This window comes from Arachis hypogaea, chromosome 18 (assembly GCF_003086295.3).
Source record: "Arachis hypogaea cultivar Tifrunner chromosome 18, arahy.Tifrunner.gnm2.J5K5, whole genome shotgun sequence".
Lineage (NCBI taxonomy): Eukaryota > Viridiplantae > Streptophyta > Magnoliopsida > Fabales > Fabaceae > Arachis > Arachis hypogaea.
In genome coordinates, this window is record NC_092053.1 from 3,936,602 (window position 1) to 4,008,060 (window position 71,459).

At 31.1% G+C, this 71,459-nt stretch overlaps 7 protein-coding genes across 12 annotated transcripts in view; 5 read left to right on the forward strand and 2 right to left on the reverse strand.

Annotated features, from left to right (window-relative positions):
- Positions 1–3,310, forward strand: part of LOC112769381 (ethylene-responsive transcription factor RAP2-7) — a 4,516-nt gene extending 1,206 nt beyond the window's left edge. Inside the window, exons 2-11 of one of the 2 annotated variants that reach the window (XM_025813891.3) lie at positions 1–229; positions 430–455; positions 563–593; positions 698–785; positions 881–1,026; positions 1,260–1,304; positions 1,418–1,521; positions 1,631–1,755; positions 2,089–2,202; positions 2,847–3,310. The exon at positions 1–229 is cut by the window's left edge and continues 534 nt beyond it. In XM_025813891.3, coding sequence (XP_025669676.1) covers positions 1–229; positions 430–455; positions 563–593; positions 698–785; positions 881–1,026; positions 1,260–1,304; positions 1,418–1,521; positions 1,631–1,755; positions 2,089–2,202; positions 2,847–3,125 — 1,187 coding nt within the window. In that variant the 3' untranslated portion in view covers positions 3,126–3,310. The remainder of the gene's footprint in view (positions 230–429; positions 456–562; positions 594–697; positions 786–880; positions 1,027–1,259; positions 1,305–1,417; positions 1,522–1,630; positions 1,756–2,088; positions 2,203–2,846) is intronic. The other variant, XM_025813892.3, reaches the window with a different exon arrangement.
- Positions 3,311–8,031: 4,721 nt separating this feature from the next.
- On the forward strand, positions 8,032–12,127 carry LOC112771587 (L-ascorbate peroxidase, cytosolic-like). Of its 2 annotated transcripts, XM_072225903.1 has the most exons (8): positions 8,438–9,084; positions 9,893–10,101; positions 10,172–10,412; positions 10,881–11,015; positions 11,100–11,179; positions 11,261–11,363; positions 11,445–11,503; positions 11,749–12,127. In XM_072225903.1, the coding sequence occupies exons 2-8, from the start codon at positions 9,983–9,985 to the stop codon at positions 11,762–11,764; spliced, it is 753 nt and encodes a 250-aa protein (XP_072082004.1). In that variant the 5' UTR covers positions 8,438–9,084; positions 9,893–9,982; the 3' UTR covers positions 11,765–12,127. The 2 variants fall into 2 exon arrangements, with proteins under 2 accessions (XP_025672154.1, XP_072082004.1); XM_025816369.3 differs by having other exon boundaries at positions 8,032–10,101.
- Positions 12,128–15,269: 3,142 nt separating this feature from the next.
- Positions 15,270–23,398, forward strand: LOC112773164 (protein NRT1/ PTR FAMILY 2.6). 2 transcript variants are annotated; one of them, XM_025818226.3, is made up of 4 exons: positions 15,270–15,429; positions 19,300–19,511; positions 19,927–20,456; positions 22,478–23,398. In XM_025818226.3, the coding sequence occupies exons 1-4, from the start codon at positions 15,333–15,335 to the stop codon at positions 23,244–23,246; spliced, it is 1,608 nt and encodes a 535-aa protein (XP_025674011.2). In that variant the 5' UTR covers positions 15,270–15,332; the 3' UTR covers positions 23,247–23,398. The 2 variants fall into 2 exon arrangements, with proteins under 2 accessions (XP_025674011.2, XP_072081735.1); XM_072225634.1 differs by having other exon boundaries at positions 15,315–15,429; positions 19,303–19,511.
- A 6,121-nt stretch (positions 23,399–29,519) lies between these two features.
- Positions 29,520–32,464, forward strand: LOC112772884 (protein NRT1/ PTR FAMILY 2.6). The gene is made up of 4 exons (XM_025817896.3): positions 29,520–29,663; positions 29,747–29,964; positions 30,074–30,627; positions 31,192–32,464. Exons 1-4 carry the CDS (start codon positions 29,564–29,566, stop codon positions 31,955–31,957), a joined length of 1,638 nt encoding a protein of 545 aa, XP_025673681.1. The 5' UTR covers positions 29,520–29,563; the 3' UTR covers positions 31,958–32,464.
- Positions 32,465–35,869: 3,405 nt separating this feature from the next.
- On the reverse strand, positions 35,870–39,693 carry LOC112771949 (uncharacterized). 3 transcript variants are annotated; one of them, XM_072225905.1, is made up of 8 exons: positions 39,431–39,624; positions 39,225–39,326; positions 39,028–39,143; positions 38,274–38,748; positions 37,727–37,978; positions 37,293–37,436; positions 36,524–37,210; positions 35,870–36,411 (listed from the first exon to the last, which is right to left on the reverse strand). In XM_072225905.1, exons 4-8 carry the CDS (start codon positions 38,394–38,396, stop codon positions 36,169–36,171), a joined length of 1,449 nt encoding a protein of 482 aa, XP_072082006.1. In that variant the 5' UTR covers positions 38,397–38,748; positions 39,028–39,143; positions 39,225–39,326; positions 39,431–39,624; the 3' UTR covers positions 35,870–36,168. The 3 variants fall into 3 exon arrangements, with proteins under 3 accessions (XP_072082006.1, XP_072082005.1, XP_025672597.1); XM_072225904.1 differs by having other exon boundaries at positions 39,028–39,326; positions 39,431–39,693; XM_025816812.2 differs by having other exon boundaries at positions 39,225–39,622.
- A 1,356-nt stretch (positions 39,694–41,049) lies between these two features.
- On the forward strand, positions 41,050–44,507 carry LOC140181208 (uncharacterized). Its single transcript, XM_072224727.1, has 3 exons — positions 41,050–41,945; positions 42,232–44,326; positions 44,424–44,507. Exons 1-3 carry the CDS (start codon positions 41,050–41,052, stop codon positions 44,505–44,507), a joined length of 3,075 nt encoding a protein of 1,024 aa, XP_072080828.1.
- Positions 44,508–50,662: 6,155 nt separating this feature from the next.
- LOC112769245 (V-type proton ATPase subunit a1) lies at positions 50,663–59,248 on the reverse strand. The gene is made up of 18 exons (XM_025813698.3): positions 58,414–59,248; positions 57,151–57,195; positions 56,582–56,704; positions 56,302–56,409; positions 55,925–56,035; positions 55,648–55,821; positions 55,371–55,508; positions 55,146–55,253; positions 54,922–55,029; positions 54,644–54,792; positions 53,755–53,908; positions 53,115–53,275; positions 52,544–52,750; positions 52,266–52,449; positions 52,091–52,174; positions 51,650–51,843; positions 51,501–51,560; positions 50,663–51,367 (listed from the first exon to the last, which is right to left on the reverse strand). Exons 1-18 carry the CDS (start codon positions 58,570–58,572, stop codon positions 51,163–51,165), a joined length of 2,472 nt encoding a protein of 823 aa, XP_025669483.1. The 5' UTR covers positions 58,573–59,248; the 3' UTR covers positions 50,663–51,162.
- Between the last annotated feature and the right edge of the window lie 12,211 nt (positions 59,249–71,459).

Consider the following 71,459-nt stretch of genomic DNA (forward strand, 5'->3'; position numbering starts at 1 on the left):
AGGCTTCGACGTCGTCGATTCCGGCGAGGAAGAGCTGGATGGATCTGTCGCTGGATCAGCATCGAGGTGAAAGCGCGGAGATGAAGAAGATTGTTCAGGTTCAGCAGCAGCAACAGCAACAACAGCCTCCGCAAGCGAAGAAGAGTAGGAGGGGCCCACGCTCAAGGAGCTCGCAGTACAGAGGTGTCACCTTCTACAGGAGGACCGGAAGATGGGAATCGCATATCTGGTTCGCACCCTTCGTTCATATTTACTCACTTTGATAATTTCCCCCAAATTTAGGTGGTCTAGTTCTGTATTATCTATTGTATGGCAATTATTTGATTGGTGAAATGCGAATTTATTTTTTACCGCGTTTGAATGTGTGAAATACATCTGACTTGCGGTTTTTGTTCTTTCCTTTTGTGTTTTCTTTTTTTTTGTGTGTAGGGATTGCGGGAAACAAGTTTATTTGGGTATGGATTTGTACTTTGGGTTACTTTAATCTGTGTTTTTATTCTAGTCTATGTTTGTTTGCTAATTTTTTAGTGTGTTCCAATGAAATTTGTATTGGGCCTTGTAGGTGGATTTGACACCGCTCATGCCGCTGCTAGGTACAACTTTTGATCTTTATATAAATTTCCTTTGGTGGTTATGATTTAGATAATTAATTGTTGTCCTTCTCCTCACTGATTGACTTGGAATTTTTCAAATTCAGAGCTTATGATCGAGCTGCTATCAAGTTTAGGGGACTTGATGCTGACATCAATTTTAATCTCGTTGACTATGAGGACGATCTCAAACAGGTTGGAATAAACGCATAAGCTCTTGATGAGTATTAATCTAGATGGACCCTTTGAGTTGTTGTTTACTATTTTCTTAAATGATTAATGATGAACAGATGAAAAATCTCTCCAAGGAGGAATTTGTTCACATACTCCGTCGCCAAAGCACTGGTTTCTCAAGAGGAAGTTCAAAATACCGAGGAGTGACACTTCACAAATGTGGCCGGTGGGAAGCTCGAATGGGACAATTCCTTGGCAAAAAGTGAGGACCTACTTTTATGTAAACTAAAACTGAAATAGTGGTCTGCTATGATTATAGGATTAGATATTAGTGCGGATTCATGTGCCTATTGGCTTCCAGGCGAATTTTGGCTTAGTTCTCAATGGGTCTGTAGGCTTTTTCCGTGTTTGGAGAATCATGTCTAAGATGCCTGTTTCAAAGAAACAATTGGCAAAGGTTGTTTTTGTCATAGAGATTGCACTGCTTTCGTGCAGGTATATATATCTTGGGCTATTCGACAGCGAAGTAGAAGCTGCAAGGTCTTAATGATACATGAATTGCATTGTACCTGCACTGAATTTATTACCCTGAATTATCAACTCATTAGGGTTGCAACCAACATATGTCTCCCTTTTGATTTTCTGCAAATTAGGGCTTATGACAAAGCAGCTATCAAATGCAATGGAAGAGAGGCAGTCACTAACTTCGAGCCAAGTACGTATGAAAGCGAGGTCAAAACTGAAGCCATTAGTGAAGGTAGTTTTCCACAGCTATATCCTCTCTGATGTATTTGTCCATTTGATTTTCAAGCTATTGCCGCAGCAAAAAATGTGTGAAACATCGTTTATGTTTATCTTTAAACTAGGTGGCAGTCACAACCTTGACCTCAATTTAGGCATGGCTACCCCAGGACATGATCCCAAAGAAAACAGGGGGAATCTTCAGTTCCAGTCTGTCCCTTACGATGTGCATCCCGGAAGAAGTTCGAGGGTATATAGCTGAACTTTACTTCTTGAATTCTTGATTAATTAATATTTGTTGCACATTACGAGGATCAAAGTTTTGTAGTATCAGTTTGACATCCTTTATGCACTCAAGCAGTTCCGTAACCAAACAATCTTTATAGACATTTAATTGTCGAGCAGAATTTTTAATGGAAGAAGAGTGCTTTTTGGCCTTTGTGGGGTTCTCCTGTAACTAATTACCACCTTCTTTCCTTTGACATTCATGATCTTTGTGAAACATTGTTTCTGGTATTGATCTGTAATTTCCTACATTTTTGTCTTTACTACTAGTCATGATTAGGTTCCTCTTAATTTGCAGATGGAAACCCATGTTAATTCAGTTATTGGTGATCCGTCTTTGAAAAGGCTGGTTGTAAATGAAGAGCGTTCTTCTGTCTGGAATGCCTCGTATTCGAGTTTCTTTCCCAGTGAGGTGAGTTCACTGTCAATCCTTATTACTAGGTTTACAGCTGAAGACAGTAATGTAATGTTGTTATTCATTTATTGAGTGCTTAATATAAAAAAGTAGAATGTAAACTACTCGTATGTCCTAGCAATCAAAGTTGAGTTTGATCTTCAGGGAATCCTATTTATATAATACGATTAATTTTTATCCATTTTTGGCATAATCTATGATGTCAAAAATGTCACAGGGAATTTGACTCTATTATGTTTTATATATTGGAAAATACTTACCGATGACATCTTCACATGAAGATAACATTGTAAACTGTTAGATGGTTCAATCAAACATGTTCCTTCAAATATATCAAATTATCTAATGATTCACAATGTCATTTAATGTAAAGATGTCATCATGAGAGTATCCACCACAATGGATTGCTCCGAAATATGTGCTCAAAAATCCTAAGAGGAAAAAGAAAATGGTCATTATCATTGTTGTGTTAATAAAATAAGATGACTTTGGAATAAGGGTAATAAACTGATAATTGAATGATAGGATGGAATAGTATTTCCACTGAACATTCCATAATGCATTACTTTTCAACTTTGTATCCTATACTAATGGAGATCTTTATAAACCAGTTTGTTAACAATAGTTGAAATATTTGTCAGGAAAGAGCAGAGAGAATCGGCATAGATCCCTCACATGGAGTCCCAGGCTGGGCGTGGCAAACTCACGGTCCGGGCAGTGCTACCCCAGTACCACCGTTCTCTACTGCAGCATCATCAGGATTCTCAATTTCTGCTACCTATCCATCGCCTGCCATCTTTCCAACAAAACCGATGAACTCAATTCCTCAGAGTATCTCATTTACTTCATCCGTTGCACCTGGTAGCAATGCAGCTCATCAATACTATTACCAGGTGAAGTCCCCGCACGCACCATCCTAACCCATCCTTGTAATGCAGACATGAAAACAAATGGCAGCATGTCTGCTGAAAATTCTTTGTATAATTCAGTCACTGATTGGCGTATACTGAGATTTCTGATTGGCACCTCTTGGGGTGAAACCATTATGCACATAATGTGTGAAGGAAATGCTCTATATCTTCAATTTAGTTGTTGGTTGTCAAAATCCATGGTATTCCTTGCCAATTTCCAGTTAATATTCAACCCTGAAAATAGAAGGAAGAGAATGCCTGTTGCTGTATTTTCTCGTTGTGAATTTATCAACGTGCGTGGTTGACATTCTCGACAGATTAGGCAAAAATAGATTTGTTTGCTTTTCTCTTTCGTTACATTTTTCAAAATGACAAAAAAAGAAAAAGAAACATCTATATTTTTTTGGGAAAGAAAAACTTAACTTTTTAAGGAACTTTATGACTGCGCTCCAATGTTGCAGCTTTTAATCCGATAGACCAAAACAGTTCCTTGAATAACTAACTGTTCATGCAAGAATGTCTCCGTTTTCCTTCGTGATTTTTTTTTTCTGGAAATTAATGTCCTTACTCGGTCTGACCTATCGGATGAAAGTGGGAAAAAAAAGGGGGAGAGAAAACAGTGAACTGTGATATCTCACGACTCACGAGTCAAACCTGCAACTTCATTGGAATGAGAATTACCATATCCAGATTTAACGCGCAAGGGTGACAGAAGTACATGCTATTGCATTGGTCGCATAATAGCACTGTTCAGATATTGGAGCTGCCAGTAAATCTCTAAATCAATGGAGCAAGCTCCAAAGCCATGAAATCTGATGCGTCTGTTCTTTTGTTTTTTATTTTACCTCGAGAAAGAAAAGAATCGTTCAAACTAGGATCTCTATTATGGCATGTGAGGAAGGGTAAGTCAATAGTCATTAATACTTTTTTCTAGATATTTTTACTAGGGATTTAGATCCTTTAAATTTTGAATTTAACTTTAGAGAGTAAAATATGATCTATTACCATTTATTTTATAGGTGAGACTAAGAGAATACATGAGAGAGAAAACATTCAATGGTGAGAGATCTCACTTTATTCTCTAGAGTGAAAATCTAAAATTTAGAGGATGTAAATTCTTTTACTAGACTTAATATTCAAATTGTTTGAACATCTAATACTTGTTTACCTCAATTAGTGAATTAATTACTATACAATCTAAATTAATTATTTGAGATCATTATTATTGGCCATAAACAATGTGCGCAAAGAAGGCCTAGTCCAAGACCTTATTGGACTTGTTAATATGGGTTTACAAAAAAGTCGTATTTTATATTATGGGGATTCAAGTTGTTAATTTATAATTTAGATTCAATAATTCTAGTTGTTTTGATGGAATATTTCTCTTATTTTCGTTCTCTCTTGATGATTTAAATTATATGGTATCTATTGTTGAAGGTGTCGCAAGAGTAGCTTGAGAGCGTGTGAAATTGGGAGATCAAAGAAGAAAAATTTGAGAGATAGAAGCTAAATCAGTAAATGGCAAAACTCATTATTCATTGTAGGTTCATTTGACTTATATACACATGTGTATATCTAGTTATTATGCAGCTACATGATAACCTTTTCTAATAAATATCTCAATTAGCTCTAACTAACTCTACCACTTGCTGAATTATGCTAAATACTAACAAGCTGCAACTAAACGATTCTGTTAAGTAACACCTTCCCTTAAGTTAGGAGTGCAAATGTTTTGCAATCTTAGCTTGACAAACAAATTGAAAAATATATTGGGAGCAAGTGCTTTAGTCAGCAAGTCAGCAACTTGTTCGTGAGTTGAGATAGGTAGAAGGTGGATTAATTTCTCCAGCATCTTGTCCCTGACAACATGGCAGTCAACCTCTATATGCTTAGTTTTTTCATGAAACACCGAGTTGGATGCAATGTGGATGGCTGCCTGACTATCACAGTACAGGCTTATTGGTTTCTGCAACTCCATTACCAAGTTTCTGAGTATTTTCTTCATCCAAATTGCCTCTCGAGTTGCTGATGCTAGAGCTCAATACTCAGCCTCGGCTGAGGAAGAGGCAACATTAGTATGCTTTTTGTTTTTCCAAGAGACAATGGAGCTTCTAATGTAAAAATAGTAGGCAGAGGTTGACCTTCTCGAGTCTGGACACGCTGCCTAATCTGAGTCACTGAATCCTGTTACCACTAAGTCTGATTGTGCAAGGAAGAAGAGACCTGTTGCTTTAGCCATCTTGATATACTACAATACTTTATGTGCTTCCTTAAGGTGTAGTGTGGTTGGTTTCTCTAAAAATTAAATCAATTTTCCAATTGCGTAGCTAATATCAGGCCGCTAAATACAGCAGCTTGCCAATAAATTTCCTATAATCAGTGTTGTCATTGAGGAATTCCCCCTTATCTTTGGTCAATTTGGCACTATAGTCCATAGGTGTGGTGCAAGGTTTGCAGTCTTCAAGTCCAGAATCTCGCAGCAAGTCTAGTGCATACTTTCTTTGATAGAGCGCAACACCATTTTTGCTTCTCTCCACCTCTATTCCAAGGAAGAATTTCAAATCACCAATGTCCTTGATTCGGAATCGTGCATCGAGCAGGGCTTTAATTGATTCAATTTCACTTAAATCATTGCCAGCAAGTACAACATCATCCACATAGACAAGTAGAGCAGTGAACCCAGTCTTTTGTGATTTGGTGAATAGGCTATGATCAAATTTTGACTGCAAGTAACCATGCTCAAGGAGAATAGACTTGAGCATGTTATTCCATTGTTGGCTGGCTTGTTTGAGTCCATATAGGGACTTGTTTAACTTGTAAACAGACTTTGGGGGTGCATTTAGGCCTTGGGGAACTTGTATATAAACTTCTTCCTCCAAATCACCATGTAAGAAGGCTGTATTAACATCAATTTGCTTCAAAAACCAACCTTTCGCAACAGCTAAAGCAAGGACAACTCGTAGAGTACTGAGCTTCAAGATTGGACTGAAAGTGTTCAGATAATCAATGCCCGGGACTTGTGTGAATCCCTTTGCCATTAACCTGGCTTTGTACCTGTCAATGGTGCCATCTGGATTATGTTTAAGTTTGAAGATCCACTTACAGCCAATAACTTTCTTGTGTGGTGGAAGAGTTGTAAATTGCCAAGTTTGGAGATGCTTCAGCGCGTTTAATTCTTCTTCAATAGCTTTTCTCCAATTCGCATCAGATACAGCTTCCTCATAGTGCTTGGGTTCTTTGTCGGTGGAGATGGCCAAAGAGAATGCCTTATGTGATGGTGAAAGTGCATGATAGGACAAAAACTGTGAGATGAAATATTGTTTGAGTGAAGTTGTAGAGATGTTCATACACTAAAAATCTGATAGGTATGATGGTTGTTTTCTTTCTCTGGTCTTGCTAGGCTACCATCTATAAACTTCAATTTGTTCTTTGCACTTAACGCTAACAACATAGATCTACTCCAAGAATTGTAGTTATTTCCGTCTAGAATTTCTGAAGTGAGAGGAATACCAGTGCTTTCTGATGGATGCAGGTAATAGGGACTTAACAAATCTTGATTCAAACTGAGACTATTCCGTGTGATTTGTGCTTGGATCGAAGCAATTTGATTCAAGACGTTACTTAATGCATGTAAATCAATACCAGAAGATGTGTTATTGAACAATTCCGCCATTGCTGTCTAATCTTGTTGATTTGCAAGATCAAAGCTCTGTGATCCTTGAATTGTGAATACGTGCAGAGATTCAGCCTCTCATCTTCCTCAATCCTCTGTTAGTCACACACGCTACCCTCTTAGGGTCCATGCTCACCGCACCATGTTAAAGGTGCCGCAAGAGTAGCTTGAGAGCGTGTGAAATTGGGAGATCAGAGAAGGAAAATTTGAGAGATAGAAGCTAAATCAGTAAATGGCAAAACTCATCATTCATTGGAGATTCATTTGCCTTATATAAACATGTGTATACCTAGCTATTATGCAGCCACTGTACCTGATAACATTCTCTAATAAATATCTCAATTAGCTCTAACTAACTCTACCACTAGCTGAATTATGCTAAATACTAACAAACTGCAGCTAAACGATTCTGTTAAGTAATATCTATTAATATTTGTTGTTAAGTTGACAACATATTGAAAACATTGACATTAACTCTCGAAGTTAACATTCAATTTTACTTTTAAAATTTGATTCTTAAATTTTAATTGATTTAAATTGGACCTTAAAATTTATAATCGTAATTTACGTTAGTTTTTTAACTCATTTTTATTAATGGCATACTGATTTAGCACGTTAATCTGCCGCATTGAATAAAATAGAACAATAAATTATATATTGGCATTCAATATTCAATAGAATAACATTGTTTCACTTAATAGAAATTAAAATATATCTCGTTTTATAATTAACACTAATAAAAAAAATATATTTTAATCACTATTCATGTGAAATAACGTCATTTCATCAAAGATTAGAGATATCATTATATTAATATAAAACGATATCATCTTATTTTATTAAGTATAACAACTCAATATATCAAATTAGTAAACCGTAGAAATAATACTAAAGATTAATAAAAATTATAATAATTATTTTTTGAATCTAATTTGAATCTATTAAAATTTTAGGATTACTTTTAAGTTGGATGTCAATTTTGAAGGATAAGATGGAATATTATCTCTCTACCCTCTTGGATCTAATTTGGACTTCACGAAATCAAATCAAATGCTATTATTGAAAAGGTTGGATATAGATATAAAGCATTGAAGCCTAGTCTTGATCTAACCCCTCAATATTGGATAAGAGTTTTGCAGTGGAGTGTCCACCACTTCTCTTCATTAAAATAACATTAAAAACATGTGGCTCCAAAGAAAACACCCCATTGGTTAGGATTGTAGGACCACGAGTCGTGTGTGTGAAGAATTATTTGAAACTTTTTTTTTCATGTTTCTCTCTCTCTCTCTCTCTCTCTCTCAGGGTGGGTCATTGTTTCCCCACATTGGTCTCTTTCTTTGTTGTGCAACTCTGTCATATAGTAGTTGCTATGTATTATGAAATCATGCACGATTACTGTGCACTGTGTTCAACGTTTTCTTTTAAGGAGACCATACCTTCCCCACAGGTAACTCATCAATTATTGCTCACACAAATTATATTTACTCTTCGCAAAAAACAAGTATCATTATAAGTTATTACTTATTATAAACCAAAAGATGTAATATTTGCAAATAAATAAATAAATTGAATAATTGATTTTAATATTTTTTTGGTCGGAGGATAATAATTAACTTACATATTATGGTTTTCTGTTCACTAGCCAGTTGCCATGGGCTTGCTCGCATCCAACTATTTCTAACTTTGTTGCTATGACAACCATACAACACATGAACATGTCAATAGCCAAATAAATCCACCACACAAAAATGAACGCATGCAACATGGTGGGTGAAGAATTGAATGCCCAATAAAACATGCACATCTATTTATATGCATTATTGAATTAAACAAATTAAACATCGACAGATGTGAATTTTATTTTATCTTTTAAGTACTGCTAAAGAAATTGAAGAGTATCATTCTTATACAAACTCATTATTAACTGATACTCTTCCTCTCTTCCATGGCGTCATTCTAAGCAATTTCCATATCTCCACAAAAAAAAATCATTTCATTCGTATATGATAGCAACTTAATGTGCCAACTCGGTTTACTATTGTCAGAGATGAATTTAGGTCTAACATGAGTTACAAATTAAAATTTGAGTAGTTAACTTTTGGCATAATGCAATTTAAAGAGCCATTTTGGTATTTATCTTTAGATTGAAAGAAAGAATAAAAAAATTCTTACATAATAACATTAATAAGGATACTAAGTTGTTTTACTTTTACAACATCAAGGAGTTACGTGTATGCTACAGACTTTGTAGGAACTAGGAAGACGGTAGACAAGTTTCTTCTTCCAAATAATCAGGTAATTCAAAATATGTTTTTTTTTTGGAGCTGGAGGTAATTCAAGAGATTCTGAACTTCTTCTTTCTTTTTTTTTTCAATTTGGGCTGCTCAACTTTTTCTTTGGTATATAGTTTTTGTTGGTGGGCTATGCGGGCTCAATCAGTTGGGTTATAAGTGTTGGACCTAGGGGGCTGGATAAAAGAATAAAATTCAATTACCAAAAAAAAAAGTTGAATCCCAAGTCAACATATATTTGGGTACGTATACTTTTGAGAACAGCATGCACGATGCATGACTATACTGCATGATACACCGAAAGTCCGAAACAATAACGAATTGGTTTCACTCTCCAATCAAACATGACATTTCTTTTACAATCCCGCTACATTACTATCAGTTTCTTTCGACTTCTGCCAATTCTTATTTATAATTGTGTTTAATGGAAGTATCTTTATAGACATGTCTAATAAAAATATCTTTTTTATGGTTATATTTAATAGAAATATTTTTATAAATATATTTTCTGAATGTGTCTTTTTATATATGTGTTTAAAATATAATAATTAATTATTGTTAAAAATAAATTGACAGATAATATATTTGGTACAGTATACTTTTCCTTTTTGTTTTTACTAGGAAATTCCGTTAAATATTTTTTAATAAAAATGGAAAAATAAACAAAATGTTCAATGGGATTATTCTTATTTCTTATATTTCGTGTTGTGTTGAGCGTGAGTCTTGGTGTCCATGAAATGAGGATAAGCGACGAGATCGAACGGCACAAAGCTGGCTCCCCCACTGACTCGTGCTACATTGTTTGAATTCAGATCTACGATTTCAGGTGTGTTAGTTATTTAACTGGCGAGTGGCGCGAGGCCAGCAGCAGTGTTGTTGCGTAACTAACTAACTAACTAAGCATGGGAAAGTCGTACCCAACGGTGAGTGAAGATTACGAGAAGGCCATTGAGAAGGCGAGGAGAAAGTTGAGGGGATTGATCTTCGAGAAGCAATGCGCTCCCCTTATGCTCCGTTTGGCGTAAGTAATAACTTGTATTCTAATCTAAATTAAATGAAATCAAATATTAATTTGAATTGATAATATTTAGATGGCACTCGGCGGGTACGTTCGACGTGAAGACGAAGACGGGTGGTCCATTCGGAACCATGAAGCACGAAGCTGAACAAAAGCATGAAGCTAACAGGGGGCTTGATATTGCTGTCAACCTCTTGGAGCCTCTCAAGCAGCACTTCCCTAACATTACATACGCTGATTTTTACCAGTTGGCCGGCGTTGTTGCCGTTGAGATTACCGGTGGCCCCGAAGTTCCTTTTCACCCTGGCAGAGAGGTAACTAATTCATTTATTTTAATTAATTAAAAACATGACAAATAGTTATCTAACTTTTTAATTCAAAAATGTCCAAAATATAAAAAGATAAATAGAGGGATTTAGATATTTTGCAATTTAGAAAATAAAAAATATTTTTGTATTTTTATTTAATTAATTAATAATTTATTTATCTTTAAAATAAAAAGTCAAAGACTTGTTGAAAAAGTATAGGGAGCCAATGTAATATTTGTATAATGTGTATAATGTAGATTTAGGGATGTCCAATTCAATATTAGAGATATAACTATTAGTATTACCTTTTTCTATCAACTTAAACTTTTGAGACAAGTGATTTCATGACATGATATCAGAGCTCTAGATCCAAAAAGTCAAGAGTTCGTTCCTTAGTGAACTCCAAAATCAGCTTTAAGCTTTAATTTATTGTTAACGAACTTTTTCTGCTCATTATTCCTTTAATTTGATTAGGACAAGGCTGATCCACCTCCAGAGGGTCGCTTGCCCGATGCAACAAAGGGTAATGACCATTTGAGGGAGTTGTTTGTGCAAACAATGGGACTCACTGATCAAGATATTGTTGCCCTTTCTGGTGCTCACACCCTTGTAAGTTTGATTGATAGAAAAAATAGTGTAAAATCATTTCTCTTATGTAATAACTAATTAATAACTAACATCAATTGGATGCAGGGTAGGTGCCACAAGGATCGTTCTGGATTTGAGGGTCCTTGGACTTCCAATCCTCTGGTTTTTGACAACTCATACTTCACGTGAGTTTGATATATTCCTAATTCTCTAACATGTAGTCCAATAGAGTACCATAACACAATTTGATTGGTGATAAATGATAGGGAACTGGTGGGGGGCGAAAGGGACGGACTTTTGCAGCTCCCAACTGACAAGGCATTGCTGGAGGATCCTGTTTTCCGCCCTCTTGTTGAGAAATATGCCAAAGTCTGTACAAACTTCATTTATATGCATTTCTTATACCATCATTATATAACACTACTTGTGTGCTGATCCATCTCAATTCAGGATGAAGACGCATTCTTTGCTGATTACACTCAAGCTCACTTAAAGCTCTCCGAACTTGGGTACCTACTCTACTTAATTTCTAAGGTGAAAACTCAGGTGCAGTCGACTTCATATGAAGTTAATACTTGAGAGCCGTTAGATGATTTGACTGATTTGACTAAATTTTCATTTAACGGCTCTTAGATATTAACTTCAGGTGAAGTTGACTTCACCTGAGTTTTCACCAATTTCTAATCTTATTCTTAAGTTTTATTTACACTTCATATATGTGTGTGTAAGTAAATACTTTTCTCATTATTCGCAGGTTTGCTGATGCCTAATTAAGAAACGGGACACCAGGAGGGATCTTGAAGGATCACAAATTCTCTTTATCTTTCACAAAGCTTACATGATTTTTAAGGCAATGACTTGTGATAGAATCCAGAAACAGATTTTGGGACTAGTTTTTTTTTTTTTCTCCGGCTGGCGCGACGAGCTTTTGATGAGTAATAACAATTTTCATGATATTTTTTTTTTAAAATAAATACTATGACTTGGGGATTATATTTTCTTCTTGCTGTCTGCAATGTATGTATGAATTTCTGATTTTTTTATTTATGGTTGAAAAGAGATGTGGTCCAGAGGCACAACCAATTCAACAAAACTTACAAGCAAGAAATTTAAATATCAATTATACGACAAAATTAATCTTCATTTCAGTAATATTACAAATCGATATTTGAGGCCATTTTCAACCATATACTTGAGGCCTTGATGTTGAGTGTTGACCATAAAAAAGGCATACCTTAGATCAGAATCATTCCTTCGTAAATTAAATAACAATGGCTTCTTATTGAAAAAAAAAAGAATATTTTGCAAAATGGGAATATTTGTACCCAAGTACCAAAAGCTAATTAGGGTGTTCACCAAGAAAAAAAAAAAAAAAATACAAAACAAGTAAATCAACCTTCGCCACAACTATTCATTCAGCTCAAAGTCACAGAAGAGTATTTTAGTCTTTTAATTATTTATTTTAATACAAAATTAATCCTTGTGTAAGATTCCTTCGTTATTTTTTGAGTTCTTTCAAAGACCCTTGCTAATGTGCTGGCTAGTCTTCCTTCATGACGGTAAATTGTTAAATCTTGAATTTGATCAATTGGTTGAAAATTTTCTGGGAAGACGGACATGAATATTACTTGGTGTGCTGGAACCAAGCATTCTTCTTCTTCATTAAAAATAGGTTGACTGTTTGTAAATTTTAGGGATACATCCCTTGGATTTACATTGTCAATCATATTTTTAAATCTCTTTACTGCATCAACGAATCCTGCAGGAAATTCACTAATAATTTTTAGATCATTAAAAATTAAAATTGTATCAATTAATCCATACTGAAAGAACTGATAAGTGTCAGATGGAGAAGCATCTGGAAAGATAACCAGCTTTGTTAGCTGTTCTTTGGCAATAGGATAATATCCCAAAATTGCCCTTTTTTCTCCAGTCCAATTCAGGACTATATTAAGGGTTTCTCTGAGATTTGATCTACAGACCCTTTTCTTTTCTTTGATTTCAGTCCTTGTAGGAATGTTTCTTATTATTCCTGTTCTCTGGGTTTGAATTGGAGCTTTATCTGCTCTTTTTAGGGTTTGCTCTGGATGAAGAGCTTCATATTCCCTGAAGAATTCCTTTGCCTCTTCCAGTGTTAAAAATTCTCCTTTATGAATTATCCTTGATTGATGTGTGAATGGTGTTGTTTTTTCCCAGGCATCATATACTCATTTCATGGGGCCATTATAAATTACATAATATTTTTTATATTGGGTAGATTTTTTAATAATTTCAGCAATTGTTTTATTTTCTGAAATTTTTTCTTCACCTGATTTGTCCACCATGCTTAGCTGGCTGAACTCTGATGGCTTTGCTTGTTGTGTTGATTTCATTGCTTCAATGACCTTCTTGAGGGATTGGATTTGTGTCCTTATTTGCTGACAATGCTTGCATTTTTCGAGTTTTTGCTCATATTTTTGAATTTCTTGATCTAATGCGTTGTAGACGAACTCCATTCTCTTGTTAATGTATCTGCAATAACATTTTTGTCACCCTTAATATATTCAATCTTTATTGGATATTGTAACAAAAATAATTGCCATCTTACCAATCGTCCATGATTATAATCAACTTTTAAATTATATCGTATGAAACCTGTTAAGTAACTTGAATCTGTCCTTAATGTAAATTCTCTGGGTAGTAAATCAATTTTCCATTTCTTAAGAGATTTAATTGCTGCTAGAGTTTCTTTTTCATGAGTAGTATATCTCTGTTCTGTTGGAGTAAAAGTCCCTGAAATATACCTGCAAAGTAATTCCTTTGGGGAATATTTAGAATCTAGTGATTCTTTTTCTTGTTCCAAACCTTTTATAGTTTTCTTAGCTTTTAGACATCCCGACCAGGTTATGTCTGAAGCATCTGTTTCCACTATTAAGTAGTCATTTTCTTCTGGAATATAAAGTTCTGGAAGTTTTTCACATAATTCTTTAACTCTTTGAATTTGTATACTATCTTTTTCTTTTTATTTCCATTCTTTTTTAGTACTTATTTTTGGAAATAAGCTTTTAGTGTATTCTGTTATATTCTTTAAAAATCCTTGATCAGAAATATAATTTATACACCCTAAAAATTTTTGTAATTATTTTCTATCTTCTATTTTATTGGAAAATAAATTTACCTTTTCTAAAATATTTGGTTGAAGTTTTAGCTTTCCTTGAGTAGATAGAATTAATCCAAGAAACTCTATTTCTTGTTTTGCTATTTTTGCTTTCTTTTTGCTAAGAACTAATCATTTTTCTTTACATCTTTCTAAAACTATTAATAATTTTTAAAGATGATTTTTTTTATCCTATTTTGTAAAAATTAGTATATCATCAATGTAAACTAAAACAAATTCATTTAACTCTACTTCACCAGGAGGGATCTTGAAGGATCACAATTTCTCTTTATCTTTCACTTTAGCTTACATGATTTTTAAGGCAATGACTTGTGATAGAATCCAGATACAGATTTTGAGACTAGTTTTTTTTTTTTTTTTCTCCGGCTGGCGCGACGAGCTTTTGATGAGTAATAAACAATTTTCATAATATTTTTTTTTTAAAATAAATACTATGACTTAGGGATTATATTTTCTTCTTGCTGTCTGAAATGTATGTATGAATTTCTGATTTTTTATTTATGGTTGAAAAGAGATGTGGTCCAGAGGCACAACCAATTCAACAAAACTTACAAGCAAGAAATTTAAATATCAATTATACGACAAAATTAATCTTCATTTCAGTAATATTACAAATCGATATTTGAGGCCATTTTCAACCATATACTTGAGGCCTTGATGTTGAGTGTTGACCATAAAAAAGGCATACCTTAGATCAGAATCATTCCTTCGTAAATTAAATAACAATAGCTTCTTATTGAAAAAAAAAAAAGAATATTTTGCAAAATGGGAATATTTGTACCCAAGTACCAAAAGCTAATTAGGGTGTTCACCAAGAAAAAAAAAAAATACAAAACAAGTAAATCAACCTTCGCCACAACTATTCATTCAGCTCAAAGTCACAGAAGAGTATTTTAATCTTTTAATTATTTATTTTAATACAAAATTAATTAAAATAAAAAATATCTTGACTTTTTAGTGAAAGTTTTAATTTAGTTATTGAAATTGAAAAAAATAACACTAAATCTTTTTTTATCCTTTTATAAGATTAATACTTAATTAAGTCCAGGAAATTATTATTGATCAGCTTTAACATCATCTTCATCTATATCAACGGATCAATCAAGGGACCATTATTAGTTTCAAAAACACACGAAGTTAAGCAACATTGGCCTACAAAAGAAATGAGGACAAGTTGAGAAATGCAAGAAATGACCGGCACACACTCGTCCCATAGCAGAGAAGAAGAAGCTCAGAAGAATATGGGTGGGGGTTGGACAACCTTTCCCTTCATCATTGGTACTCTATAATTCTTTGTTTAGTTCTTTCTTAATTTCTATGGAATGTTCACCATCATGATTCTGTCACAATCTCACTAGCTAGCTAGGACCAACATATATATATGTATATATAATATAGGAAAATTATCAGGTATTCCAAGTACTTTCATGGAACATGGCTATTCCAAGGAGCAAAAGGTTTTCATGTTAATTTTGTCGTTTAGTAACTTTTTGAAAGACCCAAAAGTCCTCCAAATTAGACAGTAAATGACATAAATGGGCAGCTATAAATGGTCTGATACACTAGGGTTGTTTGGCTTTCACTGTGAGCTGACTTAGTTCGTTGTTTACCCTCTAAAATATAGTGTGCTTCCATTTTAACATTATACGATCATAACAACTGGGCATATCATCACATGCAAGTATTGTATTTTGTTTGTAATTAAAATTTATTTTCATCATATAAAATTTAATACTAATTTATTATAAGATAATTTATGTCATTACTTTTTTTAATTGTATCATATCATTATATCAACAATTTTCCATAAATAATAATTTTACAATTTTTCAATATAATAAATAAATGAATTTTTACATAGTATATATAATGATTCAAATAATATAAATTTTAATATTAAAAACATTTGTCTCTATTTTGGGTATCATTACTCATCAATAGTTTCAAAATTTAAATTAATTTTGATATGCCACTAATTAATTAAATTTTATACTTATCATTATTCAATTGAATTAAAATATAGTGATTAAATATAATTAACATCTACATATTAAATTGCTATAATACAAATTTTTAGTTATAAATATTTAAGGTATATGATGTTATATATACTGGTTAGAAACAAAAGACTAAACTAGAAAAAAAGATTTGTGTATTATTGAGTGTATTTAAGTTGTCTATTCAAATTGTATGGAATGATACAATATAGAAGGGTATGTATAGGGATTAAGAGAATCGTAATAATAAAGATGTAATATTCTATAATAAATATTCAAATATACTAAATAATTTTAATTAATCCTAATTAATCCTAATTATATTCTAACATTAAACATATTTAATAGCACTCTTGCCACTATTACTCCATCTCATATTCTTCCGATCAAACGAATTTTTTAAAATATATCTAAACACATTTAACTTTGACACAAACAAATACTTATTAGATATATATTCTAATATATCATGGTTAATAAAATTCATTATTATAACATTATACTATATTCTATTTTGTGTTGTTATTCTCAATCATTTTTTTAACTCTCTTTTCTTTAATTATCTCTAAATATAAACTAAAGAAAGCTATAACTAAACTTCAAATTACACCATTAAGCATCATTTTAAAAAAATATTTACGCCAACAAATAAAAATAAATCTATCTACTTAGAATTGAATATATTAAAATATTTTCTATTACATAAAAACACTAAAAAACACACAAAAATCAATATTTAAAAAAGAGGTCAACTTTATAAAACTTTGTTGTTGTTATTATTGTATAATTTTTTGTATATTTTTTCTGTTAAATAATTATATTGAATTATAAACAAATTGTCAATTTAATGTTTTGTACCATATCTTTTTACAAATGAACTTTATAATTTTTACATTAATTCACATATTATCTAATTGATTTCTAAAAAAATAATATTTTTAAATCTATACTATATAGTATAGTTAATTTAACTTCTAATGAATCATACGATTTTAGTATAGTTAAACTAACGACTAATACCCCAATCAATTTTTAAAAAATTTTTAGTGTAGCATTTTAGTCCTTAACAAATTTTAATTATCAAATCATTTTTTAAAATTTTATTTTTTTATTAGACAAATCAGTCCTTACATCAAATTATTCATCTATATGAAGGGATTGATATGAGAATTTTAAAACTGTTTAGAGACTATTATGTTTTCTATTAAATAACGACATCGACTGATTTGTTTAAGTTTTTTTACCAAAATTTGATGTGAGGATTAATATATCTAATAAAATTAAAGTTAGGAACTGATTTAATAATTTAAATTTGTTGAAAATTAAATTTTTCAACTAGAAATTTTTTGAGAACTAATTCAAAATATTACTCTAAATTAGCTTGTGTTAATCTAAACCTGTGGTAATAATTCTTTTCTAATTCCATACAATTATGTCTTGTCTGATATTTGAATTTTAGAATCAACATGGTCTATGTTTTGAGTGTTTATTATTGTCTTATCTATTTTTTCTATAGTTAAATTTTCAAAAAATTTAAGACTAATAAAAAAATGTATAAAAATTATGTTTTATTTACTTGTGTTAAAAATTGTTCTTATAAAATTGTTGTTTAATTGGTCCTAAATTGTTTGAAAAATTAGCGGTCTACGATATAGTTGATGCAAATAGAAAATTTTTGGGACAAAATTAAAACAAAATAAAATTTAGAGATATTTTTAAAATTTTTGCCAAATTTTAAAAACAAAAAATATACTTTACCCTTCTATATTTTATTTAACTTTTGATATTTGATATTGTCTTTACTCAAGCTAAGTGAAGTCAAATTATTAATTAATGTATTTGAAGTGAAGACAAGAAAAAGTATTAGTAACCAATAATTTTTAGCCAATAAAATAGCAGACGTTTCACGATAAAAAAATATCTAAAATTAGAAATAATAAAAAATCTAAAATTCAAATAAAAAAATTAGGATTAGTTTTTAGAATTTAGGATTTATGATTTAGAATTCAAAGTTTAGGATTTAGTGTTTTAGGATTTAGGATTTAGAATTTACGATTTAGAATTTAGAATTTAAGATTTAGAATTTGAAATTTAAAATTTAAGATAATCAGTGGTTGATAATCGGCGACAATGCTGGTCGCCTGAGGCGGTGGCTAGTACCGACAACAATGGTGGTCGTAGATTATGACTTGTAGTGATAAGTAAAATTGAAATTTTGACAGAAAGAAGAAGGAAAAATAGTAAAAAAATAATTTAAAAAATATATAAATGGGTATTAAATTTTTATTATTAATTGATGTTGGTTGATTTTTGGTTAGTCACAGTATATAATTGGAAGATAAATTAATAACGGATTAATTAATCAATTTTGTTTGCATATGATTAAAATATATCCATGATTTAAAATGATGTTTTTATATTTAAATATAAAAATTATTTGTCACAGCATGCATAAATTAACGGTAGTAAATATGTATATATTTTTTATTTGAATTTAAATAAAACACCAATAATACTTATAGTCAAAATTTGTAGATAACACATATGAGATCTTAAGTTCAAATTTTAGGATTGTCATGGTCTTAATTTAATTGTTATATGTTGTCTTTATTTGAGATTATTCAAAAACTAAATAAAACAAAATAAGTATGAATAGCAAATATATGTATAAATTAGTACATTTTAACTTGATGCAATTCTACAGCCTTTTTTATATTAAAATTTTGTTTGAGTCAAATAATTGTATAATCATTCTAAGTACTGTTGCACAGATTGAAAAGAAATACATTTATGTTATTACTAATACTTGCGAAAAAAATTCGAAGAGCCGTTTAAGTTTTGGCTCGCATGAATTTTTTACTATAGCTGGCCTAAGAAGCCTTAGAAACCCTTTCCACAAGTGTCAATTTCACTAGAGACAAATATTGGATAAAGGAAATACCAGTTGAAGACCATTTATAGACCATTCAAATTGCACACCCACAGTATATTTTCTACCTCAATCTTAACCGTTAACATTTTTTATATTAAATCTGAATGATTAAATATATTAGAACAAAAAAGTTCCAGAATCCTATAATATAATAATTACACTTACACATGCTCATAGATGGATTTTAATTTCTTTCTATTTTTGGGTACCGTTGAACAGTAGCTGGGTTAGCACTTGCAAGTTCAGGAATTGGGGCAAACTTGATCGTATATCTGATACAAGAGTTCAATATAAAGAGCATAACTGCTGCTCAGATTTCTAATGTCTTTAATGGCAGCACAACTCTGTTCCCATTTATTGCTGCTGTGGTTGCTGACTCTTTCTTTGGCTCTTTTCCTGTAGCCTTGGTTTCTTCCTCTGTTGCTTTGCTGGTAATAATGACTCATAACTCTTAGCTTCCCCCAAGCTTTCACTTCAAGAATTGAATGGTTTTACTATATCATTATTGATCAACTCTTACTATAAAGTTTAATTTGCATTTTCTTTCATTATGATAATATTTTACATGCAAATTTTGATTGGATCCTACTTAGCTTGATTGTGACACAATATTTGCAATGATATCTATATAAGACTAGTGTATGCCAAATTTGAAAACATTATTTCTTGAACTTGAAGAAATAGTAACATGATAGATGAAAAGTGATGTTAGGACCATCCTTCTCTCCATGAAATGATGACTCAACAGTATAAAACCACATCCAATATTTTTTAGCTTTCATGCTACAACAAAGACACCAAAATTAAACAAAAATTTGATCTAAACAAAGTGATGTATTTACACAGGGAACAGTGATATTTGCGTTGACGGCAAGCATAAAATCCTTAAGGCCTGAAGGGTGCATGAACAAGGGATCAAGATTGTGCGAAGCACCATCGAGAGTGCAATATGGCGTCCTATACACGGGACTAACACTAGCAGCAATCGGCTTCGGTGGCATGCGCTTCACAACAGCAACTCTTGGAGCAAACCAGTTGGATAACCCAGAACAACCAGCCGTCTTCTTCAACTGGTTCTTCCTCACTTGGTACGTTTTTTCAGTTGCAGGCTTCACCGGAATCGTCTACATCCAAGTCAATGTGAGTTGGAGTGTGGGGTTCTGGATTTGTGCTGCTTCCATCTTGATTGACGTGATGGTTTTCTTGGTGGGGTACCGCTATTATCGCCCTGAAAACCCACAAGGAAGCGCCCTTGTGGATCTTGCTAGAGTTATTGTTGCTTCTGTTCGAAAGTGGAAGTCTCAGCTTTCATCAACAACACATAATTACTATAGTGGCTCGGTTCCAGTGTCGGCAGTACCGGGAAAAAGATTAAGGTACTGAAGTTTAGTGTTGTTGTTGGATTACTATTGCACTTTTGTTGTTTTGTTACTTACGTAGTGTTTGGTGGAGAGACAGAGACAGAAAGACTAAGATTGAGAGACAAAGACTAAGAGACAGAGATTAAAATAAATTTCAGTATTCTGTTTGGTGTAAAATAGGAGACAGGAATTGAAACAAGAATGAAACTCTAATTTAATTTGCACAAAGGGTAAAATTGGAATTAATTAATTGAAATAAAAGTATTTTAGATATAAAATGTTATTAAAGTTTCAGTCTCAATCTCTAAAAATTTCAATCCCCTGTGTTCCTACTTTTTGGAAGTCTATGTGTCCTTATTTTTTGAAGGTACTGAAATACTGAAATTTTAATACCAGTCTCTAAACTAACAAACACAATACTGAGTCTCTTAATCTCTGTCTTAGTACCTCAAAACAAATCATAATAATGCATAGGTACGGTTATTCACTTCCTTGAAGTGATCCATGTTATATCATGTCCATGCGGGTTACTGTTTGGTTGCATTTTTTCATCAGACGTCAAAATAGTTGATAGTCACATGTGTTAATGCGGTAGTAGGTGAATCAGCCACCAAATCATTCGTGCATATAAAATACATGCTGCAAGTCCGCGTTAAAAATAAATTAAATTATACACATATTTATACACAAATATATTAAAAATTAATTTTAGTGATGAATTTTAAAATACGAATAGTATTTTTAATCTAATTATAATACTACCGTCACAATTATTATACATAGTTAAATAAAGTTGTGTGATCAAATTCCAGTGTTAATCAAATTTGTAAATGTAGGAAACATTTGATTTTGTGAAATAAAATATTTAAAATTTAATTTAAATTTAGTTTACAATAAGAAAAAAAATATTAAATCCTGATTAACTTTTTAATGATAGTTAAATAAAATTTGTTGGAAGCAATAGTTTTTAGCTATGAATCACAGATACTTCGTTGTGTTATGTGTCCACGTGTCGAACACATTTTGGACACGACATTCACCGACACTCGTCCGACACGCATGTCTGCTGTGTCTACCGTGTCTTAATAAAAAATAAAAAATTCTTCTTCGGACACGCCTGGACACACCTAAATACCATCACATGTCAGCGTGTCCAGTCTTATTCTTAACATATATTTTTAAAATAAATTTAGATATAGTATATATTATTATTTATTAAAACAAAAAAATATTTTAAATACTTAATATAATTAAAATAAGACATTAAAAATAATTAAAAATTTTAATTTATATTTTAACATCAATAAAATATTAAAATATCATTACAATTTATCTAAAAAATACTTTATATTTTATATGTATGCGTGTCCCATGTTATGTAAAATTTTAAAATCCGCGTGTCGATGTGTCCTGTGTCATGTTGTGTCCCGTGTGTCAGTGTCCGTGCATCATAGGTTTTTAGTAATTTTAACTGCTATTTATTAATCAATATAAATATTAAATTACTTTTTAATAAATAAATTTTATTAATTTATATGTGTAAATTATAATAAATATGAGTGTAAACTATATTAACTCATGTATATAAACTTTGATAAATATATATAAAGATAAATTATATATTTTTGTGTGTAAATTTATTATTGTTGATTAAATATTAGTCTAAAATAATAATATTAATTTACTATCATGTAACATTATTGCTGATAATTAAATGCAATTTGAAAATTAATTGATCCTCATTTAAATAGAATAGATTAAATATGAAACTTATTCGAAAAACAATAAAAAGTTTTCGTTATATATATAAAGAAAATAAAAAAGTATTCAATAAGTTTATGGTGAATTTTATATATGGGTAATGTTATGGCACATTATACTTTTTAATAAAAAAAAAAGGGAATATTGTTATTTTTATAATAGAAAGAAAATGATCATATGTATTTCTCTACAAATTTATTGAAAATTTTTAATTTTTATTGAAGAAACTTTCATTTTATATAAATTTGACTACTAACATATATGTTTGAATGCAGTTTTTTCAATCGTGCAGCTCTAGTAACTGAGGGAGACTCAATTGAGAAATCATGGAGGCTGTGCACTGTTCAACAAGTGGAAGATTTTAAGAAAGTGGTTGGAATCTTGCCACTATGGACTTCAAGTATTTTCCTATCAACTCCAATAGCAATGCAAAACAGCTTATCAGTTCTTCAAGCTTTGGTAATGGATGATCATATAGGACCCCATTTCAAATTCCCAGCAGGTTCCATTACCGTCATAGTCCTATTTTCCGCAGCAATTTTCCTCTTCCTTCTTGATAGAGTTTTATGCCCACTGTATCAGAAGCTAGTTGGGAAAACACCTACACCACTCCAACGAATAGGAGTAGGACACGTGTTCAATATCCTAGGTATGGTTGTTTCGGCAATTGTTGAATCGAAGAGGCTTAAGATGTTCCATGATAGAAACAAATCTATGTCAATACTTTGGTTGTTCCCACAATTGGTGTTGGTTGGTGTTGGAGAAGCTTTTCAATTTCCGGCGCAAGTTGCACTCTATTACCAGCAACTTCCAGAGTCATTGAGGAGCACATCAACGGCTATGATTTCTTTGCTCATAGGGATAGCGTTTTACCTTAGCACTGCCTTGATTGATCAAGTTCGTACAAGTACTCATTGGTTACCTGATGACATTAATTTTGGGAGAGTTGATAATGTGTATTGGATGTTGGTCATCTTGGGTGCTATCAACTTTGTGTATTACCTTGCATGTGCTGCTTTCTACAAGTATCATCATATGCTCTAATTCTAGAAGTAGATGATCATTTCTTTCTCAATCTCGCTACATTATCAACAGTATTTCTGATAATTGTGTTCAATGGTAGTGTCTTTGTGGATGTGTCTAATAAAAATATATTTTTTATGAATTTATCTAATGAAAATATCTTTATTGATGTATTTTTTGAATGTGTCTCTTTATACATGTGTTTAAAATATAATAATTAATTATTGTTGATAATAAATTGGCAGATAATATATTAGTACCCTATATTTTTCCTTTTTATATAAACACGTGTTATGTTAAGTAGTCATCACGTTAGAAGGTGTATACGAAAAATAGTCTAGTAAAATTTATTATTTTTAGTTTGTAGTTAATTAATAATATTTAAAAATGTGAACTAAAAATATATATTTTATTGTTAGATTAAAGAAATTGGACTAATGACTAAAAATATTAGTCAAAAATAATAGATTTTGTTAGTTATTAAATTTTTCTTGGTGTGTATTGTAGCAATAATAAGTAAGGATATATGATTGATTATAAATTTGTCACATGTTGGTATCAATTTTGATTTCAATGTGATATGCTATAATTTATTGCAATATATTTGGACAATCTACTAAAATGGCTGGTTATCTTATTAGTAGTGGTAATTTAGTTTAACTCTTATAATAGGATTTGAATTTAATATTTTATTTATGCTTTTTTTAGCTTAGTATCATTATTGTCCAAAAAATTTTAAAGAATAACACTTGGATATACTTAAAAGAAAAATGAACTAAGAATATGTCAAGAATAGTTTCTGCAAAACAAAATGCTACATTTTACTAGATAAAATAATTTCTTCCAAACATAACGAGACTATTGTGCTTTCCTAACTTTTTTCTTTTGGGGTCATGGTGCTTTCTACACTTTCTTTATATACATGTTTATATATTATGAACGTGCTCTAAGAGCAACTCAAATGGGCAACAAGTTGAAGCCCTATTTTTGACAAACACATAAATTTATTGTTGGAGAGATAAAGGAATGAGTTTTCCCACACCTTTTGAGAAGGAAGAGTCCCTCTCTAAATGAAGACTTATCTTCACCAATAATAACTTGTCACTTGGCAAGTTATTATAAAAATAAATAATTATATAAAATTTTAATTAATTAAATAATTTATATTAATAATTTAAATAATAATTAAATAAATAATTAAATTATAATTAATGTATTAATAATTATAATAATTAATTAAATTAAATAATTAAATTTTTATTTAATTAATATTTTATATTAATTATTTATTTTTTTATTAAATAATTTTATAAATTAGTGTAATCCTGAATTATATATTATGTATTTATTGTTATATATGAATTTTTTTAATAATTAATATCTTTTAATAGTGAATTGTTTTTAAATTTATAAATTTAAATAATATTATTAAAAAAATAATTACATTAATTTTAAGTATTTTAATTAATTAATTAAGTGGGACCACAATAGGAACTAAAGTTAGTTCCTCCTATTAGAGAAGAGAAAGATGCTTTGAGTTCCCATTTACTGTTTATGACGCAAAAACTGATGTGGAGTTACTTTTTATGATAGGTGGACTATAAATAGAAACTGAGATGAGTTCTCTACTAGAGATGGTCTAAGCCGATTATTATCAATTGATTTGGCCCATTAGTTAAGATAAACTCCATTTGTTGTTAGTGAGTATATAAATAAAAAAAAAAATTCATAAATGAGTGTACAACTGTACATATTGGTTAATAAGTTATTAACAGGATTAGCTTAGATATTCTTTCTGAAAGAAGAGTCTGTTGGCTTTCACTCAAAAAGAATTGAACAAATAGCTTATATATATAAAGGAGACTTAGATAGTAATAATAAGCAATGGCGTAAATAAACTTTGCAGTGTGGGGATGACCACTATTCAAGGCACTAAAAGCATGGTCAATAATTTGATGATGCTTCACAAATATAGTGGACAAACATGTGATATATATAGTACGATTCACCAAGATGCATGCCTAGTCGTCCTTCTTGTGGCCAATTTAAAAAACAATGTGTATTTGAATATAATGATTATAGCAAGCACTCCCCGAGTTCCCGGTTTATACTTTATTGTGAACTGTCCTTTTCCGACCTAAGGTTCAATTGAAGAAAGCTTTCACTTAATTATTTTGATGGATAATGGAATGAATACTTAAGGGTAAAGTACTAAATTGGTCCCCTAGGTTTGGGAGTAATTCTGTTTTGGTCCTTATGATTTAAAGTGTTCTATTTGAATCCAAAAAAGTTTCATTTAGCATCAATTTAGTCTCACAGTGAGGTCAAAATTAAATAATTAACAAAATGTCCTACATAACAATAGTACAAGAACAAAATCGATAATCTGAAGAACAAGTACAGAGGCATAAAATCAACAATTGATACATCAATACATTTATTTATTATTTTTTTAATAATATAAATAAAATATTTTCTATAAAACTAAAGAAAATGATAAATAAATGTATTGATGCATCAATGGTTGATTTTGTGCCTCTAGAGCTTGTACTTATTCTCCAGATTATCGATTTTGTTCTTGAACTGTTGTTATGTAGGACATTTTGTTAATTATTTAATTTTGACCTCACTGTGGGACTAAATTGATGCTAAATAAAACTTTTTTGGATTTAAATAGGACACTTTAAACCTTAAGAAGCAAAATAGAATTACGCCTAAATTTAGAGGACCAATTTAATACTTTACCCAATACTTAATTATCCACCTAAACTTTCTTAATATAGGACCAAAAAATTATTCTAGAAGTATGCAGTCATGCAGCACCAGGCTAATCAATCACTACCTTTTCACTCAACTAAAAATAGTAAGGACACAATGTGTGGAAATTAAAGCGTTTGATATATTTTTCTGTATTATGAAAGTAAAGCATTTTGCATAATTAATTAATTATATGCTACTATGAAAATAATTAAATATTCTATATATGAGAAAAGTTGTAATTACAATTATAGAAAAATGTTTTATATTGATTATGCATCAGTAGATTAATAAATTAATATTTTAAAAGTGTTAAATTAAAATTCTTATTAATTAATTTTTATTTGCCTCATTATGCACGCATCATGCACCAATATATAATGCAAATCGATGTATTTTATATCATGCATATGGTACAAAATTTCATCACTTCCTTTCATCTAACGCTAAAAGATAAACAAAAAGTTTGGTGAAGAAGATTTAGAATTCAAATTATATTATTCTAAACAAAAAGATAACACATAACTTTCAATCAAACTAAAAAGAATTGTACAAAATAAAACAAAAACATAACGAGGACAAAGAACTTGTAATTTTGAATCAACATAGACCATTATCAAATTGGTTAAGGCCAGGTATTTTGGTGGACACCTTGCGGGTATCTTCCTAAGAAATTTTAAAAAAAAATTGATTAAGGACAGTGACGGCAGAAAATTTTAAAAGTGAGGATAAAAATATATATATCTTAAAATAAATTTTATTGAATATTGTTAATTATATTAAAAATATAATACATATATAAAATTTAAAAAGAGTTAGTGAACATTTTTATTCTTAAAATACTATTTATTATATATAATTTATAAAAAAAATATGTTTTTATTTCTAAAATTTAAACTAAAATATTTTAATTAAATTATAAATAATTTGTCATCATAAATAATTTTATTTTTATGTATTTTTATATATATTTAATAATAAAAGACTGAATCAATTGGTACGTTAGCGCCTATTAATACACTAGCATTTATAATTTGAAACTATAATTGTATATAAATATCATAAAAAAACAAACCTATATATGAAAAATATGTTTATATCAAATAATAAAAACTTAATTTATAATTATTTTTCTCTCTTTCTTTTTGAAATAATTAATTTTTTATATATTTTTAATTTAATTTTGATATACTACTGTTAGATTAAAAAATTTATACATCTATTTAATTATGTATTGTAGTTTAAAAATATCTTTTACATTCATCACGTAAATAATTATCTAAAAAAATAAATATAATCAAATATCTATGTAAAAAAATATACATATTTTAATATATCAAAATTAACTTTCATGCTTTTAAACAATTGTTTTACTACTCATTATAATTTTTAAATATTAATTACCTCACATTAAATTAGCAAGTTTATTTTTTATAATATTTATGACATAAGATACTTTTTAATCTAAAATAATTATTACAAGCAAGATTATTTAAAAGATAAAATTAAAAAATATTATATTATTTTAAAATAAAAGATATTAATTAATAGATAAATACTATTTTTTTCATCTCAACTAATTTTTTAAGACAAAAAAATATTGATAATTTTATTTATATTTAAAAGAAATAGATTTAGTTTGGTAATTAACGATTTGATTGAATTTAAAAAATTATATTATTATTGTTTATTAATTTTTTTATTGAGTTAATTTATTTACTTATTTTTAATTTTGATATTAAATCAAATTTAACAAAATAAATATTGTTATACGTTAAATTTAATAAAAAAATTATTTTTAACATGAATCACAAAATAAAATTTTATAAATTTTTGTGGGACAAAAATAAATTACATTAGAATAAATATATTAATTTATATAGATTTTTTTTTCTTAAACCTAGTGGGACAAGTGCCCCCTTCCTCCAATACCTGAATCCGTCCCTAATTAAGGAGATGTTGTGATACTACTTCTTTCAAAAATTTAAACCGATAAAAAGAGATCATAAAAATTATTAAATTAAAGATATAATTATTTTTTATTTGCCTCGTGTAAGATGCACCAATGCAAATCAATCTATTTTATATCTTATTATGTCACAAAAAATACATCACTTCCTTTCATCTAACGCGAAATGATAAGCGCAAAATGGTTGGTGAAGAAGTTCTAGAGTTGAAATTACATTATTCTAAAGGGGTATAGTAACACATCACTTTCCATCAAACTAAAGAGAATTGAACAAAACAAGACAAAAATCAAAGGAGGACAAAACCTTGTAATTGTGAATCATCATATAGGACCATAATCAAATTGGTCAAGGTATTATTAGTGGACACCTTGCTAAGTAATTAGCTTCCTTAGTAACTTGAGATTTGTTTTAAATACTGAAATTTATATGAAATAGAAAGACTTATTTTTTCAAAGTTTGAAACGAGTTATGCTAAATTAATAAGATTTCTAATAGCTGTTATATAGTATTATTTTTTCTAAAAATTTAAACTGATAACAGAGATATGTATGTAAATAAATAATTATATTTTTAACATGTCTTTTTAGATAAGAGTCTTTTTTATTTATTTAAATTTTTTTGTATAATTTATTTTTCTTATGTGTCTTTTTTTTTAAGAGGATGATAATGATTAAATTCTAGAACTTTTAATAATAAAAATTCTAATTTTTAAGAAAAATAGTATAAAGATATAGTATAAAAAAGTTTAGAATTTGATTCTTAATCTGAAATTTTTTTAGCACAAGACTAATAAAAAAATTTATATGAAAATTTACAAAAATCTAAATAATTTTTTGGATAAGTACTATGTTGTGGCATAATTATTTATATATCTCTTTTTATCGATTTAAGTCGATAGGAATAATGATTTAATTTCACCATAATAACAAACAGTAATAATGGTCCGATTTAGTGAGTCAATTAAAATTGAAAAAATATAGGTAGACAATGAAAATACTAAATAACGCGAATAATAAATATGTCGGATGTTCAGTTTATTAGTGTTGCAAGTGTGATGAGCGTTGAAATTAGTTGCACATCAAAGAAAGCAAGAAAGAGTGAGTAGTTTATAAGATGAGAGACCCATTAACTTACTATCTTAAGGTTTTGAGTTGGATGTAGTTTCTTCTCATCTTATGTTCTCTCGCTTGATTCCTCCCCGAAGTCTCTCCGATGGTCGAGAGCTCTCTACGGTTGGCCCAACACAATTTAATATGTATGTAGATGATTATGTTCATTATTATTTCTAATGAGATGGTTATTTTTTTTAATTCAATTTACTCATGCACAGTTAACAATGGTTGGATGTTCAATTCTGTGCATATGGTTATCCTAATTTTAAGGTTTAAGAGGTAATTTAGGATGAAGTATTTTTTTATTTTATTGGATCAATTCTAAAGGTCATTGTTCATATTTTTACAAAAGTCATTATCTACTTACCAAAACCCGGAATTACACGAAAGTTATTTTTAAACAACATTGGTGGACATGAGGTAGGTAAAGCAAGCTTCCTATAAAATGAAGTTTTAAGAACAGGCTAAAATAAAGTTGAAGTGCAAGAAAGAATTAATAATGGAGAGGACACACTCATCCCTGAGAGAAGAAGAAGCTCGGAAGAACAATACTAGTGGCAGCAAGCCAGGTGGTTGGCCAAGCTTCCCCTTCATCATTGGTATATATTTTGTATGCATCATTATATTCAGTGAGTGACCTCTCTCATAAATGCATTTTCTAATATTTGGTGATTGATGACAGCCACAGTAGCTGGAATAACACTTGCAAGCTCAGGGATTTGGGCAAACTTGATTGTATATCTGATACAAGAGTTCAATATAAAGAGCATCAGTGCTACTCAGATTTCAAATGTGGTTAATGGAACCACTAATCTAGTCCCATTTGTTGCTGCTATCATTGCTGACTGTTTCTTTGGCTCTTTCACTCTTGTCTTGGTTTCCTCTTGTGTCTCTTTGCTGGTACTAATAACTTCACTTTTATAATTAAATTAGTTAAAAATTCGTGAAGTTGATAATTAAGAGTTATTAAATAATTTGACAGGTTTGACTAAATTATTATTGATTGCAGGGCACAATTGTATTTGCGTTGACTGCAAGCATAAAATCATTAAGGCCTAAACAGTGCATTAACAATGGATCAAACTTATGCGAAGCAGCTTCTATGATGCAATATGGTGTGTTATACGTTGGAATAGCGCTAGCAGCAATTGGTTTCGGTGGAACTCGGTTCACAACAGCAGCACTTGGAGCAAACCAGTTCCATGATAACACTCACCATCAAAACATCTTCTTCAACTGGTTCTTCTTCACTTGGTACGTTGTTTCAGTTGCAGGCTTCACCGGAGTGGTTTACATTCAAGATAATGTGAGTTGGGGTGTGGGGTTCTGGATATGTGTGGTGTCAAACATGATTGGTGTCATGGTTTTCTTGATGGGGTACCGCTATTATCTCCCTCAAACTCCACAAGGAAGCGCCTTTGTGGATCTTGCAAGAGTTCCTGTTGCTTCTATTCGAAAGTGGAAATCTCAGCTTTCATCATCAACACATGACTACTACAATGGTGCTCATCATCATGATGCTACGCTTCCACCAGTGTCCGCAATACCAGCAAAAAGATTCAGGTACTGTTTATTTATTTATTTGGATTCTGTTTTCGAGTGAATATCCCATCTAGTCCTGACAATTACCTCGAAAGGACAATGAGGCCCTCAAGAAAAAAAACACCAAATCTGGTCGTTGATCTTTTTCTTTTGGGATTGATTAGCCTCTGTACCAAAAAAAACATTGACTTTTTTTTGGCACAGAGGCCTCATTGTCCTTTCGAAATAATTGTCAGGGGTCGGGTTGAATTTTTTTTTGTCAAGGACCTCGTTGTCTTTTGAGGTAATTATCAGGATTGTTTTAGGTTTTTCTTTATGTTTTTTTAAGTAGGTGAACGCTATGATACCTAAAAGGTGGTGTCTATTTATTAAAAAAAGTTAAAAAATAATATTTAATATAAAAGATATAACAATAAATAATTTTTAAAAAATTAAAACTTACTACAAAAGATAAGTTAGTCAAAATTTAGATACCAACTCATAAGCACCATAGAATTAGCCTTTTAAGTATTACCTTTAATTTTGATGTACTGACATTTTATACGATGGTTTAATTACATCTGTCTTTTCTATTTTTTAATGCAGGTTTTTCAATCGTGCGGCTCTGGTTACTGAGGGAGACTCAATTGAGAAATCATGGAGGCTATGCAGTGTTCAACAAGTGGAAGATTTTAAGAAAGTGATTGGAATTTTGCCACTCTTGACTTCAAGTATATTCCTAGCAATTCCAATAGGAATGGAATCTAACCTATCACTTCTTCAAGCATTGGTAATGGAAGCTCACTTAGGACCCCATTTCAAATTCCCAGCAGGCTCCCTTGGCGTCATACTCCTAATCTCCACATCTATTTTCCTCTCTCTTCTTGATAGGGTCCTATGGCCATTCTATCAAAAACTAACTGGAAAAACACCCACACCACTCCAACGAATAGGAGTAGGACACGTGTTCAATATCCTGGGTATGGTTGTTTCAGCAATTGTTGAATCGAAGAGGCTTAAGATGTTCCATGATGCAAACAAGTCTATGTCTATACTTTGGTTGTTCCCACAATTGGTGTTGGTTGGTGTCGGAGAAGCTTTTCATTTTCCGGGGCAAGTTGCATTCTATTACCAACAACTCCCACAAGCACTGAGTAGCACATCAACGGCCATGATTTCTTTGATCATAGGGATAGCATTTTATCTAATCACTGCATTGACTCATGAAATTCGTAGAAGTACTCATTGGTTGCCTGATAACATTGATTATGGGAGAGTTGATAATGTGTATTGGATGTTAGTCCTCTTTAGTGGCATCAACTTTGTGTATTACCTCATATGTGCTACTTTCTACAAGTATAGCAAAATTTAGGAGTGTGTTGTGTAGTTATGACTTATGAGTACAAGGTGATATGGTGTCTAAAAAGTGGTATCTAAAGTTAAGAATAAATATTTAATTTTAAAAGTATAAAAATAAATAATTTTTAAATATTTAAAAATTATAAATAAAAATTAAATACTAATTCGTAGGCACCATATATAGAATGGCAGAAATTCATCTGCAGTCAGTCGACTGCAGGTGAAGTTGTTCTTGGATGGCTGACACGTGTTACTATATGATTTAAAAAAAATCGATTTATTTTATATAAATGGTTTATTTAAAAAAATCGGTTTAAGTAGATCAAATAACTACTTTTAAAATAAATCAATTTTTTTTAAACCATATAGTAACACGTGTCAACCATCCAGAAACAACTTCACCTACAGTCGACTGCAGATGAGTTTCCACCGTATAGAATTAGTCTAATAATATATATATATATGTATTGATCACTTGGTAATCATATACTTATTACATAATAATATACACCATTTACAATTTCATGAATTCTATTGTCTTTATATTGGTAACAATAGTATTATAGAGTCAATATAATTTATTGTTTTTGGTTAAATGTTAATCAACAATATTTAAAAGTATTATCTAGAAATATGATATTAAATTGGCAAACTAAAAATTTTAAACTATTAACTAAAATACTAACTAAAACTAAAATTATATATCCTTAAACTTTTCTGCATTGGTAATGCATACCATCTACTGCTGGGTTCTTATATAACATTTAATTAAATAGTTTTATTGACTTTGTTTAATATACAATTATTTGTTGATAAATTTTAATTATCAAATTTATTAAAACTGAAATTAATGAGCTCAACTTAATTTTAAAAATTAGTTAAGAGATCTATAAAAACTCATATTTATAAATTATTTAGAGACTATATTTTTAAAAAATATGAAACTTGTAATACACTTTTTTAACGTAAGAAATAATTATTTAAAACACAAAAATTTACAAATGAATAATCTAACAACAATAAATTAAGTCAACTTTAATATCGTATCATAAAATCACTTGTAGTGTTTTATCAAATACTTTCTAGTAATTGTGTTTTACTTTTATCAGTGTCAAAGCTATGTTTAAGAAATCTTTTTCACTTTGCAGTGCAGCCAAAAATACATCTATGATCTATGGACGAGAACTGAACCATGAATGGAACTACTCGCAAGATGTTTTTATTTTCCTAACATATTGTATAAAGTGGTTATTTTAATGAAGATTTTATAATTATCATTGTGTAAAAATATTTCATTTTAACTATTAAATAATAAATTGTAGAGTTTAATTTTTATACATTATAATAGTGTTATTTTTATTTAAAATATGACTAAACAAATAAGCCATATTTTTTAAACAAAAATCATCATAAAAAAAATATTTTTAGTATCTTCATTAAAATAGTTCTTATATATATGCAGCTGAGACCGAGAACCTTATGATAAGGGATACGCTGACATAAGGAAATAAAAAGAGATTATCTCCATGATAATATATAGTCTCAGTAATAGCGTGATGTATAAAAAAAGAGGTCAAGTTCAATTTTACGCAATTAAATTCAGATATTTTGCCATTTTGGCATAATGTTGTCACCATATAAGATATATTCTGGACTGTACCTATACTATATAGTTGTTAGCACTTAGCACATATGTAACACCATACCTTTGAACCAAATTTTTTACGTTAGTTGGAGAAAACAAGTGTTGAGTGTTAATTATTTATATGATAAATTATTATTTATACAGGTATGAGAGAATTTTAAACATTCTCGTTTCACATGAGGGGAAGCATGCGAAATTTATAAATGTATAAAACGATTTTTATATTTAGGGAGCAAGTAATCTAAAGTAGCATTATTAGTTTCTTACTCTATCTATGTGATATGACTTTTAAAAAAACATTATCAACAATATCGGTGTAATACATATATATGCTAGAATAAACAAAGTCAAAAACAAACTGTTTAGTTTACACTTTTCTGCATTAATTTGGCCCTTACTGTTGAGTGTTGATTTTGTCATAATGTTGTAGACCCCAATCTCCTAATTGTCGGACGAATTTCTCTCGAACCTAATCATCATAGGCATATATATTATTAAAATATTATTAGAGTGGTTAGTAATTGGAAGTTAAGTTACTAATGACTAGTATGTAGTTAGTAGATGAATATTTATGAGGTTAGTTAGTAATATCTCTGTAAATAGAGTGACTCTTGTATCATATACCAACAACTTCAATACAATAACATTATATATAATATTATCTTTTTATTCCGTTTTTCTTTCTAAAATTTAACATGGTATCAGAGCTATGTATCTTCTTTAAAAAATCGCCATGTTTCTTCTTGAAATCCAAATAATCAATCCTATTGTCTTCTTTCTTTCTAATAGCTAAATCATCTTACAACGTAACACAAGATTCCACCAACCCTTTCTATATTCATCTTAGTAAAAATTCAACATCTAAATTGATGATATTTCTGTTCCAATATGAGAGCGTTGCAATAATTTGATGTTGTCTTGGCCATTTCATTCCCTCTCTTCTTCTATTACCCAAAATTGTGGTCAGCTGAAATGTGCCTTCAAAATTTATTGTCCCTTTACTTTTCTTCTTTTTCTCTTCTTTTATCTTCTCTTCTTCTTTGTCCATTTTCTTCTTCTTCCTCTATCACCTCCTGTCCGCACCTTTTCTCCCTCTCTTTATATATATGTTCACGCGGCTGCCGGCCACCTTGCGCCATTGCAGCATCCCCGATGTCCACTTTCTTCTTCTCTTCTTTTTTCTTCTTACTCCTTCTTGGTTATCTCACTCTATCTCACTCTCAAACACAGAACCAGAACAGAAGCTCTGTTCCTCTTTTTTGTCATGATCAGAATCGCCACCCACGTCGCACTCCTCTCTTTCTTTGTCTTCGTCTATGCCTTTTTCTCTGTGTTACCGTGTTGCACGCCTCTTCCTCAGCCATCTCATCGAAACTTATCCACGTTTGAGATTATTGACATTTTTCATCCACTAACTTGTGGGGACATATTAAAATATTACTGGAGTTGTTAGTAATTAGGAGTTAAGTTAGTAATAACTAGTAGTTAGTAGATAGATATTTATGGAGTTAGTTGATAATATCCCTATAAATAGGATGACTCTTATATCATGTAATAATAATTTTAATACAATAATTTTATATATAATATTATCTTCTTATTTCACCCTTTTCCCTGAAATTCAATATATATAAAGAACAATAATAATGAAATATAAATGGCATATATAAAGATATCTGTAGCTGCTAGGATTCATCAATCAGTGACTTTGTGGAATCACAGACAGCATAAGATTCAACCTTACTACTATTAGTGGCATGGCCGACAAAAACCCATAACGAGCACTTCTGAAAAATGCGCCAAGTTTTAGTGGATGATATACCTGGTTACTACGATTTTTCTTTTATATTAGCTTTTCCCCTCCTAAAAATATCCCATGTTAAAAGTGCGCCTTAATTATTGTTAAAATACTTCCAAAATAGATTGTTACATATACAAGATGAGATTCAAAACTCCAACACTTGCTTATATTATATCTCTACAATATAATATCCAATATATGGAATTATTTAGTTTTGATTTTGACAATGTTAAGAGTTTTGTGCAATGTGTGACAATCAGAAGGTTCAAGTGCAAAACAATGGAGGTCAATAACAGCATTCAAACCAGATAGACAAAAGATTCGGATTTTGGATTTTCACTTTTCATTCTAAGTGTTTGATAAAGACGGGATTAAAGAGTGAATAACCAAATATAATTGACAAAATCACTGTTAAGATGTTAACATCATAAGAAAAAACAAGAGTAAGGCTTCTGCCTTATTTACATAGTGTAATACAGTTAATACCAAATTTCCTCGTCTTATTTATGAAAAACTGTCTGTTAATTAATTATTTCATACCTGTACATATAATGATGTCAGTATTTCATTGCACCATCTACCTGAACAACAAACTTCAACTGGAACAATCAATATTTTACTCTTCACTCCCTAATCATTCCCTATGAAGTTTATCACTACATACTTCAAACTTGTATATTCTGATTCTGTTATCAAAATACTTATTGGAAACGGTGAAGCTAACATCATTTCCTAAGGAATTGATCAGCCAACTTCAACAAAATCCGCTTCTTCAAGTTTAGCTAATGTTGCAATCTCTTGAATTTGCAGTAGAATCCTCTTCAGAAGAGACATCATCTGATAATCCTAGAATGTAGTCCTCTGAATCTTCATCATCACTCATAATGTCAGCTCTGTTATATCTTCTTTCAATGTAGGCCAATGTCTGCCGCCTCTGCAGGCGAAGAGCATGCATAATAACAGCAGGAGGAAGGGTTCCCCGTGTCTGGTCTTCTCTGCCCTTCCGGTTTGCCTCAATTATCTGTTTATATATATTCAGTCAGGAAGTTACAAGAATGGCAAATGAATTATGTAAACGAAAATAGCATACTGATCACAAACATATCCTATAGCCAAAACAAATCCTATCCTACCTCTTTCGCGTTCACAGGAATTGGTGGAAGGTCACTTGCTAGGGGAGCCCAGATCTTCACATCGTTTTCTATACCACAAGTTGCCAGAATAGGTAAATGTGGATGAGGTTCGAGTTGATTTAAAACATGCTGGTCACCGACCATTAATCGCACCAGCTTAGCATCCTTCTTTTTCCAGATGAATATATGGCCACAATCTGAGCCACTCAACACATATTCATCACTGGGGCCAAAAAAACTCACTCCCTTAACTGTCTGTTGATTTCTATGGCCCGAGTAAACTTGTGCCTGTTGAATATTCTTCAAGTCCTCAGATGAAGCAGAAGGTGAAGAACCCCAGCCGGCATTCTTTTCAAACAGATAAATCAGCTCATCATTATAAGAAACAAGGAGCTCGCTAGAGCTTGAATAAGCCAATGCTGTGATGTGCACAGTATCTGACTCAATTAAGTGATTTGGGCAAAATGTGTTAACAGGTATATCTGAATTTCTTGCTGCATCCCACTGACATTTTCTTATGTCATAAACGCGTGCATATTGATCAGATCCCGCAACAGCAAAGTAATATGGATTTCTAGAGTCAATCACAATGGAATTCAAACCTATCTTGCTTGTGGAATCTTTATTGCTCCCCATAGATGAGGAACAACAGAGAAATTTTGTAGCAGAACTACTTCGCAAATCAAACTACAAAGGAAACCTTTACAACTGTTAGTATATAGTATAAAGGAAAGCTTCAACATGCAACATGATGTAATACTTGACTAACATGTTGAACTAAACCATCTTCACCACAACTGTAGAATATGTGTGGACTTCCTGGCTCCACAGCAAGCTTGTAGACATTTCCACGGTGCTTCCCCAACAATGTAATGTCAGCTCGACCATCCTCCCGAAGAACACCAAGCCTTATCTGCAAAAGGAAAGATCAATTTCCAGACAAGGGGATTTCAGCAGACACTTTAAAAGAGCATATAGATATGTTTAATATCATTTGAATGATGTACCAGAGGGCAAGGCTCCACAATCCACATGAGGATAAAACTATTCAACTGAAGAAGGAAATTGATATGAATGATCTTGGTTTGTTATGCTTTATTATTATGGTATTCTATTCAACAGTCTCCCATTTTTCCTTTGTAGTTACAAAGATTGACAAAAGCGAAGAACAGAATACTGAATTCAATATTGAGTAAATTTTACCTGGCCATCACCAGCAGAAGTAACTATTCGGCTGTCATCGGTGAATGGCATTATCTTTGTCTGGAATATGTTGTCTGAGTGGCCAGAAGGGTATGCAAACAATTTAGTTTTGGATGCCCAATTCCAAAACACAACTTGCCTGTCATCAGAACCTGAGACAAGAAGGTCGCCAGTAGAGTTGAACTCCACTGCATTCACACAACCTTCATGACCATTTAACTTGCCATATAAATTCAGGTTCTGCACAAGAGCCTGCAAGCATATACAAGATATTCATAATCACCAATAGAAATCATAACAACTATTCAAATTTCTGAACTTGCTTCCCGATTCACAAATTACACCAATGAGGGAACATGTTAAACTTGAAGAACACGAAACCACAAAATTGTAGCTTCCTTGGATGACAGAGAAATGCATACCTGGGCCACCTCTTCTGATGCATGCTCAAAAATTCCAATGTTATATTAAGTTTCCAAATTCAAACATTGAAAGCGATAATGAAGTTACCGACGTTAAACAATGAAAAAAGAATTCGAGTGAAAACCTCTGAAGCAGAAAAGCGTCGAGCAAAGCCGCTAGGGTGAGACAACCCAACCTCTCTCCTATAAATATCAGTGAATCCTCGTCGAACCCTTGTATTGACCCTAACGTTGTCGAAGTTCTCCATTTCCAAAGATTCTTTTCTTTTTTTTCTGAGAGTGAGCGTGTAGTTGCAGTTCGCAGCGCTTGATTCCTTTTGGAATAACTGAGTACTGTTCGACAAAGAGTGAAGACGCTAACGTGGATGTTCTTTCTTTTCTTTCTCGATTTTGCCCTTTTCTCGTTTTTTGGGTACTGGCTTTTTTGTAGCGGGACACGGATCCACCATCACTTGGATGAGTCCGTAACTAAGTTATATGGGCTGTGAATTCAATCAGTTTTGCAGCTTATAACTCAGCAGAATAAACATCCCCAATTATCTCATGAGACCTTCATCACAGTTACGGTGCTTCATGGACATGATACGATTTCTGCTAATACTGACCAAAAACGAATCTGTTAATAAGACTACAAGGAACAAAATTTCTCGTCAACAAAATAAATAAGCCTTTTTTTTATGGGAAAATTTGGACCATTATGCTCCATGTTTTACTTTTTGTACTCCAATAAAATAGAGCACAAAAGGATCCATACAAACTAAAAACAAAAAAGAGTGAAGAAACATGACGATCCAATAAATTCAATCACCAAATTGAAATTGTGAAACTGAGGAATTTGCTATTGTTGGTTGAGTAGAGAGAGAAATGGGGAATCACTACCGAAAGAAAAAATAGCCGTTTTCTCTCCGTACAACTTTCGCTTTCTGTCCGTTTGAAATTTTTCAGCCTGATGTCCGGTGCCGAAGGTCCTACGGGACCCTCTCATGAGCATCAACCTACAGTAGAAGAACAAGACCAACTTAAGAGAAGTATTAAAAAGGTAAGAAAAGATGGAGAAGGTTTCACTGGCACTCAACTTCTCCAACCGAGAGATGAGGAATGGATGCGAGACAGCATGGAGTTAGAGGGGAATTTTAAAGCTGGAAAATCTTTTGCCCAAATGGTAAGAGGTGGATTCACTAAAGATCACATGGAAGAAGACATCGTTGAACTTAGTAAAGAAGGAAACATAAGCAGTGAAGATGACAAAGAAGAGAAAGAGCATCGAGAAGAGGAAACTGACACTTGCAACACAGAGAACATAAGAGTAGAGAAGACCAAAGAGGGCCTCTATAATATCGTCATTAGCGATGCTATGGAGAGAGAACTTTGGAAGCCATGGTGGAATACCTTAATAGTAAAGTTGATGGGTAGAAGGGTGGGATATGCTGCTATCAAAAGAAGGTTAGAGGCCATGTGGAGCAAAAAAGGGACCGTAGACGTTATCGACTTAAGTAACGATTTATCTAGTCAAATTCTATGCTAGTGAGGATTTTGACTTTGCCCTCATGGAGGGGACTTGGAAGGTTTATGACCACTACCTAACTATCAGACTGTGGGAGCCAAATTTTAATCCACTAAGAGCTACAATTGACAAAATCACAGCATGGGTGAGGTTACCGGGTCTGCCGATTGAGCTTTATAACGGAACCATATTGAGGAAAATAGGTAATCTTATTGGAAGAACGGTAAAGGTTGATAATAACACAGCCAATCTGTGTAGAGGAAAATTCGCCCGGCTATGTGTAGAGGTAGATCTCACCAAACCTCTGATGGGAAAGTATTTGATTAATGGAGAAGAGTACCATGTGGAGTATGAAGGAATCCACCAAATCTGTTTTTTATGTGGAAGAATAGACCATGATCAACAGTATTGCAATATAAGAAAAGAGAAAGAGGTGGCAGCAGGAGTGGAAAACAGCGAACAAAGCACATATGAAAAAGAAGAAAATCAGCATGAAAAACAAAATGAGCAAATTGCAGAAGAACCAGCAATGAAGAACAATTTGAACAAAAAAGATAAAGGCAAGCAAATTATGATAGAGCAGAATGACAACTATGGAGCATGGATGGTAGTGCAGAGGCCAAAAAGGGGAAAGAAGAATGAAGAAACCAAACAGGGAGGCGGATCAAGCAGAGCTAAAGAGAAGCAGAGCAACAAAGAAAACCAGTCCAGATATAGTGTTCTACAAGTGGAAGACTCGACACCAGAGCATGAGGAAAGGATTGAAGTAGCACAAGGAGAAGAACAAGGAAACAACAATGATACTACAAAGGAAAACAAAATGACAAAAAGAGAAAATACACAGACAAAACAGAAGAAGAACGCAGAAAACAAACAGACCCAACTCAAAGGAAAAATAACAGAAATGGATAATAGTAAAACAGGTAGTAAAGCTACAGGAAGTTCCTTGACAGCACCACAATACAAGAAAGAAGGAGAAAGACAAATAGAAAAAAAAGAACTCAACAAAGACCATAAAGAAGTCATTCACCATGAAGAAAATTGGGTAGAGGAAAATTTATCTTCACCAACAATAATGGAAGAAGAGATTGCACCCTCAATCCAATCCCCACCAAATGAAAGAAAACCACTTGATCCCATGATCACAGATGAAGGAGGAAAAGAGATGATGGAGACAGAGAATGAAGAGAAAGATACACATCAAAGCTTACTTAAGGGAGTTGATTTTACAACCCCTGTCAATAGTGTGCTGAATGACACTCAGATGCACTTAGCCTGATGTGGTTTCTTATGTATCCTTTGGTTTTTATTTATTTTTTTGTTTCTGTTTAATGATTAGTTTAATTTGGAATGTGAGAGGTGCGGCTAGTGGTACTTTTAGACGCACTCTTAAAAATATGATAAACCAATACAAACCTGACATCACTATTCTTCTTGAAACTAAATGTAGTGGAGATATAGCCTCTAGAGTTATTCAACATCTTGGTTTTACTAAATCCATAAGAGAGGAAGCTCAAGGGTTTGTGGGTGGAATTTGGATTCTCTGGAATAGGATGGACGTTGACATCACCATGATGGAAATGCATAGTCAATACATACATGTTAGAGTTCAAGCCTACGGAGAGAAAGAGTGGTATTTAACTGCGGTCTATGCTAGTCCAAATAATCAAATAAGAAAACTTTTGTGGCCAAAGCTTGTGCACATTGCGAACTCAATGGCAGGAGATTGGCTCGTAGCTGGAGATTTTAATGAAATTAAGGAAGCATCGGAAAAGAAAGGAGGGGCAGCTGTGAATATCAGAGCGTGCAATATTTTTTCAAATTGGATCAATAGATGCGGACTCATAGATCTGGGGTTCGTTGGCCCTAGATTTACCTGGAAAGGTCCTAAATGGGAAGGTCAAGACAGAGTCTTTAAGAGATTGGATAGAGCCTTATCAAACCACTCTTGGAGAACGAGATTTCATGAAGCGACTACTGAAGTTCTTACCAGAACAAACTCAGATCATCATCCCATCCTCATTCGGAATGTGAAGCTTATTAACGGAGAAGGAAAAAAGCCCTTTAGATTTGAGGCTATGTGGACCCACCATCCAGACTTTCAAAACTGCCTCAAAGACAGCTGGAACAGAGATAGTACACTTCCTTCGGCATTAAGAAACCTAAAGAATGATCTGCTGAAGTGGAATAAAGATATTTTTGGAAACATATTCAAAGCTAAGAGAACTATATTGAACAGAATCACAGGGATCCAAAGGAGTGCCTCCTATGGAAATAACCCCTTTTTAGAGGAGTTAGAGAAAAAATTAAATAAAGAACTGGATGCAGAAATCTAGGCAAAATTGGATTATCGAGGGAGATAGAAATACTAGATACTATCATACAAAAACCATCATAAGAAGAGGAAAGAATAAAATTTTAAAGTTGAGAGACACAAACGGAAATTGGATAGAAGATGAAGATACCTTAAAGACTCACATCATCAACCACTTTCAGAGAATCTATCAAGAAAAGGTAACCTTTTGTCCAATTGATAATTTAACAATAACGTTACCTGACTTTAGTGATGCTGATTGCAGGAAATTCATATCAACACCTATGGAATGGGAAATCAAGAAGGCTTTATTCAACATTGGATCCCTAAAAGCACCTGGAAGTGATGGTTTTCCAGCCCTCATATACAAAAATAATTGGGAAGTTATGAAGAGCAAGTTGTGTGATTTTATCTGGAGTTGCTGGAGGAATCCCAACCTTATCAAAGAGTGTAACAACACTCTCCTTGTCCTGGTTCCCAAGATCAACAACCCCGAATTCATCAACCAATTCAGACCTATTGCTTTGTGCAATGTTAGCTACAAAGTAATAACAAAGATCATGGTGGATAGAATTAAGCCCTACCTAAATGACAGGATTGCAGTTCACCAATCCAGTTTTATACCCGGAAGAAAAATACAAGACAACATTCTTATAGCAAAAGAGATGATACACATTATGAAGAAGATGAAAGGAAAAAAACAATTCATGGCTATTAAAATTGATTTTGAAAAAGCCTATGATAGGCTTAATTGGGAATTCATAAAGAAAAGGCTTCAGAACTTCAAGTTCCCTGAACACTTTATAAACCTAATCATGAACTGCATCCAATCAGTGAATTACAGTGTGATATGGAATGGAAACAGAACTGAAGAATTTACCCCTATTAGAGGACTGAGGCAGGGAGATCCTCTATCCCCCTATCTCTTTGTTATTGCAATGGATGCCCTGTCTTATCTCATTGAAGAGCAGGTTCAGAATGGAGGATGGAAAGCTATCAGAGTTGGAAGAGAAGGACCAGACATCTCTCATCTAATGTTCGCAGACAACTTGCTGCTATTTACAGAGGCAACTATGGAACAAATAACTAGAGTTATAGAAGTGTTGGAGGCGTTTTGTAATGTGTCCGGGTTGAAGATTAATAGAGAAAAATCTTCCATAATTTTTTCAAAGAAAACCCAACCAAACACCAGAGAGGAGATAACAAAGCTAACCAGGTTTAGAGAAGAAAGAGACTTGGGCAGATATTTGGGGGCTATGATAACAAATAATCGGAAGGGGAAAGAAAATTATAAAGACATGTTGGGAAGAATGCAGAATAAGCTTAAGGGGTGGAAGGGCAAATGTTTGTCCCTTGCAGGGAGATTAACTCTAGCACAATCAGTGTTGAGCCCAGCTTTAAATTTTAATATGCAACACGAGAGAATTCCGAGAGGAATCTGCCAAGAAGTAGAAAAGATCCAAAGAAATTTCATATGGGGGGAGGATAACAATCAACGAAAAATGCATCTGATTGGGTGGAAAACTCTTTGTCAGCCAAAACATGAAGGAGGCCTTGGATTTCGTCAACTAACAACAGTGAATGATGCTTTTTTGCTCAAAATTTTATGGCAAGCCAAAGAAAATCCAGAAGCGTTGTGGGTAAAAGTGTTAAGGCATAAGTATTGCAATGGAGGAAGCTTGAACAATCCAATCAATGTGAAGACTACAGATTCTCCTCTTTGGAAGGAATTGATGAAATTATGGCCTATGTTTCAAAATTTCTCCACCTACTACATTGGAAATGGACTATCAACTCTTTTTTGGAAACATCAATGGGTGAAAGAAGAAGATTGTCTGCTCGATTTGGCTCTAAATCCTGACTCAATTGACCCTGACAGCTTTGTTTGGGAATGGACAAATCCAAATGGAGATTGGGATATAGACAAGCTCCACCAAAATCTGCCCCCAAATATTGTGGAAAAAATCATTGATATCCCTGCACCCCAAGCAGAATTAGAAGATGATAGAATTGGATGGAAACTATCACAGGATGGTGATTTCTCTTTAAATGCTACATATAAATCTCTCAGAAACTGGTCGAAAGAAAGGAATACCATTTGGGAAAAAGTATGGAGTTGGAAGGGACCACAAAGGGCTAAAGTTTTTCTCTGGACAGCTATGCACAGGAGAATCATGACAAACCAAAGAAAGGCAAAGATATTTGGTGGTACAGGAAACTGCTCTCTCTGCAATAGTGGGATAGAAGATACTTTACATGCTCTAAGAAATTGTCCCAAAGCATCCACCATATGGGTCAATTTGCTGAAAAGTAATGAAATTCCTGGCTTTTTCCAATCAAACTGGGAGGACTGGATTGGAGTGAATTTACATAAGCAATTAGGGAAAAATGATAACCTAAATTGGCTAGATACCTTCATAACAACTTGCTGGAGAATTTGGTATTGGAGAAATAAAGAAATGCATGATACTAGTTACAACAGACCACGACAACCACATCAAGAAATCTACAAACAAGTGCAAGATATTAAAGAAGCATTAGAGAAGGATTACCTGGTAGGAAAGCGGATAGGAAGAACTGAGAGAAACATTGGCTGGCATCCTCCTCCGAAGGGCTGGATTAAATTGAACACTGACGGCACAGCGCAAGGGAACCCGGTTGTTACTGGGTGCGGCGGTCTCCTCAGGAATGAAGAAGGAAATTGGATCGCAGGCTTCACCCATAGGATAGGGGATGGAACGGCGTTTCTGGCAGAACTTTGGGGAGTGAAGAATGGCCTCAAGTTAGCGTGGACCATGGGCTTCAAGAGAGTGGTGGTGGAAATTGATTCTGCAGCAGTGGTCAGCCTTTTGAATGGAGGAAAGAAACTGGAAAGTCATCCCAATGCAAATGTTAGAGAGATAAATGACATGAGAAGGAAGGATTGGAACATATTTTTTGTACAAAATTATAGAGAAAGTAATAGATGTGCAGATTACCTTGCTAAAATGAGCTTAAAGATAGAACCAAATTTTGTTTTTTGGGATATGCCTCCTCCTGAAGTAGTGAGAATCTTGAATGAAGATAATAGAGGGGTTACCTTACCCCGTTTAGTTTGTAATTAGGTTTTTTTTCTGGGCTTTTGCCCCTCTATTATATCAAAAAAAAAAAAAGAGAGAGAGAAATGGAATCTAGGTATGTTCCAACGTGTGGAGAAGAGATCTCAGGGATCAACTCATGAAGGCAGTTACTTGGCTTTGTTCTGAATCAAATTCTATACCACTAGCCTATGGCGCGGAAAGAAAAATTAGTATATAGCATAAATTTAAAAGTGTTATACTATTTATAAATTAATTAAATAATATATAAAATAATATTTAATTTATAAATATTGTACAAATTATTAATTTTGTTATTTGTATATAATTCAATATAGTTATTTTAGTATAAGAGAATATGAAGTGAAATATTATTAATTTTTTAAAAAATATAGGTATTTGATATTGGAGTAATTACATATTTATTTATTTTTTAATTTATAGTTGACAGACTTAGTAGTTTTTTTATATAGTATTAATTTACTTTTTTGTTTTTGCTTTCTATTGAAGTTATTTATTTGTTCTTCCTCTCATATATTTTTATAGAGATGAGATCTTTCTAAAATATTAATTTGTTTGAGTTTTAATTTGTACCATCTAGAAGTGTTTATGGGTCGGATGGGGCCGGATTTAAGTAGATCCAGACCCAGCTCTAAAAGGACACCGTGTCAATATTGACCCGACAAAAAAAAAATGAATTAAATCGGGTCGATCCGATGAAACATTAGTATATACAAATTTGTAAATTTTATATATTAAGATAACAAAATTTTACTTTTAAAAATAAATTTAACAACTGTAAGCTCATTTTTATATTAAAATAAATTATTTTAAAATAAAAATAATATCGTAAAATATAAAAATATTAATTAAATTATAAAAGTATAATATAACATTACTAATTAACTCAAATATATATATATATATATATATATATATATATATATATATATATATATATATATATATATATATATATATTTTATTGTAAAAAGTAACTTCGGACCAGGCCGGGCCGGGTGTCCTGAAGCAAAATCCAAGTCCGATCAGAAAATAACACCGGATAAGAAATGAAAATCCAAACCCCAAAAAATATATCTCAGGTCCGGGTTTTTGGTTGGGCCGGGTCTTGAAGACCCTTAGTACCGTCCTTTTTATTTCACCTTTGTATATAAGTTTTTCATTTGAAGATATCTCTTAAATTTTTTTATATATATTTTTTTTGTTGTATCTTGATTGATATGCGATCTTCGTCTAAAAATATTAGCATTCGTGTTAGTTTTTATAATTTTTTTTAAAAAGTAAAAACTTTATTTAAATAATCAGTATAAATGATGTTTTGAATAAGAGAATTTCTTTAATATTATCTATTTTATTTATCAAAATAGAAAAACCGAGTGTGTGGGTATTTTATTTGTTTTTTCTAGAGTGAATCATATTTTTTCACATAATTATATGAAGAGGTTATACGTAATTTTTTTGATCTATTTTTTATTAGTAAATTTGTATTTAATTATTTGGTAGATAGAATAAAAAATAAATTTACAAACCAATAATTAATAGCATATTGAAATAATCATAAAAAAATCTCAAAATATAATAAGCTAAATAATAGTAATAATAGTAAGAGTTTTATAAAATATGTATAATTAGGTAAAATAGTATAAGATTTGAATCTTTGTAACTGAAAATTTTTATGATTATTATTATTATGACACTTTTAATACACACGTGTTTATTATATTTAATATATATTTTATATTTTAATTAAATAATTATGAATAATATATTTAATTTATAAATTTATTTTGTTTAAGGATAATTAGTTGATCACTATCTATTGTCCTCTATTTAGAATTATTGACATGACATCATTAAAAAATAATGTAAATTAAATTCATTACATAAAAAGTTGGTATCAACTTTTATATGATACAAACTTGTTTATTCTGCGACAAAAACGAAAGAAACAAAGTCTACTAGTTATAACTTATAACCTAAATGTGAATTAAGCAAATGTGATTAACCAAATTTTAATTATGCTCATTCGAACTTCGATCAACATAATTACTATGTTTTTATGAATAAGCTAATGTTTTGTAAATGAAAAAAATGCACATTTTTACTGCAACTAAAAATATTGTGTTGAGATTAAAGACTAAATACACCCATATCATTTTGAATTATGTATTTTTTCATGTTTTATTATGTAAGTTTTTCTATTCTAAAGAAATTATTTATATTTGATCATCAAGAATAAATAAAAATTTGTTGATAGAGAAACAACTACATATAATTTTCGAAAAATATATTCATAGAAATATAGATCAACCTTATTCATAGAACACTTTTATGTAGAAATATATCTACTTTCTATGACAAATTCTATTCTTACAACACACTTACAACTTCAACACAAGCACACTTCTATAAAACTAAATATAATTTTTATTCATAAAAACATTCAACAACCTAAAAATCATATACATATCCACTCATTTACTTTGGAAAATAAATACATAATATACAACTTTATTCATAAAAAATATTTATGTCACTTGCAAGTCATTCACACTTCTTCATGTAAGAATACATAAAATTTATTCATCACAACGTACTAACAGAAAAAAAAAATCATTTTATTTTCGAATATTTGTTGTCTTGATATGATCCACTTGTTCTCTTGCTTCATTTTGAATCCCAAAAAACATTGCAAACAAATTTTATGAATTATTATAGTAGTCATTTGCTAAATGTTAAAATAACTTTAAGGTTGAAATACATTGTTTTACTTATTTTTATTAAATACACCCCTTAAAGTGCATCCTTTATTATTGTATAAGATAGGTGATTCACATGATAAATCTGACACCTAATCCAACTATAAAGAAATATACGAGAACTAGCATTAAAATAGTTCGTCAAGCAATACTTACAAAAAAAGTTGTTACCTTAATTTAGTGATTATGTTAATTCAGGTCTTCTTATTTGGTTGAGTCATTATCATTTTCTTTTTCACCTTCTTCCTAATAAGTATAATTACATAATCACTTAGTACATATATTTAGCAAAAGTGGGAGAAAGAAAACGAAGAGATATAAGATTATGTGAGAAGAGATAAAGAAAATGTGTAAAATGAATATTGATTTATATAGTAGAAATAAGAAAGAGTAAATATAAAAGGTGAGAATGAAATTATAATTTAACTCAATTTATACCTATTAAAAAAAATTTATTAACATTAAAAACATAGAGTAACCTATATAAAATTAAAGAATAAGAGAATATGAAAAATAATATTTATAAAAAAGATTCTATGATATTATACAAAGAAAAAAGGTTACGAAGAGATAAAAATATAATAAGAATTGTTCCGGGCTTACCTAGAACCGGATAGTTAGGCTTGAATGAGAGGCCCAAATGTTGTGGGAATATGGTCTCTGGCTTGCTTTACGTCTGAGAGCCGCCGTTCGAGTTGTGTATGTGAAAGAATGGGGGGTAGTACCTGCAAAGACACTCCGATGCCTAAGTCAGCAAGGGATTAAGCAGGTTTAGAGGATTAAGCAGGTTTAGAATGTATTGGAATCTCCTATTACCTGAGTGTGTCAGTGTATTTATAAGTGATGATCCCATAACCACCGTTAGAGTAGTTCCACTTCTGAAGGTAGATGACCGTCCCTTTATCGCAGGGTTGTTGAGATATCTCTTCTAGAAGTGGGTGAGAGATTTTAGGAGACAGTTACTTATATGAATAAGTGTTATCTGTCAGCTAGCCATCCTTTAAATTGGGTCTTTTTGACTTACTTGGGTATGGACCATAGTATTGGGTCAGGAGATAAACAAAAATCTTATAACATAATAGCAGGTGTAAGTTACATTATTATCCATTTATTACATAATAAATTATAAGAATAGTAAAAAATCTTTTTATTTTGTAAAAAAATTAAAAAATATTTCAAATAGAAATAAGAGAATTAAAAAATAATTTAATTAAAAAAGTTATATTTTAAATTGTGTAAATTAACCACTAAAACTAACTGACAAAATAGTAAAACCTAAAAGTTAAAAATGAATCTAGCAGCTACCTTTAGCTTTCTTTTAATACATTTCTAAGAGAAGTGTTACACATACAAGTCATTTTGGTTTACAAGTCATACAAGTTGGGCCAAACCTAACAAAAAGGACGCTCACCCATACGAGCGTGTCAACACGCGCGCTACTCAATGGTTTCCATAGCGTGCTTCGCGTTCCTCCTCCTCCTCCTCTTTCTTCTTTGCGTTTCTCCTCCTTTTTCTTCACGTGTTTCATCTTCATCGTTGTTTTTTTGCTACTGTTGTCGTTGCTGCATTTTTTTCCTCCTTCTCTTTCTATTCATTTTGCAACATTGTGTATTTTTTCTTTTTTTGTTTGATTTTTTCCTCCTAAGAAGAATTATGAGAATATGAAATAAGAAGATGAAGAAGAAGAAGCAGCAGAAGATGAGAAGGAGGAAGATGAAGAGTTTTGAATTATGCAGAACTTATCAGAATAAAAATATACCCAAATATCTTTGTGTTATACCTAATTTGCTGCAAATACAGAAAAATATTTCCTCTAATGCTGCATTTTCATTCTTTTAGTTGAATGAATATAAGTTCATCATCTTCCAAGTAATTTTGCAACATTATGTGTTTCTTCTTCTTCTTTGTTTAATTATTTTGTTTTTATTCATGTTAAGACTTAAGAGAGTAAAACAAGAAAACACTTGAGAAAGTAAAACAAATACAAAAAGATGAATAAGAAAAAAAAGAAGAAAATAGTGATGATGTTGAAAAAAAAAAGAAGCAGCAGAAGATGAGAATGGGAAAGAGGAAGAGTTTTGAATTATACAGAATTTATTAGAATAAAATTACACCCAAATATCTTCGTGTTACACCCAAATTTGTTGCAAATACAAAAAAAAATGTTTCCCCTAATGCTGCATTTTTTTCTTATTTCTTTCTTTCTTTTAGTTAAATGAATATAAGTTCATTTTTTTTCAAATAATTTTGCAGCATTATATATTTCTTCTTCTTTGTTTGATTTTTTTGTTTTTATTCTTGTTAAAAGAATAAAACAAGAAGAAACTTAAGAAGGTAAAACAAAAAGGAAAAGATGAATAAGAAAAAAAGCGACAGAAGATGAGGAGAAAGAGAAAGAGTTTTGAATTATGCAGAATTTATCAGAATAAAAATACACTTAAATCTCTTCATATTATACTCAAATATCTTCGTGTTATATCCAAATTTGCTGCAAATACAAAAAAAAAAAATATTTTCTCTAATGCTATATTTTTTTTCTGAATTGAACCACACCTCAACCACTTGATTGGATTCAAAACAATAATCAATTTTGTTCTGATTCAATTGACAATCTAAACTTAAATTGTTCGTTATCTGCAATAACAAGATAACTTATAAAGACTTGTTGGGGAAGAATAATTCTATTTCTAATAGCTTTTGTCATTTACAAACGTCTCGTTCAATTATACTCAAATGAATAGTGTGTCATAATAAAACACTAAATTGCTCCCGAATAATCCGGAACGACGTCAGGGTAACAGGTACCAAGTGCCAACTTAACAGCATTACAAAGGTTCCATACAAAATTATTCAACCTTGTATTTTACTTTGTTTAATCATTACGAAAAAATGGGACTCTATCAACTCGTCAGTTATGAATACAGAAAAATTCAGAGAAAAAGTTCCCCAGCAAAGCCGCGCTACATCGTATATATATTATATGTGAATCCAATTGCTACACTATAATGGATCCCCAGCTCATCTTTACAAAATTAGTCTAACCACTCCCTTCCCTTTCCTTATCTCTCCCCCTTTTCCTATACTAAGAAAAAGAAAACTATAAAGTGAATAATCTGTTACAGGTGCTCTCCATGACCATTGGCAGATATGACTACACCAGCATCGCCACAGGAAAATGACCAAGAATATCGAGTAGCATAATCTTAGCATATATTTGTGCTCCTAACGTTCACAACTTCCAAATTAGGTTCCAACTCCAACCATTTCTCACTGTGCTTCCACTTGTGTAAATATCCTTAGCATATATTTTGCAAAAAAACCAAGACGTATACGAATAGATCATTCATCATCATCTGTTAAGGCTGCAAAGGAAAAAGGCTTGAATTTGTAGCCATCACCATGGTAGAATTTGTTTTGAAATTCGACCCAGTGAAGCCGCAGGGCATGAAGAAAAGCACTAAGAGTCTCCATCATAAGCAGTATAAAGGCAGTTGCAAAGGCAAACACGGCTAGCCCCAGTAACCGAATGATAAGATTGTCATACCTGTAACAATTGCAACCAGGAATGACATTAACGATTAAAAAGTAATATTTAAAATAAATAAACACAACAAAGAAATGCAGATGGGCCAATGGTATATAAAAAGATAGGTTATAACTTATTAAGTTTAACTCACCCCCAAGCAAGAAGCAGAACTTTCTCATAGAAAACAGTAGAAAGTTCGGAGTGAGCCAAGCTGCAAAATGGTTAGATAAGTTCAATAAAGGAACAAGAATCTCTAAAGCAGGAATTTGCAGAGTAGAGGAAAATCATGGCTGAGCAGACCTAAGTGCCCAAAGTCGAAGATACGAAGCTGTATTTGAAACTGAACCTAGAATAAACTCAATGGCGTGGATCATTTGGTGAACAAAAACCTCACTGAAATTGAATTCTTCATGATGATGTTGCCTGGCAGAATCTGGCTCCTCAAGATCCATCTCAGAGGTATTAAGAATACCATAACTACGACCTTGAAATCTCTGTTTAATACCAGCAACATAAAATATGAGTCTCAGAAAACTCATTGTCATGGCCTCCTTAGTTACAAGCTAAGACAAAAGTATAGAACAAATAGCTGGAAAAGATGTCTGCACAGCTGATAGGACTTTTAAGTAGAATGCTGATAAGGTTTTCCAGGAGAACTGATGTTCAACAATGTTGAGAATAAATATACAAATATGTGCATGAAATAAAGAAAATCATAAACAACGGAGGTAAAAATGGCACCTCAGTATGAATCTTCTTTAGTATAAAAGGTTTTGGAAAGAGCATCCACGGAGCCGCAATCAGTGCCAAAAGCAATAATACAATCTGCAAATCATGTGCAAAACTCAGCATGATGAAAACTGAGGAAACATAACAATTAATTATGCAACAACAAATAAAAGAACCAGATTCATACTTGAAGTGGCCTTTGACCCCAGAACAGCTCATTATCACCAAGATTATCTGTGGGGCTCAAAAACATGTATATCATTACATGATAAAGGTCCGCCTGAGAACCAGTACACCACTTAACAACAATGAGGAGGGAAAGATACCCAAATAAACTGTTAAGGAAAATCATCTGCGGCACAAACTGGTACCTGCCAGCAACATGAAGAGTAACTGAGTGAGGTAAAACCTTCAATGAAACAGATAACATAATAATAACTGCATGAGCCAGGAAGAGTGACACACCTTATATCCAGTGAGTTCCCAAAAAACCGAGCATTAAAATAACTTAATATAATTCCCAAGTTCATATGCACCACACCAAGCAGAATGGACATCTTCATCTTCATAGAGTTCAGAAAAGCCAACTCTGAACGACTTCCACGCCACTTGGGATCCACACCAAATGGATATGGATCTCGGACTTTGACCAAGCCAATAGTATGTGCATCCCTGATAGGAGGTAATGGTGTTACGGGAAATAAAGGGTCAAAGAATAATATAGTAACATATACGCTGGAAATACACACAGAATATATTAATATCTAATGAAATATCACGACCACATACTAATCTACCATGTTATGGAAACTCACCTAGATCCATCAATAGTAGTAGTAGTAGTAGTAATGAAGAAGAATAATTCCAAGTAATAAACATTGAATGTACAATGGAACTCAAAATTATGAGGAGAAATTATGACAAGCAAGCAAGGTGTTATATTATCAAGGTAATAAAAAAAATAAAATTAAAAAAAGAAAAAGAAAACAAGACATTGAAGTGCATCAAAGTTAGAGGTAAGAAACAAAAAACATACCTGCATGTATTATCTCGGCATCTGTAAGCTGACTCACCAAATATGTGAAACGGAACAGAAAAGAATTCATTGTAGATTAATCCACAATAGATTGAGAATAGTGACATCAAAAGAAGTACATAGCGTCCACCAAATAGCATCTCCATAAAACTTCCAAGCTTCTGCAGAAAATAAATAGAACTATTAGGTAATTAACTGCCATGCCAAGTACACCAAAAGTAAAGGACATGCTTTATCCCTCTCTAAACTTCTATGTACTACAACAGATTTTTTTTCAATAAAACACTTACAAATTTTCAAATATTTTTCTAACACAAAATAATCAGGTTTTTCTGGTACAAAGTCTACAAGATACTAAAGAGAAAAAAAAAATTGTAGTTCCAAGAAAATGCCACCTTGCCAGTGCTGTATTTATGAGCAAAATAATGTTAAACACAGGACACGCCACATCTAACAATAAAATGCTTAGACAGCATTCATTTTTTGAGCACCAACAACGAAAAGGAAGGAAATTCAAATTGGCACATCTCAATAATAAGATTATCCATTCATCAACTATATAGGTCACAGCCCATTACATATATTTGCCATAATCATTAAGTTTCTGATTGGTTTTATAAAACAGCTAAAACAAAATTACCTGGGTACTGAGCTTGCTTTCGCGCGCTATAAGAATCAATGCTCCCAGCAACAGGCAAATTCCATGACCCCAATCCCCAAACATCACAGCAAATAGGAAGGGGAATACAATAGTTGTGTAAACAGCAGGATTTGCTTCTTGGTATCTCGCAACACTGCCAAGTTGAAGGGCTAATCAGGAATCTTGCAAGTCTTCATTAATTATAAACAGAGGAAGTAATAGCTAATGCACTAGAAAAAAGTTTTCTCAAGGCACTATATATTCCTAGAATAACAATGCAGAGTCAAAAAGCTCAAACAATATGAAGGAATTGTATCATGATTCATAACTTCTAAAGAAGTTTTACATTCTCTTAGACAGGTTGAGATTAACAAACAAGTTTAGAAAGAGGTGGGAACGGGACAACTCGCCCACTTTTTCTATCCATAAAGATTCATGCACCCAAGTGTACAGAGGAATCTGTGATTTGTAAAATACTGATTAGGTTGAAAATCGAAACTTCAGTCTTTTTCCCTATTCTTCCCAGTATACAAAGCTTTGTTATCCTTCTCTAATTATCTATTTAGTCAAAAACCACTAAATCCAGTTGGTTTTCCATGAACAAGTAAGAAACTTTCTATGAAACATTTTATCACGAATTTACAATTCAATGACATCTTAGTGCAAGTTTAACTATCAAAAAGAAATAGCTCTACATGTTGAGGTTAGAAATTACAAAAACCAGGCAAGATCATGTCATCCTAAGTTATCTTTCTGAAATTCTACATATACTAATCAGATATTTACCATCTATTGACCGAAGTATATGGACAAATAATGCAATAGAAAGCACTCCAAACAATAATTAAGAGATTAAACTATTCACAGAAACACAAAATATAAGGCTCACCCATATGCATCAACAATCTCCTGATATGGACTTGTGAAACTGTTGGTCCTAAAATATGTAGGTGGTGATTCCACTGCATCCATTGGATGGCAGATTATGCCTACTTGTGAACTGCTATCAAAAGTTGCCCGTTGCAATGCCTCCTGAATCTGAAAAATCATTAAGTGCAAGCTCTCTATTAGAGAATGTATATCAAACATGTTTTTAACTCCTGAAATATTAAAAGGATAATAAGTGAATGGTAAGTGTGCAACCAACTTAAAGGATTCAGAAATCACCTGTGTTTTTGCAAATATAGGGCACCATCCCTCTCCAACAAGACACTTTTTTGTGACATCAAAATTTAACATGTTCAGTGTATCATACACGGCCTTCTCTCTTCTTACCTAGGACAAGATGATGAGAGCAGTTGGTTCAAAATGAGAATTGATTACTTGCACAAGATAAGATATATTAGGACTGCTTTGCAGTTGAAACAAGACAGACAAAAAGAAAATCATACCATGTTCATCCAGTCTGATAGATGTTCCCCTACAGAAGCTAGAGCCTTATTGCGGTGCCTCAACCCCGCATCCAAAGTTGCCTCCAAGTCAGTAAGGCGCGACGAAACCTATATCCAAAAAAGCAAACTCTTGACCCCTAAAACATCATTGCAAGAATATGCAAAACCCAACAGTTAAAACTTAAAAACAACATCTTCCTTGGAAAACTAGAAAAGCATACCAACCTCTCTAGTTATTTGCCTCTGTTTGCTTATATCTTCTGGAACAGGATAACAATTTGCCCCAAATGCCTCACAAATTTTCAGAATCTTAGTTCTTGCCTGCTCCCCAGAGAAAAACACGACGAACACTGTTTTCTCAATCTGAAAAGAAAGGGGGGGGGGGTTATGGGAACAGAATAGGTCAGAATGATGTGTTTGGGGGAAAAAAAGAGGGGGAGGGGGTGTTGGTGGAGGAGAAAGCCAAATCTATCTTCTTAAAAGTAATAAGAAAGAAGAAAACCATTTCAGCTGAAACAGGATCCATGATTTGGTCGTCAGCTGGTGCCTGATTGAAAAGCATATTGCCTCTTGTAGCACGAAACAACATCCTTTCAAACCGAAGTAGCTTGGATTTACAAATTATCCCACTGATAAATCTTAAACCAGACGGATTTGATGGTCCAGGTCTTATTTCCTGCAAATTAAAATTAATTTAGTGGATTGACAAGATATAATAAATTTACTAAACTAGTAGAGAATCTTTGCAATTTTCAGACTAAGCAATTGCTACAAGGAACCTGTTCAAGCAAAGATGTTGTTTCAACAAAGTCATTTGAGTATACATTCTCTTGTAGTTCTCTCTCGTCAGGAATAGCACGGCCATGACTTGAAACAAGAAAACCACATGCCTAAAATTTACCCACAAAGTTATATCAATACATACATGAAATAAAGCATATAGAAAATATTTTATTTGCTAAGAAGAATGGTATATCATTTTTTGAGCTAACAAATTAAAAACCGAAAAAAGGGAGGGGGTAAAAATAAGGAAAGAGTACTGATATGTCAATAACAATAAATAAGGTGCATATCTACACCCCTAAACTTTGAAATTAAACTGAGAATATGCTTGCTACAAAACATCAAGAAGAAAAATAAATAAATAAATAAATACCTTCTGCAATACAATCTTGAATTCGAGGAGTTCATTATATGATTGCCGAAGTTTGTCACTGTTGGAATTCATTTCAATTAGCTCATGTTCATGCTCAGCAAGTTGTATCTGGTTAAAGTGAAATCAAATAGAATTTAAATCAGAGCACACCCACCAACTTAAATAGCAGCAGCATGTCATTGCTGGCAGCTTGAGAACATCAAATACAAAATCTTTGGAAATAATTGAATATTATACACACACACAGACACGACCAAAAAAAAGGGACATAGAAAGACACCTCTAAATCCTCCAAGTCAATCTCTGGTTGCAGTGCAGTATGAGAAGAAGACATTATGCCAGCTTTATTGATTTGATCCTTGAAGAATCGTAGCTTCCGTGACATTTCCGCACAACGCTTTACCTGCCAAAAGTGGAATGTGTTACCCATTAATAACAGAATGGACAACAAATAAAAAATGTTATTTAAAAAAAGAAAAAAGAAAGTCATTACTTCTGAAGATAGATAACATATATCTAGTTCAATAAAATTATAAACAAAATTACAGGAAACTTGTTTGGTACAAAATTTAGTAAATGCACTCCCAAAGAAAAACTAACACCTAAAGTCCAACCAGTTTGTTCAGTGTTCTAAAATCAAATTATGATAATTAGGGTGAGTATTACCTGGCATGCACAAAACAACCTATGTTACTGATTTTGCCTTTTGATATTTTTAGGCGACATATATTGATATTTGTTATGAGAATTGGCCATACAGTCATATCCCAACAGCAGAATAAAATCTACAGAATACAGACAAGACCATTCAAAATGAGAAAGGACGCTAATTAATGAAATGAAGGTTACCTGATTAACAAACGTTCTTTGGAAAGGGCTTTTATCAGCATTTAACTGCAGACAAGGAGACAGTGTTCAAAAGTAAACATTGAAGGATGATAGAAAAATTTTAAGCCAGCAATATATGAACAATAAACTTTACAGAGCCACACGGTACTGCTATGACCAACAAGCCTACAGAGAGATTTTTCATATAAACTCTGAATCTGCAAAGCTCCCACCTAATATATTATAAAGATACAATTTGGAAGGGTCAAATATTATCCACGTAATACACACAGTTGTTATTCTCTCCAACTGCAAGTGTCTGAGAGAACAGACCAGATTCAGAAGTAACACAATCATTTTTCGTGTGAAAATCCAGCATATTCAGATAATCAGAGCCTTGATTTTGGACCTGAAAAGGCAGGCTTAAGGCTACAGCTCTTAAAATGAATCGTAATTATCACATGCAGTGTAGCTGGTTCTCCACCAGATTTAAGCAACTCCTTCTAACATTCTAAAAGAGCTGCTGACGAAATAACAAATGCCACCAAAAGTATCCTCCAACAAGTTAAATTATGACTGGAAAAACATAGTCAACTGCATGTGAGGCCACTCTGTATAAAATTACCAGTAGCATTCACCCTTATCAACTATACTCAAATATGTATTGGAAGTTGAAGATTTTGGAGGTTGGACCCAGCACTTTCAACACCTCCTGATCCAACCCGGTATTAACAACCTTCAACAAGGATCAAACATAAACTACAGCTCGAGAACCTAATTAGTAATTGACTAATTGACTAAACTACTAAACTTAGCTCGGTAATCTACAATTCTACATTGTTATGAACAATCCATAATCCATACAACCAACAACACAGACCAAATTCGAAGCTCTTTACTCTCTAATTATAATTTCACTCAACAACCCATAAATCTAACATAAAGACACACCTAAACGCCGAATCAGTTTGCATAAACTGTTTTGGCATCAAACTGATTCGGCATGTAGGATCCAAAATCCAAAAACGCATTCAAAATGGAATCTAGTATCGCCGCATTTCCAATCTATGTCAATTACCACATCTAATTCATTCAAGTAGCAGTAGCACAACTCATAAAACCATGCAACTTAGGGAAACGCCACACAAGACTTGGAGAACACCTCAAAACACCAAAAATAATAGCCGAAAAGAATAAACAACACGAGGAGCGAGAAAATGGAGAAAATCTGAAGGAAGCAAGCTCGGATCTGGAAGAAAAAGAGAGATTGAGAGAGAAACTCACGTCGCGGAATTGGAGGAGTCCGAGTTCGCCGAGGTAGGAGATGGCTCGGTGAGCGGACTCGGCGGGGATGATGAGCTGGACGAAGGTCATCTTCTCCGATCGCATCAGATCCATCGGCGTCAAGTTGTCGAGGAACTTCTCCATTTTATCGAGAAACATTGCAGAGAAAAATCAATGGATCTAGCCTTCACACGCTCTTATATATAGATCTGATTCTGAAGACTTGCGTTCTTCGTGCAGTTTTTATGTGTGTGGCGTAGGGAGTGGGGAATTAGAGTTTAATTTGAAGAAGGTGAAGTTTAAGACTCCGTTTCCAGTTTCCCCTTCCCAACTGCCATTGGAATCGAAAAAAGAATGAAAAAAGTGGGAACAAGTATAAAATGAGACCAACGCTATTTGGTGTTGGTGGTGGTGGTGGTGGTATTTTTTCTCTCTATAAAATTCCTCAAGGCTCGTAGTTACGCTTACACATGCAATCGGTGACGGTGTGATTCATATATCGTAATCTAACAGCCTGTAATTTTACCTATCCATGGCGCAATGCCGCAATCACAATAACAATTTTAATTTCAAAGAATTGACATACTATTTACTTCACATTAATCTATTTAAATCCTTAAAAAGTAACACGAGAATATTATATAAGTACAAAATATTTGACTTTTGTAATTATTAATTATAACAGAATTAAATTACTCTTCATTGATAACATAGTAAATTAAATTTAAGCTCTCATGTTTTTAAAATTTTCAGATTTTTCTCAAAAACTATGGAAACTTTGAGGATTTTTAATAATAGCCTTTTTTTTTAAATGATTTATCACATTGAAGCACCATTTATAGAACATTACTGCAATTTATATAGTTATTAACTTTTTATATAGTTTGATGTATTGATGTTAGTTTTCTACCGACTACCGGCACTATTTGTTAGTTAATTACTAATAGTCTAATATCAATATGAACTTAATTGATCGAGTTTGTTTAATATTGATCAAAATAATGGCTTTGACCAAACAAATAGTTCTTGCCATATGCATGCTTCTATTCCACTTCTTTCTGTTGCTTCCACCCTAATGCAAAAGGGAGATTCGTAGCCAATTCTAGGGTGCACTTGGTAAACTCACGTGCACAGTGCACCACTTTCATCTCATCCATCCAATACAGTTAACCATTAAACCTATGGTTGAAACTTAAAAATGAGTAGTGGTGCATTCCAAAATTAAACCAGCATCACAATCTGTTACCTAGTGCAAGCACCAATATGCATTGTGCTTTTATATTCTAAATAAATATGTGTGTGTGATCAAATTCCAAGCATGTGTATAAAGAATAAGGCTTTGTCGGTGACCCAAACATGCTTCTCCTTGGAGGCACCTTCAACCTTTTTGGGGCCGTTGCATGAAACACTAGCTCAAGTCGAACAACGTTGTCATAAATGGAAGGAAGAGTAATTTACAATCCACCATAGATCATAGAATTATAAATATATTATTAGATCTTGGCCGTTAAATAAAATAGTGCGTGGTGTACCGCACTTTTTAAAAAATGCACCATAAATATAGTCTTTCTCTTTCTTTGATCTAGATCTACTCAACTTTTATTTTGGTAATGACTGATGAGATTTTCTTGTAGGATGGTAAGATCATTTTCTTGCTGTATAAGATTGTTAAGTTAATATGATTTTGGGCATAAACAGATAATGAATAATTATCAAGGGCAAAAAAAAAAAAAATCACGAGTCTTTTAAAAGCAAGAATTCATAAGTTAAATATGGTGAAAACTCAGGTACAGTCGACTTCACGTGAAGTTGATAGCTGAGAGTCGTTAGATGAAAATTTAGTCAAATCAGTCAAATCATCTAACGACTCTCAGCTATCAACTTCACGTGAAGTCGACTGCACCTGAGTTTCCACTGTTAAATATTTAAAATTTCATGAATCCATTAATCTAATGACTCTTTAACTTGCTTCTGGTGATGAAAAAGACAGGGTTGCCTCAACAAGTCTTTCTTCTTAGTTTTCTGATGACCTGGTCAACATTTGATCTAGCATCTGTCATGGAATTATCCTAAAACTTGATATGCAAAAGTTTACTTTCATTTTCTCCTTTTTGCTTTAAATGCTTCAATTATTCCGAACCAATAATCTTAGCACTCAGAAAAAGAACCACTACTCTTAAATTATTATTAATTTTTTTTCCCCTCACACATTACACACCTTTGTATATTATGTCATTTTCTGACAAACATCAGTTTTTATTACAATTATACATACCTTAATTCAAATCTCCAATTGATTTGATTGATCAACAATTTCATATGTGATCCACTCTTAACACATGTGAATAACTGGCATATACTTTGTAAACAATTCACTAAATATGAAGATTAAGCTTGGTAGCTTACTATCAAATCAATTAAGCATGGATATTAGAATTTTATAATTTTTCAAAAAAAAAAACTTAAATCACTTTTTTTTACAAAAATTATAATTTTGATTAGAGTCAAATCCAAATAACAAAAGGCAACAAGTCTCACAATAGAACAAGCACGTTTGTTTTTCTTTCTCTTTTTTTGTTTTTGGACGGACCAGCACGTTTCTTGAGAGTTCAAAGGCCCAATGAAAATTATTTTTGTACTGATTGAACTATGCTTACTTCTGAGAAAGAAAAGCTATTCTTACTAATAATACAGATTCAATACCCAATTAATGTTTTGGACCTTAATTCCAATTAAACCAAAACCCAAATCTGCTAAGAATAGAGAGAGGTCTAGTAGATCTTGTACATGACCAACATAGCCCGGAGAAAAACCATAGAACGGCCCAAAATCTTTACTCTCTTCTTGTCCTGCTCAAAATGGGCTCCCAAAATAGCCCATTTCTGTTGGGAAGGTACAGGCCGCAACCTTTAACAGGCCCAATATATAGAGCCTCTCAAAACTTGCACACCCATTTTCATAAAAAAAAATGCACATAATAATAAAGTTAGCGAAGTTTATGTGTGAACTGTGAAGGAAATACAATATAACAGTCAAGACCAAAGAAAAAATAAATATAAAAATAAAATAGAATATAACAGTTAGGTCTTTCTCAATTTTAGTTTTTTTTTTTTTTTTTTCAAAAAAAGTGTTAACATTTGGTAGTCTTAATGTATATTTAACTAATGAGACATTTGAATCAAGTGAGCAACGCTCACATGGAAAAAAAGTGATTAGTATTAAATTAAATTGGCGCTTGCAGAGAGTGCAAAGCGTCAATAAGTGACAGCCCAAAAGTTATTCTTAATTAGATTGTAATCTACTGTCGCTATAGCTACATGACCACATTGTGTGTTAGAAAATGATAGAACAAATAAAGTGGGCGCATTCAAAAAATAAATAAATAGAAAAATCCTAACTATGAGTTGATATATACAGATGCGTGCATGTTTCGCACGCACTTGTAACATTCCATAAACCTTTTTATTTTATGATTAATATTATTATAGCTAGCCAAATGGACAACACAAGCACGCATGCTCAGCTCACAAATTTTGAACTGGCGCAAAACAAAACCAACCTAAATTAGAAAATAATGATATTTTGGAACAACTTGCTGTACCGACACAAATACAACCAAACCATATTCTACATATCTCGTATGCATGCATGTAATAGTATTTATATCATCATTGCCACGTGGAGGACATGGAAGAAGACTTAGTGATGAAGAATAGACCCAGCCATCTATTTTTGTTTGCTTCCTTAACCTTCTCCATAATCGTACAATTCCTGTTAAAGTTCAATCCCATCAAGCGATTTGGCACATTGTGGTTGATATGCACACCAATATGCGAGTAATTATAGGATCCACTTCATGCCATGGGGATCGAGATCGAGGGCTAGCTTTTATTTGTTCTTAGAAATTTCAGTTATAAACAAATATTTGTTTACAAAAAATGTTTGATATTGTCGTGTGACGTGTGCAGTGCATGGTGTGAATTTGTGTTGGTGTGTGAGGGCATGCCACGTTGAGAGTAGAGAGGGATACGTTAGAAAAAAGGAACCAAGTTTGGAGTTTGGAATTGGAAGTTAAGTTAGCAATGAATAAAGGACATGATGATACAGTGTTTCATTTTCATGATATTCCTTTCAATAATCCATCATTGCCAATTTGCCATTACCAAATTCTTAAATCAAAAGAGAGCATGACGTGGTTCGTGTCTCGCGTGTCTTCCATCATTTTGCTCACGTGCCATCTCATCACCCTTCACCTCTCCTCTTATAATATGTGTGTGCTCGCTCATAAAGTTTAGGAAAATTTTTAAGTGTACTAGTATACTAATGTTTCAGTCATTTTTAATCGTTCATTTTAATTATAAAAAGTATATATAATTAAAATCAATAGTTAAAATTTACTGAAATACGCCGATGTACCGGTATACTTAAAAACTTTCCTAAAGCTTATTCTTTAGTTTATGTAGTTCATTTGCAATGTTACTTAGTATAAAAGGGTTACATCGGTGTAGCGATTAATTTTTATATCTATTATTTAAAAACCAAAATTTTAATGCCTATACTAAAATCAATTATCAATTATATTTGGCAGCTAATGTTTTTCATACGTAAGATGGTTAACTCATAAAGTCATCTAAATATATAAATGGAATTAAATGGTTAGTACAATAAAAATTATTTTTACTTGTAAATTTTTAATAGTAGTAATATATTAAACACTATATATTTTATTTAACTTATATTTTTGTAATAATTATATATTTATTGTTGTTATATTATATATATATATATTATAATAGCTATTATTAGATACTTTTTTGCAACAACTTATATATATAGTTGTCGCTAAAATTTTTTTATGATAAATATAAGAAAATTCATGTCTAATTCTCTATAAAAATATTATTGCTTATTTATTTTTTATTGTTGTTAAAAATAAAATAAATGACGGTCAAAAATAATTTTTTTTGGTAGGAGTGAATTTTATAAAAAAATTTATACTATCACCAGCTATATGAATTAAACTTTAAAGATCGTTGTTTAGTTTATGTACTTTATTGTGTAATTAACTAATTATAGTATAAGCTCCACTAAATTATAATTCTTCCGTGTTCTAATGTTTTCGTCATCTCTGATTTTAAGGTAAAACATTGTGTGATTGTGTCATAAGAATATAATGATTTGTACGAATACACATGTACGTATGCTTGTTTACTACTAATTGACATACTGATTCGAATACGAATATGAGTAAGTAATTCTTTTTCCCTTTAATTGGTATTAGGAAACTAACCATGTCATTTTAAGAAGTAAACATAGACCGAGGCCCCGGGCGGTTTATTAATTAAAAGTGGTGTGTGAACTTTGAAGGGAAATAACAAGCTAAGCTAGTTAAGAGAACATTATCGGAATCCTATACCCTACACACATTCTATTTCGATGAAAGTGTGAATGAAGGAATGATACTTTGCTTGAGAATGGAGGAGAAGTATTAAGTGTGGGCCCCACCCCTGTCCATAATGGAAGATTTGACGAAGTTTGTTGTTGTTGTGACTTGTGAATTATGATATATCTATTCTTCTTCTTCTTTTACGGAGATGTGTATGCGAGTAGGGTGAAGTGGGTTTCGTTTTTACTTAAATTCGGTTTTAAATAACGATTAAATTTAGAGGAACGAGTAATTTTGATGTTTTATAATCATTAATTAGTTATTAATAATATTTTTAATGGTGTGAGATTATATTTAATGATAAAAGATTACTCACTTTTGTTATAATGATTAAATATTGGCTAAAAAACACAAAAGTTGCTGACTCCGTAAATTTTTCCTTAATTTTATTATTCAGAGTTTTATTCATTCGGTTTTAGATATAGTAAAATCACACTGTTTTCGAATCACATTAAAATTAAATCTAGATTAGATAAAATTCGAATTTTAATAAATTTTATATCAAAAAATTATAATACACATATTTATAAAAAAACATACTAGTTATTAAAAAGTTAATATCTATATTTAAATTTATTTTGCCTTCTTTTATATGGTGTATGAGTAGGGTGAAGTGGGTTTCGTTTTGACTTAAATTCGATTTTAAATAATAATTAAATTTATTATTCAAATTTTTATTCGGTTTTAGATATGATAAAATCACACTATTTTCGAATCACATTAAAATTTAATCTAGATTAGATAAATTCAAATTTTGATAAATTTTATATCAAAAAATTATAATACACATATTTATAAAAAAAATATACTAGTTATTAAAAAGTTAATATCTATATCTGAACTTAAATTTGTTTATAAATTTTAATTTTGTACGTCTTTGATTTATTTTTTAATTCAATAAATGTAATTAAAAATAAAATAATAAATTTATAATTATTATAATATAATATTAAAATTAATTTAAATTTTTTTTAATCTTTCTAAAATACGCATAAATTGGATGAAGTCGAATTTATCTTAATTTGGATTCAAATCTAAATAATGATTGGATATATTTTTAAAATTTTTATCATACTTTAAAGCATAAATTTGATAAAATCACATAAATTTAATCTTTAAATATTTGAATTTGTGTCCGAATCATGTGTACTCTTGTTAATTGAATTTAAATTTTTTAAATTTTAAATTTTTAATTTAGAGAATAAAATATAATTTTTTATTTTTAAATAATTTTTTTTATATATTTTTTTTAAATTTATCTATAAAATAAATAATAAAATATCATATTTTATTTTTTAAAATAAAATTCAAAATTTGGAGGATTCAAATTCCTATTAAATAATATTCTTGTTCTAAATAAGTTGGTGCTAGGTTACGCTGGTGTTGCCTCCATTGGACCTTGGTTGTTCTTCCCTCGTAAACTGCAATATTCCCGTCACAGCCGCATTTCTTGTGCCATGTGTTCGGTACAAACATCTCGCACCTTCTTAAAAGGACCCACATCTCACCGACCTCTCCCATTTCCTACCATCTATGTCTACTTTCATTCAACCCTAAATTTATTATTTCCTCTTATACCTATTCGGCTATTCAACATCACCCAGATCCTCCTTCAGAATTTTAAATTATCCAATTAAATTTCTTATAAACTAGTACGAGGTATTACTATAAATTTCAGTAAATAATAAAAAGTTACTATACAACATGCAACAACAAATCTTAGCTTATTCACTCAAAAAAAACCAAGTTTTCTCATTATTAATTAGACTTCGATTAAAGAGCTAATATTTTATAGCTATTATCAATCAATTTTTTAGAATTATTCTATATTTTAAATCTAACTCAAAATTTTAAATTTTTTAAAACGAGAATAAAAAAATTACAATAAATAATTAATTAATACTGATTAACTAAAAAATAATTCTCTATTTTTATTTTTTTAATTATACGAGTTTAATTAACAAGTACTCTAACAATATATAATAAATTTATTATTAGTAAAAAAATTTTAGTTTTTTATTTAATAAATATAAAATAAATATATTAAAATTTTAATTGATAACCTTTAACATATGTCTGTCGAATACAAAATAGATAAATCATAATTATAATGCATCATCAAGTGAAATTTTGTATTTTCAGACGGTCATTGCCATGATAGTGTGGACTAACAGTCCAAAGCTACTTAAATAAAGCAGCTGCAGCCTTGTAGGGTACTGCATCACAGAAAAATAGTAACATAATTAACTATGCTAAAATGCAACAATACTACAAATATAATTTGTTTAGGAAACTGTTTCTAATAAGTATTTGCAAGCACACGAATAATTAAATACTTATGTGTATAAATATTATTAATGTAGCTAAAAATAGATTTAGATTGGGAGAGAAGACAACAAGGGAACTCAACCTAGTGTGATGACCACATTCTATCTTAATGTATTTATATGCTATAACAGTATTACTTTATTCATATGCAGTAAATGCATGCAATAATAATATTTTTTTAATATAAATTATGAAAAATATTTATTTTTTCAAAACTCATTTTTAAGTTTTATTTATCAAGATGCATTTTTTTTTATTTGGGCAAGTTCGTTGCATATTCCGGTGAACTCTATGAAGATTAACAAGTTCGCCTTACTCTTTGATGAACTCCACTTTAAAATATATTAAATTGAGTTTGAAAAGTTAACATCATCATCTTCAGAGTAAGTACATCGGAATAAATTATATTTAACAAATATTTTTTTAATTATAAATCTAAAAAATAACTATTTTTCAAAAATAAAATATGACTTATTCATGTATACTCTGTGTATTCTTATATATTCTGGAAACGATGACAATGCTTACTATTGTTAACTTTTCAAACTCAATTCAATATACTTGAAATGGAATTCGGCCGGGAGTAAAACGAATTCTGTAAAATTTATAGAGTTTGTCGGGGTGTGTGGCTAACTTGTCTAAATAAAAAAAACGTGTATTTGGATAAATAAAACTCAAAAATAAATTTTAAAAAAATAAATATTTTTCATAATTTATATTAAAAAAAATCCTGCAATAATATGGTTATTACTTATTACTATCTATTAGTATTGTACATCTTGGATGCATTAATAATATTATGATGTGATCTAATTAATTAACTTGAACAATACTCAACTGTAGTATAATTAATTATATCAACCAACTTAAGTGCGTACAATATAATTATGATAATGCTGGGTGAGAATAAAGTGTGCTGTCAAAACGTAAGTGCATGGGACTTTGGTTTATTGCATTATGATTTCGCTAATTAAACTAGCATGAATTATTGATTATCAAATTACTAATTCCTTCATGTTCAAAATCATGAAAATTATTATAATTATTCATGTGTATATGTTCACTTTACAGTTTCTAAACAAGTATGTGTAACCTTATACTACCAAAAATAAAAAATAAAAAGTTAGGGGACTTTGAACTATTAGAGAAGAATATTCAAATTTACAATAAAGTACAGTGAAATAAATTAGTGATTAAAAAAAAGAATTTTAACTTTCTAATTATTTTCTAAGGTGGATGATTCTTATCCTTTTTAACAAATTTATTATTTATGCGTTGAAAATACTTTGTTAGGTTCAAGCAAACAAAATTGGAAAGATCAACTTAAGTTGCAAATCCTTTCGGATTTTTCATGATATTTTTGTATGAACTTCACTTGTGAATGACTAATTTGTTACTATTTAAGATTTTTATTATAAAAGAATATGTTACTATATATTTCAGTAAATAATAAAAAGTTACTATACAATATGCAACAACAAATCTTAGCTTATTCACTCAAAAAAACAAGTTTTCTCATTATTAATTAGACTGCGATTAAGGAGCTAATATTTTATAGCTATTATCAATCAATTTTTTAGAATTATTCTTTATTTTAAATCTAACTCGAAATTTTAAATTTTCTAAAACAAGAATAAAAAAATTAAAATAAATAATTAATTAATACTGATTAACTAAAAGATAATTCTCTATTTTTATTTTTTTAATTATACGAGTTTAATTAACAAGTACTCTAAGAATATATAATAAATTTATTATTAGTAAATTTAATAATATAAAATAAATATATTTAAATTTTTAAATTTTTTATATTTTTAATAAAAAAAATTTTAATTGTTAACCTTAACATATGTCTGTCGAATACAAAATAGATAAATCATAATTATAATACATCATCAAGTGAAATTTTGTATTTTCAAACGGTCATTGCCATGATAGTGTGGACTAACAGTTCAAAGCTACTTAAATAAAGCAGCTGCAGCCTTGTAGGGTACTACATCACAGAAAAATAGTAACATAATTAACTATGCTAAAATGCAACAATGCTACAAATATAATTTGTTTGGGAAACTGTTTCTAATAAGTATTTGCAAGCACACGAATAATTAAATACTTATGTGTATAAATATTATTAATGTAGCTAAAAATAGATTTAGATTGGGAGAGAAGACAATAAGTGAACTCAACCTAGTGTGATGACCACATTCTATCTTAATGTATCTATATGCTATAACAGTATTACTTTATTCATATGCAATAAATGCATGCAATAATAAGATTTTTTTAATACAAATTATGAAAAATATTTATTTTTCCAAAACTTATTTTTAAGTTTTATTTATCAAAATGCATTTTTTTTTTTGTATTTGGATAAGTTCGTCAGAATGTGCGGCAATAATATGGTTATTACTTATTACTATCTACTAGTATTGTACATCTTGGATGCATTAATAATATTATGATGTGATATAATTAATTAACTTGAACGATACTCAATTGTAGTATAATTAATTATATCAACCAACTTAAGTGCGCACAATATAATTATGATAATGCTGGGTAAGAATAAAGTGTGCTGTCAAAACGTAAGTGCATGGGACTTTGGTTTATTGCATTATAATTTCGCTAATTAAACTAGCATGAATTATTGATTATCAAATTACTAATTCTTTCATGTTCAAAATCATGAAAATTATTATAATTATTCATGTGTATATGTTCACTTTACAGTTTCTAAACAAGTATGTGTAACCTTATACTACCAAAAATAAAAAATAAAAAGTTAGGGGACTTTGAACTATTAGAGAAGAATATTCAAATTTACAATAAAGTACAGTGAAATAAATTAGTGATGATTAAGAAAAAAGAATTTCAACTTTCTAATTATTTTCTAAGGTGAATGATTCTTATCCTTTTTAACAAATTTATTATTTATGCGTTTAAAATACTTTGTTAGGTTCAAGCAAACAAAATTGGAAAGATCAACTTAAGTTGCAAATCCTTTCGAATTTTTCATGATATTTTTGTATGAACTTCACTTGTGAATGACTAATTTGTTACTATTTAAGATTTTTATTATAAAAGAATTGGCTATAAAAAAATATGTTACTTGTGATTTAAATATTTAATATTTATTTAAACACATGAATTGAATTAACTCGACTAATTCAAATTAATTATTTAATTTGCAAATTAAGATACTATACATGAAGAATTATTGATTCTTATATTTATTAGCATTATAAATATAATCCTCGTGTCTGTTAATTACTCTAGATATTAATAGAAAGTGATTAACTTATGCTACTAATGCTAAGTGATTATCTTATATAATAATCCAAAATCAAACCTTGTAAAAAATCATATAATAACATGTGTCAAGTTAGTTAAAAAAAATGATAAAGTTCAAGATAAAGTCCTTATACACAAAGGAATCTGTGGAAGAAAGGAGAGTGGGAAATCTCATATTCTTTTCTTAACAAAAATGCTAATAAACATAGAAGTAACACAACATCACCGTTATGTATTGTGTCTTATGTTGGGCACGGTTCCCATCACCATGGTCACTACTCACTTTTACTTTTATGTTTTTCATCATCAGTAGTGTTGTTTCCTTTGACTGATATAAATTTGACCGGTCAACCAACATGATTCTGACCCTACCAACATTCCATGACCCACCACAACACATTTTGCACCCTCCAATCCCAATATATTTGATTTAGCTTAATTATATCTTAAAAATCGTCATCATCCATGCATTTTCAAACACGTTTCATGTGTCAATCAGTTAATAGGAGGGTGGAAACCAATTAAGGCTTAATTAAAATCTTTCATAGGATCCAAAGTATATCTAATTAACAGTGCGTTAATAGAGATCAATCATTGTTTGCTAATTAATTTCCGTCAAGTACTCCAGAAAGATAATAAAAGCACGAAATCATAGTTAGTAGTGAAATAATATCATATTTGTATAAAAAAATATTATTTATAAACTAAAATTAACCACTAAAATCAGTTACTAATATATTTATGGTGAATGCTATGGTATTTTTAAAATTGTGCCTAACTTACAGAAAAAGGTAAATAAATTATTTTAATAAATTTTAAATATTTTATTTTTTATTTTAAATATTTTATTTTTTACTTTTAAAAACAAGTTAAGCAATTTAGACACCATAGTAAAAAGCACCATATAACTCACCTATATTTATATATAAATATACGTAATTTAATTTATTTTTAATGTGTATTTATATTTTAACATATATTTTATACTGATAACTGATTTTGGTGGCTGATTTTAGTATACGTATAACATAATCATATATATATTAGTTGGTATATTATTAGAGTTTAATTTTAATATATTAATAATATAAAATATTTTATACAGTCATATAATCACATTTATCTTATTAAATTATTATTTACTATCAATAAAAAAATAATTACTTTTAATGATATCACATTATGTAATTAAATATATAAATATATAAAATTATTTTATATAAATAGTGTATCAAAATTAAATACATATTATTATTACATAGTTTTTCCCGCCATCCACTATAAAAGATTCTTGCCCCGCAAATATATCAAGTGGAGAGGCATAACACCCAAATTAGGAACAAATCAAAAGCTTACTAGTAAGAATACTCGCATTACGTTACATACATAGGTAACAGGTTCTACTTTTTCTTTTTCAGAGGGTTTAAACTTACACCCTATAAAAGCCACCTATGATAATATATGTCGGATTTAGTTGAATTGCTGACCATATATAATCACATGCACTCTTTCTTTCATTTTTAATTTCATCACCTTATCTTTAAATCCAATTTATGGGGATATGGACATTAATAGCTAAGATTTGATAGGTTTGGGTGGGTTGCATGTTCATATCTTCTTTGTAACTAGAAAAAAAGAAAAAAAAAATGGCCTATGATTTATTTAATTAATTTAGGATTGAAAATTTCACAAACTGTAATGATGGCTGTTAACTTTAATCTTAGTTTTTTAATTAAAAATATGAGTACCAAGAATGGATACAGATCGCTGATCGCAGAGGGTGCCTTTTTTTTTTGTTTTCTTTTCCAACAGCTAAGCGACAAATTAATGTCCATGTGTGAGGAATAAGAATATTAATAATAGTAATTAATAATCTAAGGGATTAGCTGTTGATCAATCAAATAAACAATTAGACGAAACTAATCATTTGATTCTGCACCGTCAAATAACGATCATTATTGTCATAGAATGTAATATTTTC

Excerpts from the sequence above, each read along its gene's own strand:
- LOC112769245 (XM_025813698.3), bottom strand. The coding sequence starts at position 58,572 with ATGTTTCTCGATAAAATGGAGAAGTTCCTCGACAACTTGACGCCGATG. Across the intron at positions 52,175-52,265 it reads GGGGTCAAAGGCCACTTCAA|ATTGTATTATTGCTTTTGGC; the intron begins GTATGAATCTGG and ends CATGATTTGCAG. Across the intron at positions 51,561-51,649 it reads CTTCGACTTTGGGCACTTAG|CTTGGCTCACTCCGAACTTT; the intron begins GTCTGCTCAGCC and ends ACCATTTTGCAG.
- LOC112771587 (XM_025816369.3), top strand. The coding sequence starts at position 9,983 with ATGGGAAAGTCGTACCCAACGGTGAGTGAAGATTACGAGAAGGCCATT. Across the intron at positions 10,102-10,171 it reads CCCCTTATGCTCCGTTTGGC|ATGGCACTCGGCGGGTACGT; the intron begins GTAAGTAATAAC and ends GATAATATTTAG. Across the intron at positions 11,016-11,099 it reads TTTCTGGTGCTCACACCCTT|GGTAGGTGCCACAAGGATCG; the intron begins GTAAGTTTGATT and ends AATTGGATGCAG.
- LOC112771949 (XM_072225904.1), bottom strand. The coding sequence starts at position 38,396 with ATGGAGAACTTCGACAACGTTAGGGTCAATACAAGGGTTCGACGAGGA. Across the intron at positions 37,437-37,726 it reads CTTCTGCTGGTGATGGCCAG|ATAAGGCTTGGTGTTCTTCG; the intron begins GTAAAATTTACT and ends TTCCTTTTGCAG. Across the intron at positions 37,211-37,292 it reads AAGATGGTTTAGTTCAACAT|TTTGATTTGCGAAGTAGTTC; the intron begins GTTAGTCAAGTA and ends TTTCCTTTGTAG.
- LOC140181208 (XM_072224727.1), top strand. The coding sequence starts at position 41,050 with ATGATAAACCAATACAAACCTGACATCACTATTCTTCTTGAAACTAAA. Across the intron at positions 41,946-42,231 it reads AATAACCCCTTTTTAGAGGA|GAAATTCATATCAACACCTA; the intron begins GTTAGAGAAAAA and ends TGCTGATTGCAG. Across the intron at positions 44,327-44,423 it reads ACTGGGAGGACTGGATTGGA|AAATGCATGATACTAGTTAC; the intron begins GTGAATTTACAT and ends GGAGAAATAAAG.
- LOC112772884 (XM_025817896.3), top strand. The coding sequence starts at position 29,564 with ATGGAGAGGACACACTCATCCCTGAGAGAAGAAGAAGCTCGGAAGAAC. Across the intron at positions 29,664-29,746 it reads AAGCTTCCCCTTCATCATTG|CCACAGTAGCTGGAATAACA; the intron begins GTATATATTTTG and ends GATTGATGACAG. Across the intron at positions 30,628-31,191 it reads ATACCAGCAAAAAGATTCAG|GTTTTTCAATCGTGCGGCTC; the intron begins GTACTGTTTATT and ends TTTTTAATGCAG.
- LOC112773164 (XM_025818226.3), top strand. The coding sequence starts at position 15,333 with ATGCAAGAAATGACCGGCACACACTCGTCCCATAGCAGAGAAGAAGAA. Across the intron at positions 15,430-19,299 it reads AACCTTTCCCTTCATCATTG|TAGCTGGGTTAGCACTTGCA; the intron begins GTACTCTATAAT and ends ACCGTTGAACAG. Across the intron at positions 20,457-22,477 it reads GTACCGGGAAAAAGATTAAG|TTTTTTCAATCGTGCAGCTC; the intron begins GTACTGAAGTTT and ends GTTTGAATGCAG.